This window comes from Lithobates pipiens, unplaced genomic scaffold (genome assembly GCF_037356315.1).
Source record: "Lithobates pipiens isolate NorthernLeopardFrog02 unplaced genomic scaffold, aLitPip1_a1.2 Scaffold_16, whole genome shotgun sequence".
NCBI lineage: Eukaryota > Metazoa > Chordata > Amphibia > Anura > Ranidae > Lithobates > Lithobates pipiens.
The window spans coordinates 156367962-156434143 of NW_027507748.1; the positions used below are offsets into that span (position 1 = coordinate 156367962).

At 44.5% G+C, this 66182-nt stretch overlaps 1 long non-coding RNA gene across 1 annotated transcript; it reads left to right on the forward strand.

The window, feature by feature from the left end:
• The first annotated feature begins 679 nt into the window (after window positions 1-679).
• Window positions 680-28294, forward strand: LOC143982189 (uncharacterized). Its single transcript, XR_013274413.1, has 3 exons — window positions 680-2303; window positions 26275-26402; window positions 26483-28294. It is a non-coding gene; the product is annotated as an uncharacterized LOC143982189 (long non-coding RNA).
• Window positions 28295-66182: the final 37888 nt, after the last annotated feature.

Here is a 66182-nt window from a genome sequence, read left to right on the forward strand (position 1 = left end):
AATACCTACCTGCCTAACTAGCGTCACCTGTGACACTAATACAGCGATCAGAAAAACGATTGCTTATTAGGCTGGGTTCACACTGCAGCAATGCGGGAACGCCACGAATCCGCGGCGGGTTCCCGCATCGCATGCCTCCCGGTGGCAGTTCACACTGCCCTATGCGAACTGCTGGGAGTGTCAGTGAAATGTTAATGACACCCCCAGATCAGTTCGCATATCGCAGTGTGATCTGCAAACTCGTATCGCATGGTGTGAACACCCATGCGATCCGATTCTGCTGCGGACCAAAAAAAGGGTCCCGTGCGAATTTGCGGCGGGTGCGGCGCGAATTCAGCCATACTATCTGTATGGCTGAACTCGAATCGCACAGAGATCGGATGTGATTTGCACTGCAGTGCGGTGCGAATCACATCCGTTCTCATAAACCGCTGCAATGTGAACCCAGCCTTAGTGACACTGGCGACGGGGGGTGATCACGGGGTTAAACCTTTATTGGGGGGGGTTAGGGGGGTACATTAGAACTAAAGGGGGCTAACCCTAACTGCCCTAACAGTTATTACAGTCACAAATGACACCAATGCAAAAAAATAAATAAAATGCAATTGGTGTCACTGTGACTGGGGGGGCAGGGGTAATTGGGGGGGTGATCGGGGGGTGAAGGGGGGGTGTGAGTGTGCCTGGCATGTTCTACTGTGTAGTGTCGTGTTGGTGCAACTCACCGATCCTCTCTCCTCGGTGCCGGAACGAAAAATACCGACATGGAGGAGAGATTACATCACTTCCTCTGCCTATGTTTACATTACAGGAGAGGAAGTGATGTCACGGAGCATTTCCATTAGTCGGGAGCGATCGCGAGGGGGTGGCCATGAATGAATGGCCGCCCCCTCATCCCGGATCGCTCCCAAACGAATACCGACCGCCGCAGGCACCGGGGGGGCCCGATCGGGCCCCCCACCCGCGGGAAGGCAGGGACGTACAGGTACGCCCATATGCCTGCCCGTGCCATTCTGTCGACGTACATCGTCGTGCGGCGGTCGGCAAGTGGTTAAGGAGGATATTTCTAGGTTAAGGATCCAACCTAGGAATTCCAGGAAGCTTACAGCTTCAATTGGCAGTTGTTGATACATTGAAATATTTGGGGATATTATTATTATAATAACAAGAGACCCCAACCAATATTTAAACAAAAAACTTGTCCCACATCTTTATAGATGGAAAAAAAAATTGATATCTGGAAACAGTTGCTATTATCAACAGCAGGCAGATACAGTTTGATAAACATGGTGTGGCTGCCCCAACTTTTGTACAAATTACATAATGCCCCAGTGTGGATACCTAAAAAATGGTTTAATAAAATAGAAAGTCTATTTAGGGAATTCCTTTGGAAAGGGGGGCAAGCTAGAAAAAGGCTGCGAACTTTGCAACTCCCAATAGGGGAAGGGGGGGTTTCATTGCCCAACCCTGAGCATTATTATATTGCTTTACAATTGCAACACCTGATGGGTTGTGAGGATATGAACGGAGGGACCCCTAATGGGATGATACGATAGTTGAGACATGAGAGGCTAACTCCTTCAGCCATAAGAACCCAACAACTAGAATGATCATCAAAATATGGAAAACAATTAAAAAGGTGATGAAATACAATGGTTTTAATATATATACCCCTATTTGGAATAAGAGCAATCTGCAGGAAATACTCTCAATAGGAAAAAATAAGGATTGGCAAAAACAGGGATTAAAATGATTGCAGTGGTGGAGCTTGGAGATGGTGGAGGAGTGAGACACACGCTCTGGGAGCCCTGACCCTCCACCTGGTCATTAGACGGTGATTGATTACCTGGAGTGCTAAGCCATGAGGCTGTAGCCTACATGCAGTAACCTGCACAGGGATGAATAGAAGAGAGAGGCAGAGGAGACAGACAGCACAGCCTGAGATTGAATTGTTTTTCCCCCGTACACGAGCCTCACGGAGACAAGCAGAGCCTGATACAGAGAACGCTGAGGGACGAGCGGTGCACGTGACACACCAGGAAGTGAGAGAGCCGGTGTGGTCTTCCTCCACTGTATCAGCAGAGTGTGACATGGAGGAACAACATGCTGAGCACGAGGGACAGAAAGGAGGGAGAGTGGGAGAGCTGGACCTGAGAACATTACTACAAGCTCTCCCTACCCGTGCAGACCTGCTGGCATTACCAACTCGAACGGACATGGAGGCGATGGTGGCCCGTTTGGAGGAGATGCACCACAGAGAGCTCAAGGCAGTACAGGCAGAAGTTCAGCAGCTGACAGAGAGACTGGTGAGTGGGGAGACCGCATGGTCCTCCCTGGAAAACCGAGTTTACCATCTAGAACAGGTACAGAATGTACAATCCTCCCAGGTCTCTGCTATGCAATTACGGCTGGAAGAGTTAGAAGACCGTAGTAGACGTCAGAACTTACGGTTTAGGGGGGTCCCGGAGGCTATAGGACGGGATATGCTGCAGGCTACAATTTCTTCAATATGTGAAAAATTAGCTGGTCCCCTCTCCCAACCTTTGGAATTTGAAAGAGTGCATAGAGCCCCGGGTCCCCCGGTGACAAACACAAATAGACCAAGGGATGTGATATGTCGTTTTTTCCGTTTTGCACAGAAGGAGTTAATAAGCCGTAAGGCTTGGGAAAGTGGAGATTTAGAACAGGACGGGGCCTTGGTGAAAATACTGCCTGATCTCTCACGGGCCACCCTGCAGCGCAGGGCAATGTTGCGCCCACTTTTGGATAAAATCAAGATGATGGGGGGGGTCCTATAGGTGGGGTTACCCCATCGCGTTAATTATAAAAAAAAATTCAAAGACATTTACCTTGCGATACCCGTCGGAACTCCCGGAATTATTTGCCTTCCTTGAAGTGGAGACGTTTGGTATACAGAACTGGCTGCAGCCAATAGTAAACACTTTAAGAAATAAGGTCGCTAGTAGAGAAGGAAGACCATGTATTCCAGAAAAAGATGGACTGACAAGAGAAAGGACAATCTCACTTTAAATAGAAGGGAAGATATGGGATTCGGACAGGATGCCTCTCTATTATGGTCCCCTTTTTTTTTAGCTAAAAGGGGTTGCTCCCTCCGGACCCCACCCTTTTTTTTTATTTATTTTTTTACTTCCCCTTTCCCCGTTTTTTTTTCCCCTTGGGGAGGGCTGGGTGGAGCGGGTGTCTCGGGGGGGGGGGGGGATGGAAGGGGGGATTTTTTCTCTCCTTTGTCCCCCCCCCGGGGGGGCACTCGGGGTGTTCACCCGGGCTCTCCCTGAGTGGGGAGATGGATAGTTGACCCGTTAATGCTTTAGATCTTAGAACTCAGATATCACCCCTTTATATACCCGAGATGAAGGAAGGAACCCACTTTTTTTTTATTTTTTATTATTATTGATGTCAGTGGGTACGCACACACAGATGTGTGTTTATAGGAATGGATAGGTTGGTTTATATACACGGGGAAAGAAAAAATTCCAGAGTGTAATGGAAAATATAAGAGGAGTGGTATTATTGTTTCTATTGTAAATATATTATTAGATTGTAATTATGTTATGAAATAAGGAAACTAGCATTGTATTCCCTTTATTTTGGGGGGGGTGGGGGGGGGGTTGGTTTTTTGGTGTGTTGTGTGTTTTTTTTTTTTTTTGGTATGGGGGGTTTGGTTCATTTGGGGCAGGAAAATGGAGGTAATAGGCGCACAGAGAGTTTTATAAGAGGGAGAGGTGGTTACACTGGAAGGGGGAGTATATAGGGTATTTGGGGAAGATATAACAGGGACACATTTGAGGAATGTTTTTTTTTTTTTTTTTTTTTTTTTTGTGTGTTTGTTTGCCGTGAAAATTAATATTATATTACTGTGGTATCACTGTACAATTCGATGGTGTCTAATAGAAATGGCACCCCTATTTAAAAACACATGTTTTTTTGGGGGGGGGGGTTTAGGAGGTGGGGGGGGCGAAGGCAATGGGTAAAGAGGGGTGGTGTTTTTTTTTTTTTTTATGTCAATGAATGTGTGTTTATAGGAGCGGATAGGTTGGTTTATATACACGGGGAAAGAAAAAATTCCAGAGTGCAATGGAAAATATAAGAGGAGTGATATTATTGTTTCTATTGTAATTATATTATTAGATTGTAATTATGTTATGAAATAAGGAAACTAGCACTGTATTTTTTTATTTATTTTTTTGCATAATTTAGGTGGCACTATACAACTTGGTATGTGTATATGGAATATTAGGGGGGAATATTCTGATAAAGTTTTGAAATATATGGAATAAACGGGAAAAACAGGAAAATCTGGAGGGAAGATATAAATAATAAATAAGAGGGGAGAACGTACCAGATCTGTTCATACCGACAGCTTAAACAAGATGGGAACTTTAGGGAATCTAAGATGGAACACACGGTAACGGTAATTAGGAGGAAGCAAGAGAGAGTTAGAAAGGGGAAAGGGTAAGAATGAGGAATGTGGGAGAAGATTATCACTACCCCTTGGGGGATGGTGGGATGGAAGATGCAATGGGAGGAGGGGAAGGAAGGAAGGCATGTAGGTATAGGTAAAAAGGCGAGGTAACATGGAAAGGTAGCCCTAGATGGGGGCTATAGGACTGGGTGGAGGGGACTGGGAACAGAGCTCTCGGTTCTGTGCCAAATCCAGGCCGAACCCCAAATTAGGTTTACACCCACCTGAGCCAGACGGTCGGAAGCTCAGAGGGGGGTGTCTCTCTTAGGGGTATTTGGGTTTCCCCTTTTTTTTTTGTTTTTTTTTCTGTGGGGGTTTTTTTTTTTTTCTTCTCTCCCTCTCTCTCCTCCCCTCCCCCAGGATGGAGGGGATAAGGGTGACCTCTATGAATGTTAAGGGACTTAATGTCCCTGAAAAAAGAAGGATGTTATTAAATGATTTGAAACGTCATCGTACAGATGTAGCATTTGTACAGGAAACGCATTTTAGGACGGGTGGACTCCCCTTACTTCAGAACAGATTTTTTCCCTGTGTTTATCACGCACACAATCAAGAAGCAAAATCTAAGGGGGTGTCCATTCTCATATCTAATCGGATATCTTGGTCCCTTTTGGACAAACAAGTGGATGGAAATGGACGCTTCCTATTTCTTAAAGGCCATATTGATGGAGTAAAAGTAACTTTGGCTACGATATATGCACCAAACATACAACAAGATGCTTTCTTAAATAAAATTTTGAGAAAACTAGCAGAATTTGTAGAAGGAAAGTTGATTCTGGGAGGAGACTTTAATGTCTCCTTGGACCCCGGAATGGATACCTCTATGGGCTCATCCTCAACCCCAGACGGTGTTAGGAAGAGGGTCAAACGGGAGATGCAGGAGATGCAGTTGGTAGATGTATGGCGGATTTTTCACACAGGAGAAAAGGATTATACTTTTTTTTCCAACCCGCATCAACAATACTCCCGTATTGATCTATTTCTTGTGCCACACTATCTACTCACGTCGGTAATAGAGGTGACGATAGGAAATATAACCTGGTCAGACCATGCACCGGTTACATTGCAGATCTCCCTGTCTAGCCCGGCTCGCTCCTCGGGACGTAGTTGGCGTTTGAATGAAAGTCTGCTACAGAAAGCAGATATACAGGAGGATATTATAAAGGAAATGATGGCATACTTTCAGACCAACGACACCCCGGGGAGCGACCCGGGCATGATATGGGAGGCACATAAGGTGGTCATGCGGGGGATTTTGATTAAACATGGCTCCCAAATAAAAAAAGCACGAGAAGCGCAGATAATAAAAATATCGGAAGAAATTCAAAAACTTGAAACGCAACATAAGAAAGTACAGACACCACTCCTAGGGAAAGATTTGGCACATTTGAGGAGGCAGATGACAGACCTTCTCCGCTATAAGGCGAAAGCGGTGATACAGGCAGGGAAGAGAACAGGGTATGAACTAGGAGATAAGTGTGGTAGAGTGTTGGCGGGGAAGCTTAAGGAGAAGGGGAGGACAATCTATGTACCCAATATAAAGGGAAGAAATGGACAGCTAATTACAATGCCCAAAGATATAGCGCAGAGGTTCAAAGAATACTATGCGGCCCTCTATAATCTGACATCCCCTTCCTTCCCCATGGCCAAAGTGGAGGACTATTTAGCCTCAGCAGGTCTTCATAGATTGCCCTCTCCGGTCCGTAACAGCTTAGAAATCCCAATAACTGTTGAAGAACTAAGTGTAGCAATAAAATCAGTCAAAAAAGGGAAGACACCAGGTCCGGACGGATATACAATACAATATTATAGGAACTTCTTTTCAATATTAGGCCCACATATGGTAAAGGTTTTCAATGCGCTTGGCCGGACTGCCGCACCCCCTCCGGATATGCTTAGGGCACATATTTCGGTTATTCCAAAGGAAGGGAAGGACCCGGCGGAGTGCGGCAGTTACCGGCCGATCTCATTGCTAAACGTGGATTTAAAACTTTTCACTAAAATATTGGCCTCCCGTCTACAATCGCACTTACATCAGCTGGTACATTTGGACCAAGTAGGGTTTATCCCCTCACGTGAAGCGAGAGATAACGTAATCAAAGTATTAAACTTGGTATATTTTTCCAACCTAACAAAAACCCCGAGTGTCTTTTTAAGTACGGATGCAGAAAAGGCATTTGACCGAGTCAATTGGAGATTTATGTTTGCAGTATTAAGACACATGGGGGTGGGAGAGGTTATGCTACGGTGGATTGCTGGGATATATGCCTCCCCACAGGCTTTAGTGAAGGTAAATGGAGTTTTTTCAGAACCATTTAAGATCTCAAATGGAACCCGCCAGGGCTGCCCTCCCTCACCCCTATTGTTTGTCCTTTCATTAGAACCACTATTGAATAAAATCCGACAAAACCCAGATATCCAGGGACTCCAAATAGGGGGGCATAACTACAAAATATCAGCATATGCGGATGACCTTTTGTTTTCCCTATCCAGACCACACATCTCCTTACCAAACCTTATGGAGGAAATTGTAAGATATGGGGAGATATCAAATCTAAAAATAAATTATACAAAATCGGAGGCAATGGGGGTAGCTCTGCCTATAGGGGTACAACAGACTATACGGCCTAATTATAGCTTTAAATGGGTGAATGTAGCACTTAAGTATTTAGGTACATAAATACCAGATAAGATGGAAAAGACTTTTAAAGTAAATTTCCCCCCGTTACTACAGGAAATTCGGGTACTATTAGACAAATGGAAACAGGGATTACACTCGTGGTTCGCCAGATGTAATATTATAAAAATGAACATACTGCCAAAACTGTTATATCTATTTCAGACCTTACCTATAGATATTCCAACACCTTTTTTCCGCCAGATAGATACTCTTTTCACTAAATTTATATGGGCAAACAAACGACCAAGGATCAATAGAAACATCATGAGAGCTCCTAAATGCTACGGCGGCCTGGCAGTACCAGATATGTTTAAATATTACCAGGCAGTACACATTGGCAGAGCGATAGACTGGTGTAGACATACAGAATCTAAATTATGGACAGAAATAGAACAAAAATGCAGTTCAATACCCCTACGCAGAGCAATCTGGTGTTATACAACATTACCAGAATCGCTTAAAAAACACCCACTTATAGGTCCAACGTTGCGGATAGGGGCTAAGATCTGTCGAAATCCTCAATTCTCTTCAACAAATTCACCACTATTTCCCATTCTGGGTAACCCTAGTTTTTTACCGGGAATGGAACCAGGAGCATTTCAGGGGCTTATAGAAAGGGGCTATACACAAGCATCGCACTTTCTACAATTGGAAACATGGCCTTCGATCGCCACATTGACGCAACAAGGAGGTCGATATGAAATACATTTTTGGGAGGCATTACAGTTGCAACATTTTCTTCAAACACTAGGACCGGCGACGAACTATCAAAGACAACTGACAAAGTTTGAGATATATTTTGAGGAGAAAGAGCCCCTTTCACGGGTAATCTCTAAGATATATGAATTGCTGAATGCCCCTTCAGAAGGTTTTAAAATGCCTGGAATTGAGAAATGGGAGAAAGACCTGGGAAAGACTTTTTCACCCACACAACGGCAGAAGATTATATATCTGGCATTGAACTCATCGATCTGTTCGCGGACTCAGGAATCTAATTATAAGATATTGACGCAGTGGTATTATACCCCGTCAAAACTCTGTAAGTTCTTTCCAGAGGCTTCTGACCGTTGTTGGCGGTGTAAAAAGGAACGGGGGACTTTGATGCATATATTTTGGCAATGCCCTAAGATAAGACAATATTGGCTAGAAGTACAAAAGATCTCTCAAAAATTTACATCATACCAGATCCCAGAAGATCCGGCCTTTTTTTTGCTTCACTGTACAGAAATACCTTTACAAACATATAGGAAATCAGTGATATGCCATCTAGTTAATGCAGCTAAGGTAGGCATTGCACTCAGATGGAAAGACCCCAGACCACCTTCAATTGCAATGTGGCTAAATAGAGTAAGAAACGTAGGTGCCATAGAGGACTTAATTCTCTCTGCCCAAGATAGAAAGGATCAATATGATGAAACTTGGAGATCTTGGAACTCTTTTATGAATTCTGAGGAAGGGAAGAATCTTATGGGGAACATAGCAGAGGAGTGAGTCCGCACGTACTTGAATGCGTTTGAACCCCCCTATGGGGGCTGGGAAGTACTTGTCTCTTGTAGGGGGGTGAGGGGATAGAGGAGAGGGAGAGGAGGAGGGAGGGGGGGGGGGATGGGGGTAAACAATAATAATAATTTCTTATTTTTATTTTTTTTTTTTATATATATTTTTTTTTTCCTTTCCGTTAGTTGGGCAACGGGAAAATAGATAAAAGATGAGGGAAGTCTGGGGGAGTTATAACTGGGGGAAATAAGAATTATAATGGATAAGAATGGAATAGATAGATAATATATATAAATTGGAATATGTAATGTGTAAATGAAATAATTTGGTTTTATTTATATAAAAGAAGAGGAAAATGGATTATGCTCTATAGGATATAAGATATATTTATGTGAGAAATGAATGTCTTTGCTCCCCGTAATTGTTGTTCCACCCCTCTGGACTCATGTGATATAAATAAAGAAAGTTTGATGTCCGGGGCTGCACGCGCGCTACACTGAACGGACCAGCGTGTGTCTACCCTTCGCCGACAGGTGCGGGTAACCCGCTGAACCCCGTTCGTGATAGGGATCGGGGAAAAGAAAAAAATAAAAAAAGATTAAAAAAAAATAAAAAAAAAATAAAATGATTGCAGTAACTGTATATGGGAAATACGCTGAAAAAGTTTGACGTATTGAAAAGGTAATTTAATATACCGCAAAAATACATACTTTACTTATCTTCAGGTGAGTCAGGCCTTGAAAGTTCAATTTAGAAACCAACCCCTGTATTGGAAAGAAGTTCCTCTTCTGCAGCGTATAGCTCGGGTAGGTGTCCTTAAAGGATTGATCTCAGAAATATATGGACAGATAAGTAAACAGGTTAATGGTGAGAGGAAATTAGATTCAGTAAAATTAAAATGGGAATATGATATGGGAATAATAACACAAGAACACAGGAGGAGGATACTGGAGGCAACTTCCTTGGTATCCGTTGCTCCGTCACAGAAAATATCGCAGCTAATGCTGCTAAACAGAGCATATTATATTCCTAAACGACTATTTAAGTTTGGTAAGAGAGCGGATGATTGTTACCCGAGATATAGGGGTTCGGGGGACCTACTACATATGATGTGTAAACGCCCCAAACTATTTCGTTAATTGGGATGGAGTGATCAATATCTTGCAGGAAACATTTAATATCAGGTTAAAAAAAGAAGCAATGGTTTGCCTATTAGGATATAGGCAGGAGTTAGGGGAAAATAGGAGCATAACGGTAGCCATCTGGAGAAGTTTATTTCAAGCTAGGAAACAGATAGCAATAAGATGGCAATCGCGGGCGGCCCCTACAGTTAAAAAGTGGATTGATGTCATGAATGAAACCCTCCCTAAAGAGAGAGTGGCTTATGTAAGGAGACGTAACCTCAAAGAGTTTATTAGAATGTGGGAGCCCTGGTTAAAGGGAAAGCATGGTGGTCCATTGAGTAATTAAAATATCTAGGGATAGCCAGTGAGGGGGGGTTCGGCTTTAAGAAGTAAGATGGAATAACAAACCTATTGTTGGTAGCTAAAAGAGGGTGGAGGGGAGGACCCTCCCTCTTGCGTTCCTCTTTTTTAGTTAAAAGATGGGGTGGGTTATATTGCCCTGGGAAGAATATCAGCTGTTGGTATGGAGGCTCCGGTAAGCCTCTCTCGTTGGAATTCTCGGAACTCTACTTTGTAACCTAGAGAAATTGAGGAAGCCACCCATCTGTCCTGACATTGTTCCTGCCAGATCTTTGAAAATTGCAAAAGCCTTCCCCCCACCCGAGCAAGAGGGGGTGCCCCTTCATAAGGAGACTTTAGCAGTTTGTTTTGCGGGCTTTCTGCCCCAAGGCCTCTTTTGGCCGTGGGACTACCCATGAGGTCTTCCTCTTGAGCTTGACTCTTGAGGCAGATGTTCCTGGCACTGGAGAGGAAGTACGCTTAAAGGAGAAATGTTTAAACTTTTTCTTTACCGGTAAAAGAGAACTTTTCCCATTACAGATCCTTTGAATATATTTATCTAGATCGTCTCCAAATAACCGTTCACCCTGAAATGGGAAACTGGCCAAGAGCTTCTTACACGGTGCTTTGGCTTACAAACTTTTCAGCCACAGGACTCTGCGTGTATGCACTAGTTCTAGCATAAGCCGTGAGGCTTGAATGATAGAATCTTTCATAGCATCCACCGTAAAATACAGTGCATCTGATACGCCAGCCCATTGCTGGGCCTGTGATCAGGAAGAATCTTAAGTATCTCTACAAACTGATCCTTTATGGACAGAGATACACCAATTGCCACAAGAACCGGCTGCGCTACTGAACTTGCCAGAGACATGTTGTTCTTAAAAAGAAATTCCAACTTTTTATCTGTTGGATCTTTTAACATTTGCACACTGTCTACCGGACAAATTTAATTTTTATTCACCGAGGCGATTGCAGCATCAATTGCTGGAACCCCCCATTTCTTCTCCTCCTCCTCCTCCATAGGATACAGTGTAGAAAACTTTTTGGAGGAAAAAACTGCTTATCCGAGTGTTCCATTCCAAATATATCATATTTTTTAGCCATGAATGGATAGGAAAAGCATCCCCAGATAGGGGAGGCTTTAGTGATCCCAAACCAGAGGTGGGCTCATCAATAGACTGTGCTACAGGGCGCAAAAAGTTTGAGCGAACTAATTTAGTAAGGGAGTCTACCAGCAAACTGTCTTGTGAGACTACTCCCTCCATATTATGATCCTCAGAAGAGGAGATATTAGTATCTTCCAGATCTTTTGGAAGACCTTGCTGATCCCCTGCCCCTTGTACCTCAGGATGAGGGACCTGAGCACTGGATGGGGATCTGCTACGTTTGGACCCACTATGGAAAGTGATCATAGCATCAATCTTCTTTTCCAAACTAGAAATGATAGAAGAAAAAACCTCCTGTGTGATATATATATATATAGGGTCTGAAGTGTGCAGTGCTGCTGCAACACCAGTCTCCCCTGACGGCTCATTCTGCCCTGCTAGGTTGTTGTAAAACAATCGATCCCCTAGAACCCTTTTCGGAGTTTCTGGTCCCCCTTCCACTCATAGCCTGATGCACAAAGCAGAGGCACTACCAGAAGGAATGCATACATTGCTAGGCTATAGTCCAGCAATAAAATACTGCTATTAATGCCCAGCCTGAAGCAGTAATAATGTGTCAAGGGTAATGCCTGCGTCACCAAACCTGAAGAAATGCCACCTCTTTGCAGCCAGCAGCAGCACACAGTGTGCTTTTAAAAGCTTCCACCACGTGCACCTGGCGTTGGAGAACGCCGATGCCATTAGCCCCGCCCTGCGTTGCCTACAGCTCCACCCCTGGTTTTAAAAGGACGGGTTTTCCCGCACGAGCGGTGGACTACAGGTACCTTCGGACCCAGGGCTAGCATGGCGGGGGAGTTACAAAAAAATGCTGAGCGACCTCTGCGGTTTTTCCAGTTTTTTTTAAATCAATCCAGGCTCTTATGCCCCTGAGGGGGGGAATACCAGCATAGAGGGACCACAGGCGGGGAGACAAATCCCCCTTCTGCTTAACGGAGGATCTGCTGTTTTGGCCAGAGGAGAAGGAGGAAGTGATCGGCTCCTGACACAGCGCTGTTTCCAGCATGAGGCGGTGAGTGCTCAATACAGCCCTCAGTGGTGACATATAGGCATGACAGCATTATTTACTTAAAGGAGACATTCATAAGAAAATTCTAAAATATTTCTTAGAAAACTCCACTTACCTTCCCGCCGCAGGGTTTTCTGTGGTAAACCAGCAGACCCAATCTTCACCCTTCACGTTGGGCTTCGTGAACCTTCAGGAGTAGGGGAACCTAGAGGTAACTCATAATCCTGGATCTGCAAAGGCACCCAGCCAGTAAAACTTTATGGCCTTACTACCAAAAAGTACTGGATCCCAGGGTCCAGCTCTCTAAAAAGAGAAGCATTCGCAGGCAAAACCTTGTTTTTTCGGATACTAGGCCTGGGTACCATTCAATTTGGCCCAAAAAAGGACACTTTGAATGGATCCGGTCAGCATGGCTAGCCCCAGCAAGCACTGCTCCAGTGGAGCTTAGCACAGCACATCTTTACTCGCGACCAACACCTTAGACACGGGCAAAAAAACTGAGGTACTCCCAGTAACGGGAGGGGTTATATAGAGAGTGCACTTTTGGTTGGAAATACCAACCATGTATATGCTCCATCGGACTTTTGCTGGCGGAATTTCCACCAGCAAAAGATTGAGAGCAGGTTCTCTTTTTTTTTTCCGATGGAAAAATATCAGATTGGAAATTCCAATCATCTGTAGCAATTCTGATACGCAAAATTCCGGAAACAATGCTCGGAAACAATTCAACGCATGCTCGGAAGCATTAAACTCGGCTCGTTGTAGTGTTGTACGTCACAGAGTTCTTCAGAGAACTTTTGTGTGACTGTGTGTATGCAAGCCAAGCTTGAGCAGAATTCCGTCTGAAAAAACATCCAAGATTTTTCTGACAAAAACTCAGATCGTGTGTACATGGCATAAGGCTGGAGCAGTGGCAGTTTCCATATCCCTGTATTAACTACAGAGTGGTGTTTATATCCATTTTTTCCTAACTCTCCACATTGGGATTTCTTATAATGATCTCCAAACATTTCAAAATAAATTATTTAGATTCATATAGGTTGATAAAAGAATGAATTAAACGTACACACCAAAATCTAGGGGAGGACTGGGATTAATACATTTACTTAATCAGCACAAATATATTATCTCCTCAAATTCCATTTGCAACACCCAAGCCAGGCACTTCATAAGTTTACCAACCAAAGACAGATCCCTCATTCTCTGCTTATCCCTATCTAACTCTTTGAGCTTATGGGATCATTTGAATAAACTGCATTGCTTCAATTTAAATCCTCTCATAGCCCATATACTTAATAATTCAGTATTCACCCAAGATTTTACCCCTACAGATTTCCTGTAGTGGACTAATAAAGATTTTCTATGTATAGCAGGTTTATGTAATGAACAGAGAATCTTGTCAAAATCACTCTTAGCCCACGTACACACGGTCGGAGATTCTGCCAACCAAATCCGTCGGATTTTGCCTGTCGGATTGTGTCCGAAACTGTTGCATACACACGGTCGGGCCAAGTTGGCGAAAAATCCGATCTTTCAGAACGTGATGACGTAATTTAGTTACGATGGGACTACATTCAGGCTAGTAGCCAATAGCTTTGATGTAGGAATTTGATCTGAGCATGCGTGGCACTTGGTCCGATGAAAATGCTCTACACATGATTGGATTAGGTCCGTCCGGCCCAGTTGGTCGGGAAATATTTCCAACATGTTGGAAAATTGGGTCGGAACGGAATCAGTCCGATGCATACCACACACAGTCGGATTATCCGACGACACGGTCCCATAGGACACATTCCGACGGATTCTCCGACCATGTGTACGAGGCTTTACAAGAGAAATTTCAATTACCTACAACATAACGTTGTATAAAAAGAAAAGGGGGGCAATTTATACAATTTACCCGGGATGGAAGCATGCCATTGCTACTTGGTACTGCGGCAGGTCGCTTCTCTTAAATCTATACAATGTAACATTATCGGTATTCTTTATTGTTACATATTCTACATATTTTGGGATACATATTTTGGGATGGCATTCAGATATTCAACTACAATATATTGTGCCTTTACATGTACATGAACTTTAATGGCATCCCAGTCTTAGTCCGTAGGGTTCAATATTGAGTTGGCCCACCCTTTGCAGCTATAACAGCTTCAGCTCTTCTGGGAAGGCTGTCCACAAGGATTAGGAGTGTGTCTATGGGAATGTTTCACCATTCTTCCAAAAGCTCATTTGTGAGGTCAGGCACTGATGTTGAATGAGAAGGCCTGGTTTGCATTCTCCACTCTAAATCATCCCAAAGGTATTCAGTTGGGTTGAGGTCAGGACTCTGTGCCAGCCAGTCAAGTTCCTCCACCCCAAACTCACTCATCCATGTCTTTATGGACCTTGCTTTGTGCATTGATCCAAATCATTTGGTGGAGGGGGGAAATATGGTGTGAGGTTGTTTTTCAGGGGTTGGGCTTGGCCCCTTAGTTCTAGTGAAGGGAACACTTAAGGCATCAGCATACAAAGACGTTTTAGGCAACTTTATGCTCCAACTTTGTAGGAACAGTTTGGGGATGGCCCCTTCCTGTTTCACGATGTCTGCGCACCAGTACACAAAGCAAAGTTAATAAAGACATTAAGAGTTAGTTAGGGTTGGAGGAACTCTATTGGCCCGCACAGAGTCCTGACCTCAACCCGATAGAACAACTTTAAGATAAATTAGAGCAGAGACTGCGAGCCAGGTCTTCTCGTCCACATCAGTGCCTGATCTCACAACTTCTTGAAAAAAAGGTCAAACATTCCAATACACACACTCCTAAACCTTGTGGACAGCCTTCCCAGAAGAGTTATAGCTGCAAAGGTTGGGCCAACTTAATATTGAACCCTACGGACTAAGACTGGGGTGCCATTAAATTTCATGTGCGTGTAAAGGCAGATGTCCCAATACTTTTGATAATATAGTATATGGCATCTATGGAATACCTTTCTAAAAATCTCAAGATGTTACTCTTATGTAATGGTAGACAACAGTTTTTCAGTGACCTAACGCACATAAAATACAAAATTATCATTATTATGTTTTTTCTGTTCCTTTATTCATGATCCTTAGTTGGTGCAGCCTTAGTTATATTTACATTTTTATATTTATTTTTAAGTTTGTTTTTTGAACCATTGTTATTAGACATACTTTTCCATCTACCTTAGAGACCCATGTGATCTCCGGGGATTATCCCCTTTGACTATCAGTCAACCAACCCAGCTTATGGGCGGTGGGACTGGACATCCACCAATCTCACTTCTGGGGTTGCGATGCGCTCAGCTCTCCTCCCTCCATCCATCACTTGATGGGGGCAGGGTTTGACATCAGCGCATCAGTGTCATGTCCAAACCATCAGAACCAATGGACTCCGTGAGGAGGGAGCGTGTTTGTTTTTCCACCACCAGCCGTAGCGGAGGTGGGCAGGCACCCACTAGGGTACTATGTACCTTAGGTGGGAGGTTCCCTCAGCTCCTTTATGCTGCTTAGACGTTGTTACATGATGTTGGCAGGGACCCGCCCAGGACCGGGGGTACATCAGCTGGGATGGACTGGCGGTTCACTCCCCCACTTCTCTTCCCGAGGAAAGGATCACTCTGAGCTGTACACATCTCACATAGATATTGGCAGGTATACTCTTGTTTTCTTTTCTTATATCAGGAGTCACAGAGCCATAGTAGTTACTATGTGGGTTTATATAGGTGATGGACACTGCCACGCCCCTAAGGCTCAGTTTTTTCGCCAGTGTCTAAGGTGTTGGTCACAAGTAAAGATGTGCTGAGCTGAGCTCCACTGGAAGCAATCCTTGCTGGGGCTAGCCATGCTGACCTAATGCGTTCTGATGTCTTTTCATGGGCTAAATGAATGGTACCCAGGCCTCGTGTCCGAAGATACAAGATTTTGCTTGCGAATGCTTCTCTTTAGAGAGCTGGACCCTGGGATCCAGTACTTTTTGGTAGTAAGGCCATAACGTTTTTACTGGCGGACTGCTGTCGTAGGTGCAGGATTGTGGGTAACCTGAGTTTGCCCTATTCCTGAAGGTTTCCTAAAAAGGTCTCGGAGCCCACCATGAAGGGTGAAGATTGGGTCTTTATTTCTGATAAACCCTGCTGCGAGGAAAGGTAAGGGAGATTTTCTCAGGAATTTCTCCTTCTATGTATAATATTGTCATGCCTATCTGTCACCACTAGGGGCTGTATTGAGCACTCACTGACCTGACGCTGGAAACATATTTCCTCTTCTCCGGCCACAACAGATCCTCCGGTAAGAAGGGGGTCGCTCCTCCTGTGCCCCCAATATTGTATTTTTTCCCCCTCGGGGGATAGGATGCCAAAGTAGTTTCCTTTTTTTCAGAAAAAAAAAAGGACAGACCACGACCGCTCAGTGGAGGATTTACCCCCCACCATGTCTGCAGACGCACTTTCCTTTGAAAGGAAAGGGGAGGCCATAATCGTGCGGGGGCGTGGCTAATGGCCTTAGACACCGGCCACACATACAGGAAGTGATTTAAGCGATGTGTGTGTAGCTGCTGCTTGGCTGTGGAGGGACAGAGCAGGAGGTTGGCTGGATCAGGTTTGGTGACACAGGCATTTCCCTTTGACACATTGTACTTTAACCACTTCCCGACCAGCGCACGACGATGTACGTCGACAGCATGGCACGGGCAGGCATATTGGCGTACATGTACGTCCAATATCCGTTGCCGCCGTGCCATCGGGAGCGCGCCGCCGGCGGCGCGCTCCCGCGCTGGTCGGGACCTCCGTGAGTCCGGTCGCGGGACCCGCGGACTCGATCGCCGCGGGCATCCCCGCGATCGTCTCACGGAGCGGCGGAATGGAGGAAATGCTGTATAAACAACATTTTCTCATTCTGCCTAGCAACTAGTGACGCTGATCTCTGCTCCATGTGATTGGAGCAGAGATCAGTGTACACTAAATGAAAGCCCAACCCCCCCACAGTTAGTAACACACCCCTAGGAACACTTAACCCCTACACTGCCACCCACAGGTTAACCCTTTCACTGCCAGTGTCATTTACACAGGAATCACTGCATTTATATAGCAGTGATTACTGTATAAATGACAATGGTCCCAAAAATGTGTCAAAAATGTCCGATGGGTCCCCGACAATGTCGCAGTCACAATAAAAATCGCAGATCGCCGCCATTACTAGTAAAAAAAAAAATAATAAAAAATTATTAATAAAAATGCTATAAAACTATCCCTATTTTGTAAACGCTATAACTTTTGCGCAAACCAATCAATAATCGCTTATTGCGATTTTTTTTACCAAAAATATGTAGAAGAATACGTATCGGCCTAAATTGAGGGAAAAAAATGTTTTTTTATATATTTTTGGGGGATATTTATTATAACAAAAAGTAAAAAATAATGCGTTTTTTTCAAAATTGTCGCTCTATTTTTGTTTATAGCGCAAAAAATAAAAACCGCAGGGGTGATCAAATACCACCAAAAGAAAGCTCTATTTGTGGGAAAAAAAGGACGTCAATTTTGTTTGGGAGCCACGTCGCACGACCGCGCAATTGTCAGTTAAAGCGACGCAGTGCCGAATCGCAAAAAGTGGTCTGGTCTTTGACCAGCAAATTGGTCCGGTCTGAAAGTGGTTAAACAGGCTAGGATTAATAGCAGCTATTGCGCTGAACTATAGCCTAGCAGTGTACATTCTTTTGCTGGTAGTGCCTCTGCTTTGTGGTTCAGGCTATGAGTGGCAAAGGGACCAGGAACACCTCTAAGGGTTCTAAAGGGTCAATGGTTACACAACAAACTAAAACCATTTCCAAAAGAATGTCATCCTCCTCTGAGAGTGATGCGGCTGTTCAGATTGAACTGTCAGGAGAATCTGTAGTTGCAGCTACGTAAGACGCTTCAGCCCCTGAGTATGTCACACGAGAGGTTTTGTCTTCTACCATTGCTGGCTTGGAAAAGAAGATTGATGCTATTTTATCCCTCCATAGTGGGGTCAAATGTAGCAGATCCCCATCTAGTGCTCAGGACCCTCTTTTTGAGGTTTAGGAGGCTGGGGATCAGGATCTTCCCAAAGATTTGGAAGATACTGGTTTATCCTCTTTTCCTAATATAGAAGGAGTAACATCACAAGACAGGTTGCTTGTGCACTCTCTTACTAAACAGGCTCTTGATGAACCCACTTATAATTTGGGATCATTGAAACCTCCTCCATCTGGGGATGCCTTTCCTATTCATGCATGGCTAAGGAAGCTTATGAATGCTGAATGGGAACAATATTATCCTCCTAAGATATTCTCCACACTTTATCCTATGGAAGAGGACTTCTATAAGAAATGGGCGGTTCCAGCGATTGATCCTGCGATTTCCTCATTGAATAAGAATCTCACATGTCCGGTGGATATTGCGCTAATGTTAAAGGATCCAACAGATAAAAAGTTGGAGCTTCTTTCTAAAAGCCATATGTCTTTAGCAAGTTCAGTAGCGTAGCCGGTTCTTGCCGCAAATGGCGTATCCCAGTCCATTAAGGAACATTTTTGAGGAGATACTTTAAAATTCCTCCTGATGAACAGGCCCAACAATGTGCTGCTTTATCAGACGCACTGTGTTTCACAGTAGATGCTATGAAAGATTCTATCATTCAAGCTTCACGGCTTATGCTTGGACTAGTACATTCTTGCAGAGTTCTATGGCTGAAAAGTTGGTCAGCCGAAGCACCGTGTAAGAAGCTCTTAGCCAGTTTTCCTTTTCATGGTGAACGGCTATTTGGAGACGATTTGGATAAATACCTACAAAAGATCTCTAATGGCAAAAGCTCTCTTTTACCAGTAAAGAAGAAATTCAAACATTTCTCCTTTAAGGGTGCCCCCTCACTTGTGCCAGGGGCATCAGTCTCTAGGCAGTCTTGCCGGCCTCAACCGTTAGGTTCAAGGGGAAGACCCCAAGGGCAGCACCAGGGTCAGAAGAGATCTTGGGGAAGAATGCCCACAAAACAGAATTCTAAAGCCTCCTTATGAAGGGGCGCCCCCGCTCGCTTTGGTGGGGGGAAGGCTCCTGCAATATTCAAGGATCTGGCAGGAACAATGTCGAGACAGATGGGTGGCTTCTGCTGTTTCTCTAGGTTACAAACTAGAGTTCCGAGATTTTCCATCTCCTCGTTTTCTGAGGTCAAATGTTCCCAAGGATCCAGAGAAAAATAAGTCTCTCTTTCTAGCTCTGGATCATCGATTATCCCAGTCGGTGTTATCAGAGGTCCCATTAGTGGAATAGGACAAGTTTCTATTCAAACATTTTTACGGTTCCAAAAGCAAACGGAGAAGTAAGACCTATTCTCAAAGATCTGAATCGGCACTTGAACATCCGATCCTTTTGCATGGAGTCAATCCGGTCGGCTATTGCCATCATGCAAGGAGGGGAGTTTTTGGCTTCTATCGATATCAAATATGCATATCTCCACGTGCCAATATTTCACGCTTACTAGAAATTTCTGCTCTTTGAAATAGAAAATCATAATTTTTAGTTTGTGGCCCTGCCATTCGGTATAGCCACAGCACCACAGGTTCTGGCATCTCCTCAAGCCAGATTAAGGGCTCAAGGCATAACGGTCCTAGCCTATTTAGACAATCTGCTTTTAATAGATAATTCCGTTTCAGGTCTAAATTACAGTCTGGTCACAACTGTAAACTACCTGGAATCTCTAGGCTGGATTCTCAACCTAGAAAAATCCTCCTTAAAACCATCAAGGAGATTACAGTACTTGGCTCTGGTCATAGATACCATACAGAAAAAGGTATTCCTAGCCCAGACAAGAATCAGTTACATTGTAAAGCTAATTAAACTCATCAAAGCAAAGAAAAATCCTTCCATTCGGTTGTGCATGAGATTGTTGGGAAAAATGGTGGCCTCCCGGCCCTTCAGAATGCATGCATCACTGATGTCAGCACCAGTGATGCATGCATTCTGAAGGGCCAGGCATACCAGATAAGAGGCCAGGGGGAACATCTCAGTGGTGAACAGGCACCACTGGAAAAGCTTTGTTCTAAGGGAACCACAGTCATCTCACTGCTCTCCTCTTTTCTAGGAGACAAAGGCTACTTTGAAAAACCTTATGAGTTTTACCCAGAGCATTTTCTGGATACAGAAGGCAATTTTAAGAAGAATGAAGCATTCATTCCATTCTCTATTGGAATGAGAATTTCACCCGTGGATGACTAACTAGACTCCCAAGGAGGCGCCAGAGAGCAGCACAGGGGCTTACACTGTGGAGGCGTTTTCTCCCCAGTAGGGGTAAGGATCTGGTGAGTGCAATATAATTTAATTTCACCAAAGCGCACCGGGGATTTACTTTGGAAACTTGCACAAGTCACCATTTGGAATTGAAATACTGGTTGTGAACTGTTTTGCATATCACAAAGCATTTGCCAGCATTCTACATTCATAGAAAAAAAGACTGGAGGATTTGAATTTCATTTTTATTTTTTATCATTATTTCTTTTTTATTTTGCTTGAATTTTTCACTTGCTAAATTCTAACAAAAAATTCTTTGGTTTCTGATGTAACCACTGGGTATAAATCTTGATTAATGTCTTTGTAGCACTAAGGAATTTTCACACACATTTAAAGTTTATTTTTTTGCACCTCTGGAAGTTATAGCAGCACAAGGCCCTTGCTATTGGGCACGGACACTAAATTTTCATAAGCTTTCACAATATTCTTTTTTGTTAAATGCACTGATAAGTAGTAATTTTATAACACTAATGAGTAAAGAGATTTGTCAATTGATACATATAACAAATTTAAAGGTATAGCGCCAACTCTACCCAATTCTCCTTTTATGTTTTCACTTAAACCAAGATATTGTTCTTCCTTCTTTCTTCCCAGAGCCTCAATTTAGGGAAGAGAAGGCACTACGTTGCCTTGATGTAGTAAGAGCAGTCAGAGTGTATTTAAAGGCGACCACTCAGGTTCGCAAAACAGATGTTTTATATGTACTGCCAGACGGTCCAAAAAGAGGACAGGCGGCATCAAAAAACTACTATTTCCAAGTTGATTCGTCAAGTCATTATTCAGGCTTATGGTTTAAAGAAGAAAATTCCTCCTTTTCATGTTAAAGCACACTCAACCAGGGAGATTGGTGCCTCTTGGGCGGTGCATCATCAGGCCTCTATGGCTCAGATCTGTAAGGCCGCAACTTGGTCGTCGGTTCATACGTTTACCAGATTTTATCAAATCAATGTTAAAGGTCATGAGGGTATTGCCTTCGGGTGCAGTGTACTCCAGGGTTGTCTGCGAGCTGGTGGTAAGTAGGCTTTGGTTTTTCCCTGGGCATTCCCCAGACTTTGTTGTTACCTGCAGTATGAATCCTCTGGCCTCCTGTATTTTTGTTGTGTCTCCCTCCCTTCTGTTGCCATTGCTATGGGACATCCCACATAGTAACTACTATGGCTCTGTGTCCCCTGATGTAAGAAAACAGGATTTTTAAAACAGCTTACCTGTAAAATCCTTTTCTTTGATGTACATCAGAGGACACAGAGGTCCCTCCCTTCTTGGTATACACCTGTATTGCTTGGCTACAAAACTGAGAACTCCCAGTAGTGGGAGGGGTTATATAGGGAGTACATGTCTTGCCTTAGGGGCGTGAAAGTGCCTATCACCTATCAGTGGCCATATAAACCCACATAGTAACTACTATGGCACTGTGTCCCCCCGATGTACATCAAAGAAAAGGATTTTACAGGTAAGCTGTTTTAAAAATCCTGTTTTTACATATATCTACTTTTTACTGCATTTGTTACTTACACACCCCTATGTGTGTGCTAATACCATTCATCAATTTTACATACATACATGCTCTGCATTACACACATACTTTGGCCCCATTCATGGCTTATCTCATATACACCTCCCTTATGCACATACACTCTTCATACAGATTTATTCACATATGTGACCCATAGTCATTTTAATTTGTGATACACTGCAAGGGCAACTTCAATATTGATTCTATACACACACACACATCCTATAGTGCATTTATTGTTTATTTTCACACCATTTTATGAGTGCGTTTAAATCTCTCATCTATTTTGTACATTCTCCACTCACCACACACACACGCTTTAGTTTCATTCACTTCACCGATACACACCTTACCCTCACCTGTGCACCCATACACACTTGACTCAACATTTAATTTGTTTTTGTTACTCACAGTTTTTATTTATTATTTTTTCATAGATTTTGGTTTTAAATGTGCACACACAACACTCATCAGATAGGTGGCGTGACTATCTGGGCATGCTTCCCCTGGCCCTTTCCCCAACTTCTTGGGGGGGGGGGTTACCCTGCCTCAACCCCCGGGTGAGACAGTTTATTCAAGACCACCTTATAAACCCATTGCTGAAATTGGGCATAACTTATAGTCTACTCTAATGCCGCGTACACACGAGCGGAATGTCAGACAGAAAAAGTAAGACTGAAGCTTTTCATCGTATATTCCGATCGAGTGTATGCCTCATCAGACTTTTATTTTTTTTCGAAAATTCTGACGGACCTAAAAATAGAAAATGTTCTAAATATTACCGACGGAACCAATTGTTATCAGGAAAACTGCTTGTCTGTATGCTGTTCTGACAGACCAAAAACGACTGCTCTGAAGCAGGTACGACACGGAAGCGATCGGTGTGGTAAAACTAGCGTTCGTATTGGAGGTAACACATTCTTCACGCTGCTAATTCTGAGATCTTTTAATGCAGCGCATTCTTTTCTTCTTTATAATGCTAGAAGAATGAAGTTGTTTTGTTGCTCATATTCACACAGAGTTCTCACAAGCTTATTTCTTCATTATTTCATTCTTCATTATTTATCCTGATCTCATGAATAATATTCTGGTTTTTAAAAGCCCGATCTCCATAATAATGTTTACAATTATTTTTTATAGTCATCTTTTATAATTTTTTATTTATTATCAAGATTTATTTTAGGATTGCTTAAAAATTATTTTCTAGTGATCTCCATATCATTTGTTTTTGTGTGTGTCAAGTTACCACAATAACATTATTATCTTGTATTTTTTATTAACCTCAAGAAGGTTGGTGTCCCTTGTTAATTTGTCTTTTTTAAATGTACCTGCCTACTCACAAACAAACTGTCCTTTTTGACTAAAAACACATAGGAAAGTATTTTCTGAAAATAAAATATCAATTTATTCTGGGTAACAAAATAAAGAGGAAGTCAACGCTGGAGAAACTTTTGGAATTTTGCGAAGCCTTTTGGCCGCAGGGCACACATCTGGGGAAAAGAAAATTGGAAGCTTGAGGAGTCCATATAATAGGGAGCAGAATCTGGTCCAGGAATCCCAGAAACAGGACCAGCAGCAGATGACATATCTGTCCCCAGGCTGTGGTACTACACCAGCCTGCGTCTTCTGTCAGACCAGACTGAACCCAGGCCATCACTTTCTTGTCTTCCCTGCAGACTTCCCTCCACACTTCCCTGCAGCCTCCCTTGAAGGCTGTGGCTTTGGTGGTGGATTTGTGGCAGAAGGAGGAGGATGGGCTTGCTCATATATGTGGCCGCTCTCAGTCAGCTGGGCCCTCAACCTCTTCTGAAGGGCATCAAAAAAAATTCCCTCACAGAGGAGACGTTGGCCCTTCTCCAATTCTAGCAACCTGGTGGCTAGATAGCAGCCATAGGCCTCTTCAGCGTTGGGGGTGATTCTGAGGAAATCGCTGGCTCCCCTAATGAGGCCCAGTGCTGCCTCCTCCATCATTGTCCCCTTCCTGGGCCTTTTGGTGGTAAGGCAGAGGGGAGGCACCTGAGATTGGGTGAGGCTCCTACTGGGCCCAGTCCCCCACTGGCTGCCACTGGGTACGGCCTCCTTCTGGCTGCCACTGTGCACGGCCTCCTTCTGGCTGCCACTGTGCACGGCCTCCTCCTGGCTGCCACTGGGCATCGCCTCCTCCTGGCTGCCACTGGGCAAGGCTTCCTCCTGGCTGATGCTTTCCAGACCCTCCTCCTGGCTGTGCTCATCTTGTGTATAAAAAAGGGACACAGTTTAAGTTTTTGCTTCATCAATCACACACAATTTTCAGCTCTTGACTTGCAAATTGAATAGAAAAGACTATCATTCTGACCCCAGCATTTTTCAAGCTGGTCCCAAACATTTTTGGCCACTACTGTCTAGTGATATGTATTAATAATTTTTTGGATAAAATCATTTCCCTGGCATCAGTCTGGTCGTCCAGAAACCGCAGTTTGTTGAAGTACCACAGCCTGGGGACATAAACATTCTCTGCTGATGCTCCTGATTGGAGTAATTTCTGGATTTTATTATGCTCCTTCTTATACATGTTCCTCAAGATCCCAATTTTAGTTTCCAAAAACTTCATGTTTGCATAGGGGACCCAAGTCTTCACAAATTCCAGAAGTTTCTCCAGCGTTGACCTCCTAGTTTGTTTATTATAATATAAGCTGTGTTTCACCTCCCACATATCTGTTCCTCATCTCCCTATATCTGTCTATAAAACTGGCCATGAATTCTGGGTCCTTAAAGCGGGAGTCCGCCGGGAGTCTGCGTTTTTTTTTTTAATAAAGCCAGCAGCTACAAATACTGCAGCTGCTGACTTTTAAAATAGTGACACTTACCCGCCCAGTGCGCCCGCGATGTCGGCACCCGAAGCCGATCTCTCGATCGTCTCTCGGATGCTGCCACCACCATCTTGGGTATGGGAATCAGGAAGTGGAGCCTTTCGGCTTCATTTCCCGGTTCCCTACTGCGCATGCGCGAGTCGCGCTGCACAATAAGGATAGTCCCCGCTGTCTCTGGGATCCATGTGTTTCCCAGCAGGCAGCGGGGGACTTTCGGAAAGGGGCGTAGATTCTGCAGAAAGGGGCATGCCTTCTGCAGAATCTACGCCGGAAGTGGGTGTAGATACCTGTACTGTACAGGTACCTGCACCCCCCTCCCCCCTGAAAGATGCCAATTGTGGCGCCGGAGGGGGGGAGGATTCCAATGAGCGGAAAGGTCCACTTTAGGGTGGACCTCCGCTTTAAATTGATTCATCTTTGCTATAAGACAATACACAAGACAAAAACACTAATATCAGCCTAAACTCTCATTATCATATCCCAATATAGGCCTCAATCTTTAAGCAGTATAGGCCACTGTGCTGGGCCAAGTTCAAATTTTACCTTAGTTTAGGACGCCCGCCACTTCCGTTCGTCCTTCCTCCACACACAGATCGTACGTACGACTCATGTGTGTTAGCTTGATATAGACTGTGCATGCGTGAAGCTCTGCCCGCGTCGCCCACCCCTGATGTTCTTTCTCAAAGATTCCCTGCCCCGTCTCTTTCGTCGCAGTGGGAGAGGAACATGGTGGAGACACAGCAGGTGGCTACTACTAGTAGTAACGAGGATGAAAGCCTGGAGGCCGAAACGTCCCGATCCAGGAGGAGGTTTAAGGCCTCCAATATGTCCTTTGAGGAGATGGTGGAGACTGTCCACATATTGAGGAGGGCCTCAATATGTGGACCGTCAATATAAAAAGTAAGTACTTGACGTGTGTTCCTATTATGATTATTAACTTGCATGCTGCTCCATGTGCTTTTCTTTACTGTTGTACATTTTTAAATGGCTACTTTCATGTTCGTGGGCACAGTAAATGTTCGTAGGAAACATTGTTAGTTTGCCAACTAAATGCAATGTTTTTAGCTGATACAGGGTTAACTACATTTGGTCATGCTAATTTGTATTAAAAGAAGTTTAGGACATTGTGGGGTGTCGCCATGTGTGAAAATTGGCACAAAAATTTAAATATTCCAGCTTTGGTAAGGTAAAAAAACATGTCTTCAGCTTGGAACTCTGCCCAAAATAGACAATTGTACCCCACTTACCAGCAATGTTTCGTATTCCTATTTCTGGACTGAAATATCTGTGTGCTAAGTATACTTTTTGTTTCATTCTCATAGGGGAGAAAAGACTCGGAGGACACCACTCATCAGAGGACACCCGGCACCCCCCAAATCACCAAGAGGGGGAAATCAGGATCTGGAGGAAGGAGAGGTGGAGGAAGTGGGTGAGATTGACACCCAAACAGGTGAGTGTCTGACACCCCAGCTTCAGATAATATATGTATGCCTGCATATTTCTAATACATGTTTTTTAACCAATTTTTAGGTGATGTGCTGGTTATAGAACAGCCAGCTGAACCTTTCACTAGTGACAGCGCCCAAAGGCTCATCCATGATGTGGAATGGGGAAATTGACATTAGTAGGAATAAATTGAATGTTATGGCACAACAAATGAAGAACATGATAGATGTGTTGGGGAGAATATAAATTTCTTTCAAATTCCATCCATTTTCCCATTTATTGGACTAAACACATTTTTTTTTGTACATTTTAAAAGCCAAATTTTGAAGATGCACACGGTGTGCCAACATGTGCTATCTGCCATCAGGGGATCTCAATGTACGCGTTTTGTGGGTGCAACCCCTTCCTCGTAATTCTAGTAAGTGAGAGGAAGGGGTTGCACCCCCCAAAACACACCAATTGATCCCCCATGATGGGAGATAGCAGATGTTGACATTAGGTATGGGATCAGAAGGGAAATACCCATTTGGACTCCCAATTTGTGTGCATCTTCAAAATTAGTTTTTTACGGGATGACATCACCCCATCTGATGAAGCCAATATCAATACATTTTTGACACTATAATGTCTGATATTGCCTTCAGTTTTTATACGTTGAACTTTGTAAGTTCCAGAGTTGTGTCTGTTATGTTTTAAAACACGCCTGTTTCTAAAAAAAATAAAAAAGAAAAATTGAGAATTTTTTTTTTCTAACGCACATGTGACTGTGCACAGAGTAAACATTTTGAGAATCAACAATGTGTGGCTTCTTCTTTCAATACCTCAATACCAGTTTTGTAAGTAATTTTGTGCTTACAGTGACAATGGGGCTTATTTACTAAAGGAAAATCCACTTGGCACTACAAGTGCACTTGGAGAACCTAGGAGACAGACAAAAAGAAACACAAGCAATAAAGAAATTTCAAGATTTTATCAGATAATATTTTTTATTAAAAAATGTTTTAGACATTGTTTGGCAGAGTAATGGCCCCCCTACCCATAATATAATTTACATATTTCTCCCGAACTTCAAGGGTGCTTTGGGGGGCCAAGCCAGTACGACCAGTATCCAGGCCGTTCAGGGGATTCTCTGTAATAAGTCCGGCCTCAGGCCCAACTGAGGCTATATAATTATGTGAATTTTTTATTAAATAATTGTGCAGTATGCAGCAGTATAGGATGATATGGTTGATTTTGTAGTCCTCAATATGGATTGCTGTCAGAAACAGGTGGAACCGGCTGGCCATTATTCCAAAGGTATTCTCAACGACTCTTTTTGCTCTGGCCAACTGGTAGTTAAAAACCCTCCTCTCTGGGATGAGGGTCCTTTTGGGGAATGGCCTCATCAGGTGCTCGCCCCCACACCAAAGGCTTCATCTGCAATAAAGACGAAGGGGAGTCCATCCACGTTTCCGCATTAGGTGGCAATGCCAGGCCACCAGTCTGGAGATGCTGGTAAAACTCTGTCTGGGCGAATACTCCTCCATCGGACATCCGGCAATTCTTCCCAGCATCCACATAGAGCAGGGGTGCCCAACCAGTGGCCCGGGAGTCACATGTGGCCCGCGGAGCCCTCTGATGTGGCTCGCGACCTCCTGCTCTGGGATGGCGGGTTGGCAAGCCCAGATAGTGGGTTGCCGAACCGCCATCCCACAGCATCAGTGTTGTTAATGAAGCCGGCAGTATAGTAAGCAAGTGGCTACAGAGCTGCATAAACCGATGCTTCCTGTGTAGCGCCGCCTCCTGTCAAAGGTAGAATGATACCAAATGCACTCTGCCTGGGACATCAACAGCCGGCGATACCTGAATGGAAGACTGTTATTAAAGGTAAGTTTATTACTAAAATCACAGTTTATATATGGGAATATCTCTTCTGCAGTGGTTACTGGGCTGCTTTCAAACTGATCCGCAGGTGCAGCGCAGAACACCTGTGGGTTATCCTCACTGAGCCATAGACTTCTGTTATTACCTGCAGGTGTGATGAGCTTTCAGAAAGTGCACCAAACCTGCAGGATATAATAGAAGTCTAGGCAAAGTGCAGCTAACCCACAGGAAAGCCACAGGTGTACTGCACTGCACCTGCAGTGCAGGTAAACCACAGTGCGTCAGTGTGAAAGCAGCATTAGGCCCCTTTTGGCATGATCGGTCCGACCTAATCGGACCCTCCGTTCACCTCTATTGAGCTACAGATGTCAATGGACTTGTGGCCGTATACACCCACCTACCTCCAATCCAATCCACTAAAAAAAAACAGAAGGGGGGATCCATCCCATTCCATCATGGCAGATCAGATCAGAGGGGCCATAGAGCATATGCAGAGCGGACATGGACCTGTCATCCACCGGCTCCACTCATTGTGGCCCGCGACTGGTTACTAAGTCTCTTAAGTGGCCCTCACTCTTTAAAAGATTGGGCACCCCTCACATAGAGGAACTCATAGTGTCCCGACACCACTGCCATTAAGGCCGCGTACACACGGGCGGACTGTTCGCCCAACCTTGTCCGCTGAACAGTGTTTGGGCGGACAGTCCGCTCGTGTGTGGGCTTTGAGCGGACAGTTTCAGCGGACAGTTGGACGGACAAGGTCTTTCGGAAATTCCGAAAAACTGTCCGCTGAAACTGTGTTTGAGCGAACAGTCCGCCCGTGTGTGGGGCTGTCCGCTGTACTTTCGAAATGAGCGGACTGTTCCCGCTCGGAAAGTCCGCCCATTTCGAGCGCGTGTACAGGTAGGCGGGGCCCGCGAAGGAGACGTCGCGGGCTCCGCCGCCTGGAATGGGCTTAAAGGGGAACCCCAACGCCGAAAAAAATCGGCGTGGGGGTTCCCCCCAAGTCCACACCAGACCCTTGTCCGAGCACGCTACCCGGCCGGCCAGGAAAGGGGGGCGAGCGAGCGCGCCCCCCCTCCTGAGCCGTACCAGGCCGCGTGCCCTCAACATGGGGGGTGCCTTGGGGAAGGGGGGGCCGCGCGGCCCCCCCACCCCACAGCACCTTGTCCCCATGTTGATGAGGACAAGGGCCTCTTCCCGACAACCCTGGCCGTTGGTTGTCGGGGTCTGCGGGCGGGGGGCTTATCGGAATCCGGGAGCCCCCTTTAAGAAGGGGGCCCCCGGATACCGGCCCCCCACCCTATGTGAATGAGTATGGGGTACAATGTACCCCTACCCATTCACCTGTGAAATAAAGTACAATAAAACACACAACACAGAGAAAAAGTATTTTATTGCACAGCCGGGGGTCTTCCGTCTTCGGGGGTCTTCTCGCCGGACTCCTCCGCTATGTGTGTGTAGCTCTTTTGCCAGCGGAGGAGTCCGGCTTTCTTCCTCCCCGCCGCCGGCCTCTTCTCCCGACTTCGGGGGTCTTGTCCCCCTCTTCGGTTCTTCTGCTGGGCCACCGCGCCTAGTCCGGTGGCCCGGTCTTCTGTCGCCGTCTTCCGTTCTTCTGTCGCCGCCTTCGGTTCTTCTGCCGGGCCACCGCGCCTTCTTGTAGCTCTTTTACAGGCGGTGGCCCGGTCTTCTGTCGCCGCCGCCGCCGCCTTCCGTTCTTGTTCTTCTTCTTGTTCTTCTTCTTCTTCTCCTGGAGATGTTGACTCGACGAGCTCTCCGGCCGGAATGCCAGGGACGCGCTGTGCGGTCACTTATATAGTGACAATGGGGCGGGGTCACATGGTATATGTCACATGGGTTGGTCACATGGGTTGATGTCACATGGGGACTATGACATCGTAAGGGGGCGGGGTCACCATGTGACCAACCCATGTGACATATACCATGTGACCCCGCCCCATTGTCACTATATAAGTCACAGCGCAGGGCGGCTCTGGCATTCCGGCCGGAGGGAGCGACGTGTCAACATCGCCTGGAGAAGAACAAGAAGAAGAACACGAACGGAAGGCGACGGCGACAGAAGACCGGGCCACCGCCTGTAAAAGAGCTACAAGAAGGCGCGGTGGCCCGGCAGAAGAACCGAAGGCGGCGACAGAAGAACCGAAGGCGGCGACAGAAGACCGGGCCACCGGACTAGGCGCGGTGGCCCGGCAGAAGAACCGAAGAGGGGGACAAGACCCCCGAAGTCGGGAGAAGAGGCCGGCGGCGGGGAGGAAGAAAGCCGGACTCCTCCGCTGGCAAAAGAGCTACACACACATAGCGGAGGAGTCCGGCGACAAGACCCCCGAAGACGGAAGACCCCCGGCTGTGCAATAAAATACTTTTTCTCTGTGTTGTGTGTTTTATTGTACTTTATTTCACAGGTGAATGGGTAGGGGTACATTGTACCCCATACTCATTCACATAGGGTGGGGGGCCGGTATCCGGGGGCCCCCTTCTTAAAGGGGGCTCCCGGATTCCGATAAGCCCCCCGCCCGCAGACCCCGACAACCAACGGCCAGGGTTGTCGGGAAGAGGCCCTTGTCCTCATCAACATGGGGACAAGGTGCTTTGGGGTGGGGGGGCCGCGCGGCCCCCCCTTCCCCAAGGCACCCCCCATGTTGAGGGCACGCGGCCTGGTACGGCTCAGGAGGGGGGGCGCGCTCGCTCGCCCCCCTTTCCTGGCCGGCCGGGTAGCGTGCTCGGACAAGGGTCTGGTGTGGACTTGGGGGGAACCCCCACGCCGATTTTTTTCGGCGTTGGGGTTCCCCTTTAAGCCCATTCCAGGCGGCGGAGCCCGCGACGTCTCCTTCGCGGGCCCCGCCTACCTGTACACGCGCTCGAAATGGGCGGACTTGCCTCCGCCTTACGTGGGCGAGTCCGTTCATTTCAAAAGTTGAGCGAACTGTTTGCCCAACCTTGTTCGTCAAACAGTCCGCTCGTGTGTGGGCAAGTCCGCTCATGCAAATTTTGAGCGGACTGTCTGCCCAAACTGTTTGCCGAACAAGGTTGGGCGAACAGTCCGCGCGTGTGTACGCGGCCTAACACTACACTATTAAACCCCTTATAGTTATAATAGTAAGACCCAGAATGGGGTGGTGGCACAATGTGGACATGCTTCCCATCTGTAGCCCCTCCACAATTGGGAAAGTCCCAACGGTCAGCAAAATGGGAGGCCACAGTCTGCCATTCCTGTGGCGTTGAAGGAAACTGTGGAGTCAGACAAGAAAAAAAATATAAGTACTTTTGCACATAACTTTTCAAGCAGATTATACAAAAAACATTCTTGCACAACATCAGTATAACATTTATTTTAAGGAGTATTTAAAGACAAAAATATAAGGCCCACTTATCAGATTCCTCACCCCCTCTGATGGCCCATTGATTGGTTTGAGGTGACTTTGGGAGCCAGAAAAAAAAGCCACCAGCACTCTGCCTGAATTTAAGGACACACATAACATTTGTACACATTTGGGGGGGGGGGGGGGGGGGTATAAATGCATTTAAGGACACAAATAACATTTGGACACATTTTAGGGAGTGTTTAGGGTAAAGCACTACAATGGAGCTGACAAAATACATTGTTAAGTGACTAGGCTATAGGTGTGTATGGGCCCAGGATAGCATGCTGGGGAGGTTAGTGAAGGCAAATATGCATGTAGGCCTAAAAAGGAGCATTAAAAGCTTCCAGCATGCATGAGGATAAAGGGGACATTCACAGCATATTCCAATCATAGTAATTAAGCAATGATGAAATAAATACAATACATTAGCAAACATTAAATACATATAATGTGATGTTAAAGGAGAACACTTACCCTAATACAATCCTTCTGCAGGACCTGAATGATGGCAGAACAGGTCTCTGGGATAATAATCCCTAGAGCCTGGGGGGAAATGCCTGTTGAGAACTTGAGGTCCTATAGGCTTCTCCCAGTCGCCAAGTACCGCAACGTGGCAACTAGCCTCTAAGTGATGGCTTGCCTCATGCAGGTATCCTGCCTGCTGCTATAAGGGGTCAGCAAAGCCAACAGACAGTGAAAAACGGGGTCCGTCATTCTGAGATAATTCCTGAAATCATCAGGATTATTCTCCTGGATCTCACGAAGCAAAGACATGTGCGAGAATTGGTCACGCTGGAGTAACCAATTCTTGGTCCATGAACAAAGTATAAGCCCCAACACCAAGCTCCCACACAGCATGAACTGTACGACGAGTACATACCCGGCCCATGCTTTCAAAACGGTCGGCTTGTCAGAACGAACTTAACAGACGCACTGAAGAACAGCAAGGCCTGTGAAGAGTGAGCTGCAAATCAGCAACGAACTGACTGCACGCACTGAAGACCAGATACAAACCCACAAGCACAAACTGAAAGGCAGTAAAACAATCTGAAAAAGCCGGAGTTTGAAAAGTGCTAATCATCCCTAACCAAATGTCTACTAACACCAGATTGGCAGAAGGAGCCCAAAGGGTGGTACACTGGGTATTGAACTTCCTTTTTCTAGTCCCGTCATACGTGCTGTACGTCACCGTGTTCTTGACGATCAGACTTTGGTGTGATCGTGTGTACGCAAGACAGTTTCAGTGGAACTCTATCGGAACTCCGTTGGAAAAACCTTCAGAGTTTATTCCAACAGGAAAACCGGTCGTGTGTATGGGGCATTAGTATTCTCAGCTTGTGGTTGTCTCTGGCATTCCCTTTTCATTAGAAGATTCTATACATTAATGGTCATTTCATTTACTTGATTTTCAGCATACATGTGCAGCTTACCCCTGATGATAAGCAAGAAACCATAAAACGGGTCTGGTTGTCAACCAAGGGTGCCCAGTTTTCAATAATATTATCATTTGTTTATCATTTATTATGTGAATTATGTATGTTTAATATGTAATTTCTATTGATTATATATTTATCTGTAATCAGTGTATTAATCATGTCCATTGATTGTTTCCATTCAATTTATCATTATTATTATAATTCTTATGTGAATCCTTTATGATTATATTTGTATTATATAGTTTTATATTAGATTATTCATTGATTATGCTCTCAAAACACCACCCTTAGGGGTGAATGATGTCAAACCAAGATTAATTATACCTATCCATATATTTATTTATTCAAATATATTATCCACAATGACATGCTTCATGTAAAGTCCCACATCCACTACCTTTTAGATTAGTTTATACAATTTTATATTTTCAATGACCCAAATCAGTCAGATTTTGTTCTGTAAGTAAAGTAAACATAGTAAGTTTTCCATATACAATGTTGTCTGTTACACAACGATCAGGTTTATTATTTCTGCTCCTGTTTACCAGAGTAGTAGGGGAAGATAGCAGTTATCATTATTATTATTATTACTATACAGGATTTATATAGCGCCAACAGTTTGCGCAGCGCGTTACAATGTAGAGGGGGGACAGCACAATTACAATACAGAAGGGACAGGAAGTTCTACCATACATGATTCCTGACAATCCGCTCAACAGATGTTGTAGGAAATCCCCATTACAGGCCCTATTCAGCTAATAAAGGAGACACTGAGACACACTGGAAAACTGATTCTCAACTGATATCATTTGTATTTATAGTAGCCAGAGTAACAGTTGTCAGATCCTGGAAATCTTTTACCATCCTGTTCGGACTGGTGAATGTTAGACTATGATGGTTAATGATGAATGAAAAATTATCAGCCCTATTGAATGTTCAGATGTATTTATTTGAAGAAAAATGGGACCCTTGAATTCATTATATTTCTGGAGGCAGTCCAGTAATGCTTTAGCTAAGAACACTGCGGATGGATATGAGATACAATTCCAGTTAGCTTTACTTTGTGGTTTTCTTTTCCAATATTCTTTTCTGCGTCATTTCCTCCTTTGTTTGACCCTCTGCACTTACTCAGGTCATTCACTTATAGTTGATTTCAGAGATAAGTTCATTAGAGTACAACATCTGTTGAGCGGATTGTCAGGAATCATGTATGGTAGAACCTCCTGTCCCTTCTGTATTGTAATTGTGCTGTCCCCCCTCTACATTGTAAAGCGCTGCGCAAACTGTTGGCGCTATATAAATCCTGTATAATAATAATAATAATAATGATAACTGCTATCTTCCCCTACTGCTCTGGTAAACAGGAGCAGAAATAATAAACCTGATCGTTGTGTAACAGACAACATTGTATATGGAAAACTTACTATGTTTACTTTACTTACAGAAAGAAATCTCAGAAAACATGTTTGTATTCATATTTGTATGTATATCAGCCAAAAAAAGTTTAAAATAAAACTGGATTATTATCCAATCCAGCATTTTACACACCAAATAAAATGTCTCGTTAAAATACTACCCACCCACCTGCATTCAGAATTTATCAATGCAATTCCAGATAATCTAGAAATGTACACTTACTGAACAAATCTCAGGTTTTACTGCTAGTTTCCTGCAATTTACAACTGATTTTCTAAATACGATGAACAATTTACAACAATTACACTTATGCCTCGTACACACGGTCAGATTTTCTGCCGACAAAACCGCAGACTTTTGTCCGAAGGGCATTGGCCCAAAACTTGTCTTGCATACAAACGGCACACAATTGTCGACAAACAAACCCGAACATATTGACGTACTACGAGCTGATAAAAAGGAAGTTCAGTTGTCATGCGCCACCCTTTGGGCTCCTTCTGCTAATTTCACGTTAGTAGATGTTTGGTGTGTGTCGATTCACGCTTTTCAGTTTGTGCTTGTCAGTTTGTTTCTGAACGGCCATTCGTCAACTAGCCATGTTGCGTTATCAGAGGAGAGAACGTGCTATCATTGGGCTTGAAGTTATTGCTTTGACCCCAGTCCAGGAACAGGAGGGGGAGGAGGCATTCTTGGACTAAGAATTGGTTGCTTAATCGTGACCAATTCTGTCATATGCCTTTGCTGTGGGAGCTCCAGGAGAATAATCCTGATGATTTTAGGAATCATCTCGGATGACTGACCCCTAATTTCATGGTCTCTTGGCATTGTTGACCCCCTATATTAAGAAGCAGGACACATGAGGCTTGCCATTACTCCTAAGCAAAGGCTCATAGCCACCTTGCGGTACTTGGCGATGGGGAGAAGTCTCCAGGACCTCAAGTTTAAGACTGGGCCCCAGGCTCTGGGACTCATTATTCCAGAGACCTGTTCTGCCATTATTCAAGTCCTGCAGAAGGACTATATTCGGGTAGGTTTTAGCCTTTAACATCACATTCTATGTGTTTAATGTTTGTTAATGTATTGTATTAATTTCTTGATTCCATAATTACCATTATTATAATATGCTGTGAATGCCCTCTTTGTCCTCATGCATGCTGTAAGCTTTTTATGCTCCTTTTTTGTCCTTCATGCATATTTTCCTTCACTAACCTCCCCAGCATGCTATGCTGGGCCCATACACACCTAGCCTAGTAACTTAACAATGTATTTTGTCAGCTACATTTTTGTGCTTACCCTAAAATGTGTCCAAATGTTATTGTTGTCCTCAAATTCAGGCAGAGTGCAAGAGGCATTTTTTTGGGGCACAAACTCATTTGGAACCCCCCAAATGCTAAGTCAACTGATACAAATACTCTATCTGCTGACTTTGCAAAACCCATACACACTATACCTCTTTTGTGGTCATATTTCTGGATGAATTCACCAAAGCATGTAGTGCAAGAGCATGCCTGATTACCTTCAAATTGTAACGTAGAAAGTTTTTGTCTCCTATTATCTTGATCACTGGGCTGCCAATAGTGTAAGTAAGGAGAGGCTGGCCAAAGTATCACACATTATTTATGCATTCAGCTCTTATTGAAGTGGAGAGGGTTACCTGTCCAAAACATCTACCCATTACCTCCTCCCACCATAAATCTTTTTATAATGGGCCACCATAGGGGGTGAGGAATCTGAGAAGTTGACCTTACACATTTGTCATTTAAATTTCATACTTATGTTGGCCAAGAATGTTTGTGTCAAATCTGCTTGCAATGCTATGTGTAGAAGTAGTAAATTCTTCTTTCTTTTTTGACTCCACAGTTTCCTTCCAACCCACAGCAATGGCAGGATGTTGCAGGCCAGTTCCAGCATCAGTGGGATTTTCCTAACTGTGGTGCTATTGATGGGAAACATGTCAGAATTGTCCCACCACCCAACTCAAGCTCATATTACTTTAACTAGAAGAGCTTTTGCAGCATAGTCCTGTTAGCTGTAGTGTCTGCAACGTATGAGTTCCTTTTTTGGATGTTGGGAAGAACAGTCGCAACTCTGATGGAGGTGTCATAATGCAGAATGAGTTCTACCATTGGCTCCAGAATTGCATCTTAAATTTGCCACCTACTCAGGACAATGTTGAGGGCCTAAATTTTGTTTTTGTGGCAGATGAGGCCTTTGCTCTTGAGGAACATCGTATGAAGCCCTTTCCTATGAAGAACCTCACCCCAGAGCAGAGAATATTTAATGAGTCTCTCTCTTGCCAGAAGGGTGGTTGAAAATGCCTTTGGCACCCTCTCCAGTCGCTTCAGGCTGTTTTAAACACCTATCAACTTGGCACAATATAAAATCAACCATGTTGTATTGTGCTGTTGTATCCTCCACAATTTTTTTACAGAGGAATTCTAGCAACTACCTTTCCTCAGTGCCAACTGATGTGGACCCTGCAGTGTCAGGCCCAGCAAAGAGGCTGCAGCTCGTCCGTTGGTGTCTATGATGATGGCTCTTGAACATGGCCGTGCTGGGATGCCCCCCCAGCAATATCTAGCAAAAATATATGGATTATTTTATGGGTAGGAGGCAGTGGCTTGGCAGCAAACTGTAGCTAATCCAGAAAAATAATTTTATTTTATCATAAACTCATATTTCATTTGAACTACTGTTGTCTGTGTTTCTTATCTGTATAATAGGTTCTCAAATGGCTTTTATTTTGGCCATTTTATACAATATTGCAAACATACCTTATTTGCTACATGGGGTGACAATCTCTTCTTCAGCTAACTATTATGTTGTGCTGTGGGTCTGCTACACACACACAATGTTTTTGTTATTAATGTATCTAATGCATTAATTTAAAAAACAGTATGCCTTGTTAACTCCTTTAATTTCTTTGAGGCCATAAAATTGCATGAGTTGGCCACATTTTAGAGCACATTGTCACTGTAACTACACAAACGTAACAAATACACTGGTTTTGAGCATTGAAATAATAAGCCACACATTGTTTAGTAAAAAAACATTTTACTCAAAGCACATTCACATGTGCATTTTAAGGTTTTAGAACAAACTAACATATTGATGTCTAAACATATTTGTTTGCCATTTATTTTCATTTTTGGGGGCTAAACAGGCATGGTTGAAAACATAATACACATCCCTAACACAGGAACCTACAAATTTTGGTAAAGTGAAGGGCATTTGAGACATTAGTAACCCAAGACTGTGTTGATGTTGCCTTCCTCAGATGGGGTGATCTCACCCCTCTAAAAGCCAAAATTTGAAGCCACGTACACGTAGAGGCATAACTGTTAAATGTCCCTTATGATCCCCTGACTAAAATGTGTGTAGGTACAAACAGGTTCGTTTCTAAAGCCCCAAAACACACAGTGTATTCACATGTGCTATTTCCCATCACGGGGTATAAATGGACACATTTTGGGGATGCAACCCCTTCCTCATAACTAAAGTAGGTGAGAGGAAGGGGTTGGTTGCACACCCAAAATACGTCCATTGCTAACGTGCTATCTCCCATCACGGGGTATCAATGGATGCATTTTTTGGGGTGCAACCCCTTCCTCTCCCTACTTTAGTTATGAGGAAGGGGTGCTCTGCCCTCACAATGTTTTTGTATACAAGGCTTGGCAGACAGTTAACAACTTCCCAATAAAGACCGAGACCGAAGGGTTAACAGTTGTAATCTTTACTGAGAATTAAATGTTTTCTAAATCTTTTAGGTTTAACTTTATTTTTTTTATCTGCATTAAACATTACATTACAAATGTAAGTACAGTCAGACATGCTACATTAGTGTAAAGCATTAGCTAACAGAAATTAGACCTAGCTAAAAGAAACTCCCTGGCAAAAAACTACTACCAAACACACATAAAATGCATTTGATATAGTGGAACACATACTACTTAATTGAATGCTAATGACAGCCTACTTACAGAAAATAGAAATAGTGGAACTAATGCCATGCTTTCTATCCTTCACTGCAGTATAAGCAAAAAGTCTGCTGGACAGGAAGTGGGCATAATATACTACAGTCTTCTGCCAGCAATGGGTGCCAGTTTAAAGCAACAGTATCATAAGTAAATATATACTGTATGAGGGCGAGGCCTGGAGAACAATGGAGTAGGACACATGCAGTGAGAGCTCCACTTGCCATTACTCCTGTACACAGTATCCTGCCTTAAATCTAACCGATACTTCATGCCTATATACCCCGGGTGCCTCCCGACGGTCTCAGGACCATGTCGCCGCCGAAAAAATCCTCTGAAGCCTGCGACAAGCTCACCAAATACCGCCGACAGGAAAAGGAGCAGCAGGCCGAAGATGGCGCCGGAGCCTCATCGGACACAGAGCAAGCCATGGCAGCCACCAAGAAGGTGCTGGATGTTATCGCTTTATGCCAAAGCACACTTACCACAAACATTGAGGAGGTGAAGATAGATGTTTCCCTTATTAGACAGGACCTGTCTACCCTCCGGGACCGTGTGGCTGAGACTGAGACCCACATCCCCTCCAGCACACCACAGATGAGGTACATCGCCAGCTGCAACAAATTAGTGCGAAGCAGGACAATATGGAGAATCGCCTCCACAGATGTAACCTCCGATTCATCGATCTCCCAGAATCTTCCTCAAGAACCTACTGACATCCACCTTCGGTAGAGATGCATTCTCAGTGATGTTTGCAGTGGAAAGCGCACATCATATCCCTACACGTCCCCCTCTTCAAGGAGTCCCACCTTGTACCCTGATCGCAAAGTTCCTGAACTTTAAAGACCGGGACAAGATTCACCGCCTGACCAGAGAAAAGGGTAACATTCCCTACACTAATACACACGTGGCTGTCTTCCCAGATTTTTCTAACGAGGTACAATGACAACGATCCAGGTTCCACGATGTTAAGCAACGCCTCCGTACCCTACACCTTAAATATGCCATGTTGTACCCTGCAAGACTACAAGTGGAATGCGATGGCCGAGTACACTTCTTTGAGGACCCAGACCTGGCATCTACCTGGATAAACCAACGGGACCGCCATGACTAATTGTATCCTTTTGACCGCCTGCTGTGAGTACTGCCTTCTCTCTCCCCATTTCTCCCTGCTTCCCCGTTTACCATTTCCCCCTACCCTCGTGGCTCGGCCCGTTATGGGTCTTACATTTATGACATCTTCTGCCGGGAAGAGTTGTGGGGATTCCCCCCTCCGTTAATCAGGACCCGCAGCATGAACTATACTTCAGTGTGATACTACTGACCCACGGCCCCGCGAGCCCTGCTGTTCACACGCTATTGTGAAGTATCCATGAGATGATATGCTGAACATTAACATTTTTTTTCATACTGCCTTGCTGACAAGCGGCCCCCCATGCAACGCCATAATAGTGCTACACTTTTATGGCTCCTACACCCTATTCACTTCTCAGAGAAGAAGTTGTCCGACTAGGGTTTATGGGGTTTGTGTGAATCCTTTTTTCTCCCCCTTGTTTGACTGTTTTTTTCCTTCCAATTTTTTTCATGGGTATCCGTTATTGGAAATAAAGCTGTCTGCCTCCAATGAGTTCTCAGCATTGGATGTCTTTTGTTGGTACCTGGTTACGGGTTAACATGTCCGTGCCAAGTTAGGGTGGCAATGGACTGGGTGGGATGGGGAATATTTTTATACCAAACTGCTTTCAATTGTTCACATATGTAAATGGTATTAACCTCCTGGCGGTATGATTATGTCGGATTTTAGGTGCTGAAAGTGGTACAATGTTTTGCATGGAAATTTGGCGTTTTCTATTGTGGTCCTGTAATTCTTAGGAATAACTCACTTAAATCTGTCCAAACTAGAGTCTAGTAGACATCCCGGGTATGATAAAGTTTGAAAAACAAAATCATAAATTAAAATATAATAAATAACTATAAATAATTATACCAAATAATAATAAAAATTATTCAATAATGTAATCAAATCAAAAACACTGAAATTTGCTCAGTTGCAGAATTGTCGCTGTCATTACTTTTCAGTATTTGATGACGGATCCCCCCACAAATCACTATCGCTCAATTCTGCGAGTGATTCTAATTTATTATCGCTGTTTTCCAGCTGGACTAAAACCTCTTTTGATGTAAAAGGACAGTTTTGGTTGCTATGGACAATCTCCAGTTTCCAGGCAGAAAGAACAGTTTTTATAATATAAAACTACATGCAGGGCACTGGGCAGACCACTAGGGACAACAGGGATGTGAAAAAATTACATACAGCAATGTAATCTGTAAGATTACATTATACTGTATGTAATGTGTGTGTTTTACTTTTTGAATTTGGTGCCGTTCTCCATGCCCATGCGTCACAACGCTCACAGGGAATGGAGCCCTGCTCTGTGATAGATGGAGCGGAGGACGAGCCGCTCGCACTGCGGGAAGACATCGCTGAATCCAGGGGACAAGGTAAGCATACTCATCCTGAATCCTGCGATGTGATCCCAAGTCTGGCTCGGGGTTCGCGCTAATGGTACTGAATTTTCACCCCGAGCCAGACTCTGGAATATCGCCAGGGGGGTTAAGATAATGATCTGTACATACACTACCTGTCACTTTTGTTTTTGAAATATAAATTTTATTAAGGCCTACAACGGGCAAAAACATGTCAATACAACCTGTATATATACATCAAACAACACCATAGACATTATTTAAATATCCATTCAGATTCTGAGAAAATATCAAAAGAATATCAAGAGGGGCATAATGTAAATGAATCATCACGTGAATATCTATTTACTGCCCCATAGAAGAACTTAAATACAGGACTTGAATTTGCCCACATCCATTTTCCTATATTCCAACAACAAGCAAAACAAAAAAAAAAGTATAAAAGGGGACCAAGGAGCGGGTATATAAAAAAAATTTTAATTATCGTTGGTTCCGGATAGCAGGGGTGCTCAGAAGAATTCATTTCCATTTCCCAAAAGGGTCAGGCCTTCTGCCGACCGGTAAACTGTTTCCACAATTTCCAAGTTGTGTGGTGCTTTTCCTGGTTTTCCTGTTGATGTTGTGTAGTCAATACTAAATCTTCCATTTTGTTTATGTCATCTACTTTGCGTAGCCAGTCCGCCGCTGTCAGCGGTGTCTGTTTCTTCCAATAAAGCGGAATACAGGACTTTACAGTATTCAGGAGGTGTCTTAAGATAGATTTTTGATCAAAATGGTAGACACATGGAAGAGAAAAAAAAAAAGCTGGATCACAGAGATCTTATATTCCGTAAACTTTTGAGTCACTTCTTGGACTGTTGTCCAAAAATTTAACAATTTAGGGCAAGATCAAAATATGTGAAATAGAGTTCCTCTACCCCCCAGACATCTCCAACAGCAGTCAGTAGTGTCAGAATAATACTGATGTAGGAGATGAGGGGTGAGATACCATCTCGTCATAATTTTATAGTTGGATTCTTGGATTTTCGTAGAAACTGAGGACTACCTGTCACTTTACAATGTTTGCTATGCTGCTTGACATGCCTAGATCTGCTCTGCTGGTTCAAATACTACTGTATCCTAAGGCACAAACCCTCTCTCCGCCATGAATTCCCTAAAATTCCTCACATGGAACTTTAGAGGCTTGCATAACAAGATCAAACGCACCGCCACTTTAGCATTACTTAAATCCCAGCGTGTTGACATCATCACGTTGGTCGAAACATCAGTGTGTCGCTCCTCCTCCCTGCGTGTTTTGTCACTAACAGGACGTCGTCACAGGGGTACCTTGTGACAATGTCCTGTTAGTGACAAAACGCGTAGGTAGGAGGAGCGTCGCACTGATGTCAACGCTGTACGCCAAGTCCCCGAAGTATCGGGTGCTTAGCGAGACCAGTCGGCACGATTGATTTATGCTTTGTATATATCCATTTAAATGTAAGTGCGCATTCTGTTTTTTATTATTTACAATAAACTAAAAGGGTTTTACACTATTGCGAGTTTATCATTTATATTTATGCTGACGGTGCTGGAGCCCGCTGTACCTGGTTTGAATATTGGAGGCGACCATTATCATGGTGATTGGGGGAGTTCTGCTCACGCCAATGCATCCTTTCCACACACAATTTTCACATCAAGACTGTTGCAAATTGTTAAGCAATACAAAAGACTATCATTCTGAGCCCAGCATTTTTCTTTCTTGTCCCAAAGGTTTTGGCCACTACTGTCTATTGATATGTGAAACACTTTCTAAAATCAGCAATTAGTGAGCAAAAATCAAGTTAACATCATTCATTTATACTCCCAAAATATGTACAACAATACTATACCTAGCTCAAGCTGGGCTCCCCCAGTTCTTCCTGAGTGGAAGGCCCAGGTTGGACGTCGGAAGACTCAGCGGGTGTGGAATGTAGCATAGGACGTGTGGAAGGAAGAGTAGAGAGTGATTCCCTGGTCTCAGCCTGGTCTGACAGAAACTGCATCCTGTTATAATACCACAGCCTGGGGACATAAACGTCATCTGCTGAAGCACCAGATTGCATGGACTGCAGCACCTTCTTCCTCTACTTCAGATAAGTACTCCTCAGGCCACCGATTTTCACTTTTAAATAGTTGACGTCTGCCCTGGGGACCACCGGCTTCACAAACTTAACCAGTTTCTCCATTGCTGCCTGCCTCTTTTGTCTGTTACTATAATGAGGGTGCGTCGCTTGCCACAGGCAGGGCAGCTCCCTGTATATATCGATGAACAGAGGGAGGAAACTATGATCATTGAAACCGTCCATAATCTCTGCAAGACACAACACAAGACAAACCCTAATGTCAGGCTAAACTCCACTAATGCAGGCCTCAATCTAGAAGCAGTATAGCCTAGTGATGTAGCAAGTTCTAAATTTTACCTTCGTTTGCACGATCGTCGCGTCAGCTTCTCCCTCTGTTCACAGATCGTACGGACGACAAACGCGCGTTGCGTTTTATATACAGTGTGCATGCGTGAAACACCGCCCACTCCTGACGTTCTTTCTAGACTATTCCCCGCCCCTTCGCTTTCGGCGCAGTGGGGAGAGCACATGGCGGAGAGAACGCATGTGCGCAATCAGAGTTCCACTAACGAGGAGGAGGGCGAGGAAAGCCCGGAGCCTGAAACGTCCCGATCCAGGAAGAGAAGATTTAAGGCCTCAAATATGTATTTTGGAGAGATGTTGGAGATGGTGGACATATTGAACAGGACCGACTATGATGGGAAGTATGGACCTTACCCAAACCCAAATATCATAAAGGTCAAGGTCATGACTAAAGTTGTGAAGAGTCTTCAGAAGAATTTTGGGGTACGCCGATCCATGGATCAACTGAGAAAACGCTGGTCAGACCTGAAACTGAGGGAGCACGATCAGTACAGAAGGATTAAGCGTGGTCTTGAAAAAACTAAGTAGTTGTCGTGTGTTAATATGATTATTCTTGCTTGCATACTGCTCCATGTGCTTTGATTTCATGTTGTGCATTTTAAAATGACCACTTTCAAGGTCATGGTTTCATTCGTTCGTAAGAAACATTGTTCTGCAGGTAAGTATTCCATTAAACAAAAATCTGCAAGGTGGATGGATAAATCAATTCACCCGTAGAAAAAACAGCGCATAATACTCAATAGAAAAAAAGAAAATTATATGCAAATTGTGCTAGTGCAACCTATTGTTCTATGGAAAGAATATTTCTATCTTCCCAAATGTAGCCATACAATCACAATATTGTCCATGAACACTGTCCATATATCTAAATTGTACTGAGTACGTAGGATAGTTACAGGGAACAAGTTGAAACAGGATATCTATTTCAGTCCATCAACAGACCATAAAATTGAAGGCTAAAACTAAAACAAAATGTCCTGGTATAAATCAAGAGGAGTGTACGATGCAATCCTTCCTTAACATGAAAAAACAGTGATCCCGAATTTGCTGGGGTACAATCTCAAGACTGAAGTGACCCCCCCTTAGTAATGCTCTTACCAGATATGCCTGGTTACATAGGCTCTTCGAAAATAATCCTCATCCGCTCGATTTCATCCGGTTCATCTGTGCTAGGTAATACACGGTCGGATGTGCTTGGTTACACGGGCTCTCAGATGTTACTCATCAGCTGGATCCCATCCACTGCATACACGGTCGGATGTGCTTGGTTACACGGGCTCTCGGATTTTACTCATCGGCTGGATCCCATCCACTGCATAAGTGCCAGGTGATTCAAGATCTTTTTTTCTTTTTTTATAAGTGATCACATAATCTCTGTTCCCAGCTGCACAAGACCTGCCAGAGGACCTGCACGATCGTCGCGTCAGCTTCTCCCTCTGTTCACAGATCGTACGGACGACAAACGCGCGTTGCGTTTTATATACAGTGTGCATGCGTGAAACACCGCCCACTCCTGACGTTCTTTCTAGACTATTCCCCGCCCCTTCGCTTTCGGCGCAGTGGGGAGAGCACATGGCGGAGAGAACGCATGTGCGCAATCAGAGTTCCACTAACGAGGAGGAGGGCGAGGAAAGCCCGGAGCCTGAAACGTCCCGATCCAGGAAGAGAAGATTTAAGGCCTCAAATATGTATTTTGGAGAGATGTTGGAGATGGTGGACATATTGAACAGGACCGACTATGATGGGAAGTATGGACCTTACCCAAACCCAAATATCATAAAGGTCAAGGTCATGACTAAAGTTGTGAAGAGTCTTCAGAAGAATTTTGGGGTACGCCGATCCATGGATCAACTGAGAAAACGCTGGTCAGACCTGAAACTGAGGGAGCACGATCAGTACAGAAGGATTAAGCGTGGTCTTGAAAAAACTAAGTAGTTGTCGTGTGTTAATATGATTATTCTTGCTTGCATACTGCTCCATGTGCTTTGATTTCATGTTGTGCATTTTAAAATGACCACTTTCAAGGTCATGGTTTCATTCGTTCGTAAGAAACATTGTTCTGCAGGTAAGTATTCCAGCTTAACAAAGTGTCCACAATAATGTTCTCACCTTTGAACTCGGCCAAAAAACACAATTGTACAACACTTCCAAGCAATGTTTCATATTCCTATTTCTGCCCTCTGTGTGCTAATTATTCCTTTTTTACATTCTCATAGGGGAGATAAGACTCGGCAAGTATGAGGACACCAGGGACCCCACCCCTCCCAAAGAAGGCAAAATTCCAAAACCAGAAGCAGAGGAGCAGGAGGAGGAAGGAGAGATCGTTGAAGTTGGACAAATTGTCACCACAACAGGTGAGTGTCGGAGACCACAGCTTCCGTTAAGCTCATCAATGTATGTCGTCATATTTATAATACATGGTGTTTTTTTTGCTTTGTTTTGTAGGTGATGTGGAAGAAGAATCACATTTTACCAGTGATAGTGCCCAGATCCTGATTGGGGAGATAATGGGGTGCAATCGGGATTTCGAAAATATATAGCAAAACATCAATGATGTTAAAAATAAAATGAAGAACATCATTGATGTTTTGGGGAGAGTGTGAAACACCACAAACTAGCTCGTGTTTTATTTTTTTGCTTTTAAACAACAACTTTTGTCTTTTATAAAAATCAATTTTTGGAAGATGCACACAGTGTGTCAACATGCGCTATCTCCCATCATGGGGGATCAATGTACGTGTTTTGTGGAAAGTGGCTGAGATGAACATTGATCCCCCATGATGGGAGATATCACATGTTGACACACTGTGTGCATCTTCCAAATTTGGCTTTTCCAGGGGTGACACCCCATGTGATGAAGGCAATATCAGCCCAGTTTGTACATACTCATGTCTGATATTGTCTTCACTTTTCAAAGTTGAACTTTGTAAGTTCCTGTGTTCTGCATGTTACGCTTTGATACATGCCTGTTTACACAAAAACACCAAGTTACAAAAAAATTACCTGAAATAATGTTTTTGATACACCCAATTTGTTGGTTTGTTGTAAAACCCTTTTCTAAACTTACATGTGAATGTGCTTTGATTAAAAAGTTAAATTATCAACAATGTGTGGCTTCCTTTTTCAATGCGCAAAAGCAGTATTTGGAGTAAAATTGTTGTTTTCGGTGACAATGGGTGTTATTTACTAAAGGCAACTCCACTTTGCACTCCAAGTGCAGTTTCAGGTGTACTTTTGCAGTGCACTTGTAGTGCATAGTGGATGTGCCTTTAGTAAATAACACCCACAGTGATGTGTTAATTTTGACAATCGTGCCATTTTCCTCCCATGGTGCTGAAAATGAGCATGATTTTGGTCAGTAATGCACTACATACATTAGTTACCCAAAACAAGGTGTGTGTGTAGCAGACCCACAACATAATAACATTATCTGAAGAAGAGACTGTCCCCTCATCTCGCTCAGAACTTGGGTTTGCACTGTTGTAGAAAAAGGCACAACAAGAAAAAACATAAATTTACCTAGGAGACACCTAAAACCAAGCCAAGCAGTAAATGAAAACAAATATTGGAGTTTCAAAGACAAATGTATTCCTAAAATGCCGCTCAGACATTGTCTGGCATATCAATGGCCCCCCTACCCACAAAGTATTCCATGTATTGGTTTCTAACCTTACGGGCGCTTTGGGGGGGGCAAGCCAGGACGAGCAGCTTCAAGGCCCGTGAGGTTCTCATTTTCTATCAAATCTGCTTCTTGGACAACTGAGACCGCATAGTTTGCAGAATGTTTTTTTAGGAAATTGTGAAGAACACAGCACACCAGCACAATGTGATTTAGTTTGTATTCCGCCATGTGGATAGGCGTTAAAAAAAGGAGGAGCCGGCTGGCCAGTATACCAAAAGTGTTCTCCACCACTCTTCTGGCTCTGGACAGGTGGAAATTAAAAATCCTCTGGTCCGGGGTGAGGGTCCTCATCGGGAAAGGCCGCATCAGATGGTTTGCAAGGGCAAACGCCTCATCCGCGATGAAGACGAACGGGAGTCCTTCCTGATTCTCCTCTGGAGGTGGCAAGCCCAGACTGCCACTCTGGAGACGCCAGTAGAACTCCGTCCGTGCGAACACTCCACCATCCGACATCTGGCCATTTTGCCCCACGTCCACATACAAGAAGTCATAGGTCGCAGACACCACCGTCAACATCAGGATACTATTAAACCCCTTGTAGTTAAAATAGTACGACCCCGAGTTGGGTGGTGGGACGATGCGGACGTGTTTCCCATCAATTGCACCTCCACAATTGGGAAAGTCCCAATTACTGGCAAAGTGGGAGGCCACAGTCTGCCATTCCTGAAGGACACTGTGGAGTGAAACAAGACCAAAAATTAGTAATTTTGCAAACCAACATTGCAAGCAAATTAGACACCAACATTTTTGGCCAAGATCATTATAACATTTTGGGAACTGAGTATTTAAAGCCTAAAGTATAAGGTCCCCTTATCAGTGTCATCACCCCCCCATCACCCCCATCACCCCCATCTGATGGGCCCTTGCTAAAAAATGAGGAGGGGGGGATGTTTTGGACAGGTAACCCTCTCCACTTGATTGAGAGCTGAATGCCTAAATAATGTGTGATACTTTGGGAAGCCCCTCCTTACTTACACTATTGGCAGCCCACCGGACAGGTAAGAAGTGTCATAATACCAAAAAGAAAACAAAATGGAAGCACATTTTGACATTATGCTAAACATATCAAGATAATAATAGGGGAAAAACCAAAAAAATTATATCATTTGAAAGTATTGAGGCAGGCCCTTGCACTACATGCTTTGGTGAATTCATCCATAAATGTGACCATCAAAAAGGTAGATATAGTGTGTATTGGGTTTGGTAAAGTCAGCAGATAGAGGATTGCTAGCAGCTGACCTAGCAGTTGGAGGGAGGGGGGTTCCTAATGAGTTTGGCACAACCAAAAAAAAAAAAGTCACTCTGCATGAATTGAAGCACACACATAACATTTGTCGACATTTTAGGGGGTGTTTAGGGGAAAGCAATACTATGGAGCTGACAAAAGACATTGGTAAGTGACTAGACTATAGTTTTATGGGCCAAGAAGAGCATGGTGGGGAAGTTAGTGAGGCAAATATGCATGAGGACAAAGGGGCAGAGCATATGAATTAGAGCATATTGCAATGATGGTAATTAGGGAATGAGGAAAGAAATGCAAGACATTAGCAATCATTAAATACATAGAATGTGATGTTAAAGGATAAAACTTACCATCATATAGTCCTTCTGCAGGAGCTGAATAATGGCAGAACAGGTCTCTGGAATAATGATCCCCAGAGCCTGGGGGGAGAAGCCTGTAGAGAACTTGAGGTCCTGAAGGCTTCTCCCTGTCGCCAAGTAGCGCAATGTGGCGATGAGCCTCTGCTCCGGAGTGATGGGAGGTATCCTGCCTGCTAATATAAGGGGTCAGCAAAGCCAGCAGACGGTGAAAAATGGGGTCCGTCACCTGGAGATAATTCCTGAAATCATCAGGATTATTATCCCGGATCTCACGGAGCAAAGGCATGTGCGAGAACTGGTCAAGCTGGCGCAACCAATTCTTGGTCCACAAACGCCTCCCCTCCCTGTTCATGGACCGGGCTTATGTCAAAGTAAGAACCCCAACACGAAGCCCCTGCACAGCACAAACTCTACGACGAGTACGTAGACGAAACATGGTTTGAAAACGGTCGGCTGATCAGAACGGACAACAGAAAGCACTGATAAACAGCAATGCCTAAAAGAACGACCTGAATAGCAGAAGCAAGCAGACAATAAGCAATGCAAATCAAAGCGTACTATACCAAGATATAGTCCACAATGAGAAACAAATACTTACTGACTACACGCACTGATTATCAGATACGCAAAGACAAGCAGAAACTGAAGAGCAGTAGTGAACTGAATCACAAATCTGAAAAGTGCAAATCGTCTCTCACCAAACTTCTACTAACACGCGATGCACACGAGATCAGCAGAAGGAGCCCAAAGGGTGCCGGACGTGGTGCTGAACTTCCCTTTTCTAGGCCCGCCGTACACAGCTTACGTCACCGCGTTCTTGGCAACCGGAAATTCCAACAACTTAGTCTGACCGTGTGTATGCAACATCACTTCCAGAACTCGTCCGGAATTAATCCGTCGGAATAACTCCAACGGATTTGGTTGACGGAATCTCCGACCGTGTGTACAAGGGCTAAGGTACACCTTAGGGGTGCCCTGTCTAATGACTTTAACTTGGACCTTTCTAACCTTACTGTCATTACTAGCTACAGTCTTAACAATGAGTCCAACAATGAGTCCAACTGGCCATTCATTTCTGTGGACCTGAGCGTTTTTTAGTAGAACAACATCTCCGACTTGCAGGTTAGGCTTGTCAACTTGCCATTTTCTGTGTGACTAGACCGTCACCAAGTACTCTTGTTTCCATCTTTTCAAGAAGATGTCTGAACTTGCTTCCATTGCTTGGTGTATAGGTCTTTGAGCCCAAAGTCTCCTGTGGGAGGTGTCACTGTTTCAATCTTATGGGTGAAAAGCATTGCAGGTGTCAAGACTGCTGGCATTTCTGGATCTGTTGACACTCTAACTAATGGTTGAGCATTCGTGATGGCCATGACTTTAGCCATAAGCGTGGTGAGAACTTCATGTGTAAGGCGAGTAGAGCCAACCTTCAGAAACATGGCATTCAGAATGTGACGAGCCACTCCAATCATCCTTGCCCAAGCTCCTCCCATATGTGAAGTATGCAGAGGATTGAAGGTCCAAGTGCATCTTTGATCTTGAAGATAAGCTCTTGTCTCAGTGTCTTCGGTAATGCTCTTCAACTCCTTACAGGCCCCAATAAAGTTTGTGCCATGATCTGACCGAAATTACTTCACAGGTCCTCGGATAGAGAAAACTCTTCTCAAAGCATTGATAAAGCTTGAGGTAGACAAAGACTCAATCACAATGTGTACTGCCCTAGTACTCATATAAGAGAACAGCACAGCCCAATATTTACTTTCTGCACTGCTTCCTCTGGTCTGGGGAGAGGAGATGTTCAAAGGACCAAAGACAACTAGGCCAACACGAGTGAATAGTTGATCTGAAGCAAATCTATCTGTAGGCAAGTCTGATCTGTTTTGCTCTTCAAGTTTCCTTCTAATTTTCCTGCAGATCACACATTTGTGGATTACACTGGAGACTAATTGTTTACATCCTATGATCCGTAATCAAGCTGACTGGACTGCTCCCTCAGTGAAGTGGTGACCCTGATGTGCAACGTGCTCATAATAGTGTCATACTAACAGAAATGAAACGTGATGATTCTTCAGCATGATAAAGGGGTGTTTCTCTTCGACAGTCATGTCAACTGCTGACAAGTGACCTCCAATTCTTATCACTCCATCTTCGTCAAATATAGGATTCTGTTTTTTGAGTGGACTGTGTTTGGAGATCTCTTCTCCTTTAGGAAGGCACTTGATTTCTTCTTTGAAAACTTCTTGCTGGACACAGCTGATGATGATTTTGGCTTGCGTAAGACGATTGCTACCCTGTTTCCCCTAAAATAAGACCTAGCGTGATTGTCGACGATGGCTGCAATATAAGCCCTACCTCCCAAATAAGCCCTAGTTAAAGTCCTTCTAGTTCTTATTCTCAGGGTAAAGCTTATTTTCGGGGAAAGAGGGTGGGGCTTATTTGGGGGGTAGGGCTTATATTGCAGCCATCACCGACACTCACGCTAGGTCTTATTTTAGGGGAAACAGGGTATTATACTCGGCAGTGTCAGTAGCTCTGCAGAAGGATTTGGCTAGGTGAATAAGCATTCTTATTGCTTGTATGCAGTGGCAGCCCATCCAAAGGGGGCACACGGGCACCAACCCTCGGGCTTTTTGGGAGAGTGGCCAGAACAAAGCCATTACTTTCAGCAAGAGACAAAATGTCACGTTTTGAGTTTGTGAAAAGACATGTGGGAGACTCACAAAATGCATGGAGGAAGGTGCTCTGGTCTGATGAGACTAAAATTGAACTTTTTGGCCATCAAAGAAAACGCTATATATGAATATAATCATTGGACGATTTCCGGAAACAGACAAGATTCTCACAATCCCTGGGCTTGATTAAAAAATGGAGAAGGGAAGAGACAGAGCTCTTTCCAAATTAATGGGATTTTTATGGAGATAATATGTCTATTATAGAGGTGAGCACCAAAGACAACAATTTATTAAAAAGGTATACATTTAATAAATAGTATCAAAAATAAAGTAAAAACAAGAAGCAGCCAAAATACAGTTTGGACCGTAAATTGTAGGTATATGAAATCAGATACGTAGATGTGCAGAAGTAGCCAACATGTTTCGCAAAACGCTTCATCAGGGCACTGTATACATATATGATTTAATCTGTATTACATGAGACATAAATATGTCATTAATACATACAATTTGTGGGAAAAAAAAAGGTTTTTACATTTCAATATCAATAGAGATTAGGTAGGCTCATCTTACAGTAGACAATTCAGCAAAACCTCAAAGTACACCCATCCTGATATATGCTAAGTGGGGCTCAATACCGATGGAAGCCAGATCCAAAAGGTATAGCCAGTGGGAATACTGGATTGTGGTTATTACTGAGATTGTGTGTGATAAACAATCAAGGGATTAAATTAGATTGCAAAATAGTAATTAAGATAATTGTAATACACCAGCAACAGGAATACTAATAGTTATAATTTAGGATGGTACACACAGCAGTTGTGTTATAATAACACCAAAATAGGTGACCATAGAATTTTCTTAGTATTGATAAGATAGTGTAAAATAAAGAAATGGTGGCTGGAATTCCCTTGTCACATACAATATTATAATGTCGTGTCACTTAATGTTGTTTATCAGTTAGTATTTTAGTTTCCAATATTTTTATTCAATTTTCAGATAGAAATACAAAATTAGCATTTATCATTGTAAGCGAGAAGAATGAGTGTACACAAATAAACATTGAAAAATGTGTTACATAACTGTAGAACCTCTATACACTGGAGTCTATATATTGCTTCATGTACTTATTTGGGTCAAAACTGAACCGAACTTGCGACCCACCAGCTGATTTTCCAAATGGCATCGAGGACCATATAAGGTACAAGAGTCCATGTCACGTACCTTTAAGCAGAGCCCGGAGTGCAGGGAGTGGCCTCTCGTAGACCTCTGACTCGAGAGACCCTGGTAGTGGTGACAGGGGCTCAGGAGCACAGAGGGGCACAAGTGCCTGACTGGATAGCAGGTGGTAGAGGCAGAAGACCGTTGAAGGAGGAGGTGTATTGTAGTCTGGTGTCAGAATGCAGGCAAAGGTGAGATAAGGTCCAGCAGACAGCAGAAGGGTTCCTGTAGTCCAGCAACGGCATACAAGTGATTGCAGGAAGTGACAAACAACGGAGGGGTATTGTAGTCCAACAACGGATGCAGGTGCAATGGATAAGCGGAAGTGGAAGAGTCCAGTAGTCTGCGGCCAGAGGTAGAAGGCTACAACCGCAGAAGGAGTACAGCCAAATATTGCGGAGGACTGGGAGGTGTCCTGTAGTACAACGGCAAGCAACTTACAGTTGACGGATGGTGTAACAGTCCAGGTCAGGCACAGGCGGGCAGATCAGGTACAGAAACGGAATCCAGAAGAGTAGTCGGGTACAAAGCCAAAGTCGGGGGGCAGGCAGCAAACAGCAGAGTCGGGAACAAGCCGGGTTCGATACGGATCAGGATACAGGTACAGGTACAGGTTCAGGTTCAGATACGGATCACCAGGAAGCACAGGAACGCTGTTGATCAGGCAGCAAAGCACTGAAGCATGGCTCCAGTTTAAATAGCGCTATTGGCGCCAATTTGCGTCAAACGGCCGCGCGCGCACCCGCGCTGATCGCGGTAACGCTGATCGCGGTAACGCTGATCGCGGTAACGCTGCTGAAACTGGACAAAAGATCTTCTGCGACTTTCGCCGCTCGGACGTCCGTGAGGAGGATCTTCCTGACATTGCCCCCCCCCCAATGGGCAGCCTCCGGATGCCCAACTGGGACATCCTACCTGGGTGAGATCTTTTAAATGCCAGAACCAACCTCTTGGCGTGGATGCCAGTCTCCGGTTCCCAGGAGTTCTCTTCAGGACCATACCCCTTCCACTTTACCAGATACTGGACCTGGTTGCGTCTCTTTCTGCAATCCAAAATTGCTTCTACTTCAAACTCTTCTTCACCATTAATAAGCACAGGTTCAGGAGGACCCACGTTGTTGGGGCACGTAGATCTTATTTTCATGCCATAACAGGTCATTGCTAGAGAGTAAGGTGGTGTTTGAGGGATGTGAAGCTGAAGATGAAGCCTGCTTAAGTTGGGATAGAAGATCTTCCTGGAGCATAAGGAAATTTCCGGGCGCAAGGATGGTGTCTGTGGGTTGAAGAACTTCGGGTTCGCTGAATATCCGGGATAGCGCGTCGGGTTTGGTGTTTTTCGATCCAGGCCTATAGGTAATGTGGAAGGAAAATCTTGTAAAGAAAAGTGCCCATCTGGCCTGACGCGGCTTCAGCCTCTTAGCAGTCTTTAAATACTCTAAGTTCTTGTGGTCAGTGTATACCAGAATGGGATGAGCTGCTCCCTCCAGGAGATAGCGCCATTCCTCAAGTGCAGCTTTGATAGCAAGTAGCTCCCTGTCCCCGACATCATAATTCCTTTCCGCTTCAGACAACTTACGTGAGAAGAATGCCACCGGATGCAATAAAGCCTTGGGGCCCTGTCTCTGAGAAAGGACTGCTCCCACTGCAACTTCAGATGCATCCACCTCAAGGATGTAGGGTAGCGCAGAATTAGGATGCTTCAGGACAGATGCTGATACAAATTGTTCTTTAAGGGAAGAAAATGCGGCTTGTGCCTCCGGAGTCCACTGGAACTTGATACCTTGTCTCGTTAATCTGGTGATTGGAGCGATGATTGTAGAAAATCCCTTGATGAATTTTCGATAAAAATTCGCAAACCCCACAAAGCGTTGAATCCCTCTCTTATCAGTAGGGGCTGGCCAGTCCAGGATGGCCGAAACTTTTTGCGGATCCATCTTGATTCCATCCACCGAAATAATCAGCCCCAAAAACTGAATGCTGCGACGTTCAAACTCGCACTTCTCAGGTTTTGCGTACAAGCCGTGTTGGCGAAGCCGAGTGAGAACCTTCTTAACGTGTTCCCTGTGAGCTGGCAGAGAGGGGGAGAAAATTAAGATGTCGTCCAGGTATACTATAACAAACAGGTCGAGAAAATCTCTAAAGATATCATTCACAAAATGCTGGAAAGTCGCAGGAGCGTTGCACAGCCCAAAGGGCATTACGAGATATTCAAAATGTCCGAAGCGGGTGCGGAAGGCAGTCTTCCATTCGTCCCCACTTCGGATACGGACCAAATTATAGGCTCCGCGCAGATCCAGTTTTGTGAAGATACTAGCTGATCCAAGGCGCTGGAATAATTCGGGTACCAAAGGCAATGGGTACCGGTTCTTGACTGTAACTTTATTTAAGTCCCGGTAGTCAACACAAGGGCGGAGAGAATGGTCCTTCTTTTCTACAAAAAATATTCCTGCCCCAGCTGGGGACGTAGAAGGACGTATGAACCCCTTTTTGAAATTGTCATCAATGTAAGTCCTGAGAGTCTCCAATTCCACTTCTGTTAGGGGAAATATTCTCCCGAAAGGGATTTCGGCTCCGGGAAGGATCTCAATTGGGCAATCGTAGGGTCTATGAGGGGGAAGTGTTTCTGCCCCCTTCTTGCTGAACACGTCCAAGAAGTCGTGGTAGGCCTCAGGAACGTGCTGGCGCGTCTCAACGTCGGTCTCCATACACATTAAATGGGGTGAGACCTTAATTGATTCTTGGAAGCAGTGTTGACGACAGTAGGGAGAGAAAAAGTAAATGTTTCCGGTGGACCAGTCTATTTGCGGGTTGTGTGCCCGGAGCCAGGGCATACCCAGTATGATAGGGAAAAGGGGAGTTTCAATAATGTCCAGGCAGAGTTGTTCCTGATGGTTACCGGAAATAGTAGCAGTCAAAGGACATGTCTCCTGTGTCACCGGTCCTGATTTGATAGCTGACCCATCGGCAAGGTGTACAGACAACCCCTTCACCCTGGGCCGTAAGGGCACTTGGAACTTTTGGGCAAACGATAAGTCCATGAATCCACTGCACGCTCCAGAATCAACTATTGCGGGGACTTGAATGTTCCCTCCGGGTAGTTGAAGAGAGACGGGAACAGCCAGGTGAGTAGCATTACTAGGCACAGCAGGTAAAACAGGAGAAAATACAGAAGAATGCTTACGGAATTTGGCAGGACAGGATCTCACGTAATGTCCGGGTTCCCCACAGTAAAGACACAGATTGTTGAGCTGCCGGCGTTGTCGTTCCTCGGTGGTGAGCGTTGGTCTAAGTAAGCCCAGTTGCATGGGTTCAGGCGTGTCAGCAGCAGGATGTACAGGGGGATTAGGTACACGGGGTAACATCCAGACTGGTCGGGACGGCCCGGCAGTGCGTTCTGTTCTCCGTTCTCTCAAGCGTCTGTCTATCTGGATGGAGAGGTTGATAAGGGCTTCAAGAGTTGCTGGAACACCCACCCGGGCCAATTCATCCTTTAGAGGTTCAGAGAGTCCCATGCGAAACTGGTATCGCAGAGCAGCATCGTTCCAGGTAGTATCGGAACTCCAGTGCCGAAATTCAGACGCATAGTCCTCTGCCGCTCTGCGGCCTTGCTGAAGAGAATATAAAGCTGCTTCCGCTGTGGCCGCCTGTTGAGGATCCTCATAGAGCAAACCCATGGCTTGAAAAAAGGTATTCAGGTTATTAAGGCAGGCTTCCTTTTGCTCCAAAAGGCGGTGGGCCCAAGCCTGGGGCTCACCCAGTAGGAGGGAGATAACAAAACCCACCTTAGTGGATTCTAGAGAGAAAGTTCTGGGTTGAAGTGCAAAAAACAGTTCACAGGCATTGCGAAAAGCTCTATACTTGCTGCGATTTCCCGAAAACCTCTCCGGGGTTGGGACCTTGGGTTCAGGGGGCAACATAACCACTGATGGCGCAGAAGAAGTTCCCGACACGGTAGGGCCTGTGGTAGATAAGACCTGGACACGCTCTTCCAACCGAGAATAGCCTTCTTGTAGAGATTTAACAGCCTGGGTAAGTCCAGCAAGATGACGGCATAAATTATCCATGGCCGAATCTCCCTGCGTGGGCTCAGACATGGCTGCCTGATACTGTCACGTACCTTTAAGCAGAGCCCGGAGTGCAGGGAGTGGCCTCTCGTAGACCTCTGACTCGAGAGATCCTGGTAGTGGTGACAGGGGCTCAGGAGCACAGAGGGGCACAAGTGCCTGACTGGATAGCAGGTGGTAGAGGCAGAAGACCGTTGAAGGAGGAGGTGTATTGTAGTCTGGTGTCAGAATGCAGGCAAAGGTGAGATAAGGTCCAGCAGACAGCAGAAGGGTTCCTGTAATCCAGCAACGGCATACAAGTGATTGCAGGAAGTGACAAACAACGGAGGGGTATTGTAGTCCAACAACGGATGCAGGTGCAATGGATAAGCGGAAGTGGAAGAGTCCAGTAGTCTGCGGCCAGAGGTAGAAGGCTACAACCGCAGAAGGAGTACAGCCAAATATTGCGGAGGACTGGGAGGTGTCCTGTAGTACAACGGCAAGCAACTTACAGTTGACGGATGGTGTAACAGTCCAGGTCAGGCACAGGCGGGCAGATCAGGTACAGAAACGGAATCCAGAAGAGTAGTCGGGTACAAAGCCAAAGTCGGGGGGCAGGCAGCAAACAGCAGAGTCGGGAACAAGCCGGGTTCGATACGGATCAGGATACAGGTACAGGTACAGGTACAGGTTCAGGTTCAGATACGGATCACCAGGAAGCACAGGAACGCTGTTGATCAGGCAGCAAAGCACTGAAGCATGGCTCCAGTTTAAATAGCGCTATTGGCGGCAATTTGCGTCAAACCGCCGCGCGCGCACGCGCACGTGCACGCGCACGCGCGCACCGCTGATCGCGGTAACGCTGCTGAAACTGGACAAAAGATCTTCTGCGACTTTCGCCGCTCGGACGTCCGTGAGGAGGATCTTCCTGACAGTCCACGTAGTGTCAAACTCAATCGAGAAGAAAGAAGAGAAGGAAACCGAAGCAGTAAAGTAAATGGAAGGGAGAGAGAGAAAGAAGGACAAAAAAAAGGGGGGGGGAAGGAGGGTAGAAGAAAGTATGCACTCCCTTCTCGGAGGAAGATCCTCCAATATTAGGGCAACTCACTATGTGGTTGTGAGGTACTTGATCCTGGGATCCCATATTGTGTTGAACCGAGTAAGCCTTTGTTAGTTCACCATGAGAAGTCTTGGGGTTGGAGACCCGGGGTGAATGTGGGATTATTAAACAATGGGGCCAGCAGGGTGTGTCGGGATTTAAATTTGTAAGAGGTTACCAGCCGATCCCATACATTTAGTGAGAAGGATAGGGTTGGACACAGTATGGTCGGTCTATCCTTCCCTTTCATCCACATTAAGTGGCTAATTTCCTTATCTGGGTATAGGGAGGATTCTAACGACATCCAGATTGGTCTGGGCTGATGTGTGTGGAATTGGACCAGGTGGGACAATTGTGCCGCATGATAATATTTGAGTAGATCAGGCATTCCAAGGCCTCCTTTTTAATTTTGGCGCAAATAATATATGTCTGCTCACCCTAGATCTCTTGTGTCCCTATATATAATGCAATAATTTTGCTTGAAACTGCTGGAGATCTCTCCCTACTATTGCTATTGGAAGGGTTCTGAACAAATAGAGCACCTTTGGCAGAACGGTCATTTTGAGGGTTATGTGACCATCTTTTAAGATCCTCTAGTCATTTCTTAAATAATGGGGGATAATTATGTTTGTATAGTGTGGTAAGGGTGGGAGTCAGCTACCTAAATATGGTAATGCCTCATTCGGCCATTTGAAGGGGAAGGAGCTTCGCAAAGCTTGTACTATGTGTGTTTGTAAGGAAATATTGAGTGCCTGAGATTTAGAATGATTTACTCTCAAACTTGTAAATGACATAAAGTGTCGTAGTACCACATGTAGGTTAGGCAGCGAGGTGACCGGAGAGGAGAGGAGCATCAAGATATCATCCGCGAACAACGCGCACTTATGCTCGCGTCCTCTGCAGCTGATACCCAATATATCGGGGTGTTTGCGAATTTTGATAGCCAGTGGCTCCAAAGCTAAAACGAACAATAAAGGGGATACGGGTCTCTCTACGTATATTGATGTTTTTTGACTGGTAGCCCTTGACTACGAGGTTTGCCGTGGGAGCGCTGTATATTGTTTTAAGCATAGTCAGGAAGTTTGACCCAAACCCGTATCTTGTTAAAATATAGAAAAGGTAGTCCCAGGATAGGGAATCAAACGCTTTATGTAGGTCTAGTGATACCAGCAGTGCACCCCTCTGACCTCCCCCATCCCAGCCTGAGTTTAGAGCAGATATGATGTCAATGATGCGTCTGGTCTGGTCCGAGTCTTGTCTATTGGGGATGAACCCTGTCTGGTCTGGGTGGATGTATTGTGATAAGAACGTGTTCATACGGGTAGCCAGTATCTTTGTCAATAGTTTAAGGTCGACATTTATTAATAAAATAGGGCGATAGTTTGCACAGTCCCCGTGGTCCTTATTTGGTTTAGGTATAACATGTATAAATGCCCTGTTCTCATGTGGTGGTAAGGGGGAACCCTTTCTCAGTTCATTATAGAAAGAGCAAAGATGTGGAACCAGAACTTCGATATATTTGCGATAATAGTGGCCTGAAAATCTGTCCGGACCCGGTGCCTTTGATGGATTTAGGGATTTAATGGCCATCACTACTTCGCCAACTGTAAACTCTGGCTCCATCAACTCTGTATGATCACTAGATAGTGTAGGGAGCATTATGTCCCGCAATAATTCTTCCGTATCGTATTAAAGTCTTTTGGTGAATCGTAGAGTTTAGAATAAAATGAATAGAATTCCTGTATTATAAGTTGAGGATTTTGAGTAGTTTGGCCATTTTGCAGTCTCAATTTAGGGGGTGCAGGATTAAACGGTCTAGGGTTGAGCTTCCTTGCTAAAAGCTTGTTAGACATATCCCCCATAGTGTAATGTCTATGACTAGCCCATCTAATGTATTTTTCCGCTTTTGTTGTGAGGCTCAAGTTTAGGGCCATTTTTGCTGTATCAATCTGGTTCCTAAGATCCAGATGTGGGTTGTTTTTTTTTCTCTCGTGAGACACAATAGCTCTCCCTCTTGTTGTTGGATCGTGTGTTCTCATTCTCTTTTAACTCTAGCCGCTATGTGTAGTAGCTTACTGCGTATGGTGGCTTTATGGGCTGCCCAAACCATAGCTGGAGAAGAGGTCGAGGAGGAATTCTCCTGGAAGTAATGTTTTAGGGTCGATTCTACTTCTTTGGCAATGAAAGGGTCATTCAGTAGGGATTCAATTAATTGCCAAGATGACCGTCGTGGTTTCGACCATAGGTCTGTTAAGACGACTTGAACGGAGGAATGGTCAGACCATGCCATGGGAATTATTTTGGTCGGCGAGACATACGGAAACAGTGGGGACAGTGTAAACAAATGGTCGATGGGCGAGTATGTTTTGTGGACATGTGAGTAAAACGTGAAGTCTCTAATGGTGGGATGAGCGTCTCTCCAGAGATCAATTAGATCATAGCTGTGTAGTAAACGTGCTAATACACTACTCTGTTTTGGGGTATGTTTCAGGGTCAACCTCCCAGGGTCGGACCTATCGAGAATCTGGTCCAGGGAGGAGTTGCTATCCCCGCCTAGCACCACATGACCCACCACTTGAGGCATTATTACCGATAACATTGTGCGGAAAAAGGCTACTTGGCCCACGTTGGGGGCGTAATAGGAGAGAAAGGTGACCTGACTGTCATTAATTATCCCAGCTACCATAATGTACAGACCCTCTCTATCCCTTATATTAGTGGGTGTGAAAGGGACCCATTTGGCTATGCATTTAGCTACTCCTCGTTTTTTATCTGGTCCGTTTGATAAGAATGCTATTGGATACTTGGCATTTAAATATTTTGGGGCTGAGGTCTGTGAAAAGTGCATCTCCTTTAAGAGTAGGACGTCCGTCCCCATTTTGTGGTATTGTTGAAAAGCATTTGCCCTTCTGGCCCGAGAGTTTAGGCCCTGTACATTATATGTTAGGACAGAATAGGTTGGTTGGGATGTACTGGTCATAATGGTTCGGCAGATTGCACTCATCTTTTAACCGCAGCAAGAGGTTCGCTCGGAAGCCCCTGGAGTCACCTGATTGGCTCCGTTCCTGGCGTGGGAGTGCATCCAAAAGAAAAGCAACTTGGGAGAAAGGAAAAAAAGTTAGGTTAAAGAAGAAGAGACAGAAATAAGATTGTGAAATTCTCATTGCGTTGAAGGTAAAACCCACAAACAATAACAACAGTCAAAATAAACACGTACACTGAATCACAGCATACCTATGGGGGTACCTGGCCCCCATTTTATGTTGTGAAGTTGTATCCACAGCCATTGCTGAGACAAGTTCACCTCAAGTGGCATACGGTTCCACCCCGGCCCCGCTCATCTAGAAGTAGGTAGGGACGGGCGGGAGCCATCGGCCCGACCTTGCGGTATATAAAAAAAAAATTGCACAAATTCTGGACTAACTCTGCAGTCAGGAGCAGGATCTCTTTCCTGGAAAACTAAGGTATCTTAGAAGTTAATCATTAACAGTAGCCTAAGACCTGAACTCAATGGAAACCGTCAGGTATTGGTAGCTAAGACTTCAAAGGCAGTCGTAGTCCTTTTATGGGAAGGCCGGTCACCAGGACCTGAAACTGATATGGCATCTTCAGTGATGTTCAAGTGACTGATGGAGATTTCCTAACTCCAGGTCTTCCCTGTTGGGACCACAGGGGGGATATCGGTCATCCCTCGCCAATTGAAGCCCTGGGAGTTTGCGGCACTGTGGAAAGTAGGCTCAAGTCTTGAAGCAGCGCCTCACCAGACTGAAAGGTGGCAAATGAGTAGGATTTACCCTTGTAGGTGAATGATAGTCAGGATGGGAATGACCAGCGGTATTTAATCTGGCAGTTAATAAGTTGATTCAGAAGTGGTTTCAGCGCTCTCCTCTTCTGGATTGTCGCCTGGGCTATGTCTGCGAAAATCTGGACAGGATGTCCTGAGACGGATATGTCTCCTTGATGTCTAGCCTCCAACATTATTTTTTCTTTGATTTGATAGAAGTGTGGCTTCACTATCACGTTGCGTGGTAGACCATCGGGTCTGGGAGCTGTCAGAGCACGATGTACCCTGTCTAGCTCTAGCTGGTGGGGGGAAATGTCTGGTATCAGTTGCATCATTAGGGCATGTATTGTTTCCTCCAAGTCTACTACTGACTCCGGGAGGCCCCGTACTCGAAAGTTGTACCTTCGAGACCGATTTTCTAACTCTTCAATCTTTGTCTTCGCTTGGTCAAGTTAATCTTGGAGGGACGTGATCATTTTAGAGTTTTGGTTCACTCGCTTCACTGTGCCATCCATTTTAGACTCAATTATGTCCAGTATCTCCCCTATGTTTTGGAAGTCATTCTTTATGCCAGTAGTGATAATGTTGCAGGATTTGGACAGTTCCTGTTGCAGGAGAGTGGAAAATCTGGCTAGAAGAACTGTATCTCCTATATAATATAATAAGTATAAGGTGGCAGGGGCAGGTGGTTGAGATAACACAGGGCTGTTCTGACTCAGGGCCACTTCAGCAAGCTTGGCCATTTGCCTGTCTGTGGAGGAGGCTGGGGAGTCTTAAAACAGCAAGGCCTTGTCTGAGGAGCTAGCACCTTTGCCTGGGTCTGGTCCCCTCTGTGTGCCATGTCCCCCTTCTCAAACTCCATCTCAGTCTGGGGGGAATGCTGCAGATTGTAAGGACTGACCTTCTCCATGGCTCCTGAAGTTGACTGCTGAGCCTCCCACAAAGTCTGCTGGTGAGCCTGTGGACTACGGCTGTCTGCGGTCCCCTCTCCTTGCTACCGTGCGGTCTGTGATGTCAGCTGGCTTTGCTGGGAGCTGGCGCACGCCATGTCTCCCTTACCCGGCGCCATCTTGGCCCGAGGAGACCGCTGTTGTTGCTGGGCCTGTGTGGCGCGGGTCTTCCGGGTTTGCTGGGAGAACTTTCGCTTGCTAGTGTTGTTCCCCACCGCCCTCCACTGCATGGTCTGCTCCAGAGGCACCGGCTGCTGGTCTGGTGGTGTACCGATCGTCCCCGATTGCTGTTTTTAATTATTTTAGACCGGGGATGTGCGGAGCTCGGTCAGTGCATGACTGATCACGGCGCCGCGTGCATGCGCATCAGTTAGTATTTTAACTTAATATTAAGTGCCAAGGAAGAGGCAAACAGGAATACAGGGGTCAGAAATATATAATTTAAATGAAGGGGAACAAGTGTTTAATTAATGGTATATAATATGTATAGCAAAGTATAAAAATATATAAGCTCCCCGGGGAGCCAATGTAGCAATAAATTGCTGCCTTGCTCATTCACAACTAACGCTGGTATATATGATGTGTCCCATATTCTTTCAGCCTGCACATTGCCCATAACAACAATCCAAATATTACAAGAGAGAGTTAACATCCCTGATACATTAATTCATGTGTTTGGAGATATGCCTAAATACCAAGATCCCGGCAATGACAAGATGCTAGTGACCAGATGCGTGTGGCGGCATACATGCCGGCAGCGCCATCTTATACATCCACAATCCCACCTGAAGTGATGTCAGGGGATCAGGATTGACCCTTCACTTCCGGTGGTCCCTGCAAGCGCGCACCAATCCCGGAAGATTTTACCCCCTTGCTGACCAGAGCACTTTTTGCGATTCGGCACTGCATCACTTTAACTGACAATTGTGTGGTCGTGCGATGTAGCACCCAGACAAAATGGATGTCCTTTTTTTCCCACATATAGAGCTTTCTTTTGGTGGTATTTGATCACCCCTGCGGCTTTTAGTTTTTGCGCTATAAACAAAAAAAGAGTGACAATTTTGAAAAACTGAATTTTTGCTATAATAAATATCCCCCAAAAATATATATAAATTTTTTTTTCCTCAGTTTAGGCCGATATGTATTCTTCGACACAACAAGCGTTTATTGATTGGTTTGCACAAAAGTTATAGCGTTTACAAAATAGGGGATAGTTTTATGGCATTTTTATTAATAATTTTTTTTACTAGTAATGGCGGCGATTGCGATTTTTATCATGACTGCGACATTATGGTGGACACATCGGACATTTTTGGGACCATTGTCCTTTATGCAGCAATCAGTGCTATACAAATGCACTGATTCCTGTGTAAATTACACTGGCAGTGAAGGGGTTAACCACTAGGGGGCAGGGTAAGGGTTAAGTGTGTCCTGGGGAGTGTTTCCAACTGTGGGGGGGGCGTGGCTACGTGTGACATGTCACTGATTTCTGCTCCCAATCACAGGGAGCAGAGATCAGTGAAACTGTCACTAGGCAGAACGGGGAGATGCTTGTTTACATTAACATCTCCCCAGTCTTCCTCCCCGTGAGACGATTGCGGGTATCCTCACAGCAATTGAGTCTGTAGGACTCACGACCCGACTCACGGAGGTCCGAGCAGGTGTGCACACGATGGCATGGCAGCAAATTTAAAGGGATGTACAGGTACGCCCATTTGCCCAGACGTGCCATTCTGCCGACGTACAACGGCGTGCGCCGGTCGGGAATCGGTCAAACCCTTTCTTTGTGTTTTTCTGTGGTTTCTGATTCATTTAGTATGGTTTGTATGGGTGTGCTTCTGGTGTCATTGATTTTTGCATGAAGAATATTATACCTGATGCTGATATGGCCATTACAAATAGAAACATACTGCATACAAATTTTCTAGTGTGAATAATTTTTATGTTATTTTTATTTCCTATTTTTGGGCAAAAATGTGGATATACTTGAGATTTCTCTAATTATTTATGTATGGTTTTTGGGTCTTTTTCAGTGGATGAATGTGGTGCTGTCTCTCAGCGCTTGTGCATGATGCACCCTGTGGTTCTTGGCCAGGAGTGAGGACACTCATGTGTCCCTTGTATAGAGGGAGGTTCCTTTTCTCCCTCCTCGCTTCCTGTTCACGCTGTATAGCGTGTGACTGAGTGGTCTGATGCATCATTCCCGGCCTCCGGGATTGGTGCGCAGGCTCGCTTGCAAGGACGCCTGCACTGGAATTGATGTTAGGGGGTCAGGATTGACCCTTCACTTCCGGTGGGTCCGTGGATGTATAAGATGGCGGTGCCCGGCATGTATGCCGTAACACGCATCTAGTGCGCTATGTTATTGCCGGGATCTTGGTATTTAGGCATATCTCCAAACGCATGAATTAATGTAACAGGTATGTTAACTCTCTCTTGTAATATTTGGATTGTTGTGGGCAATGTGCAGGCTGGAAGGAGATGGGACACATCCCCTATACCAGCGTTCGTTGTGAATGCGCAGGGCAGCAATTTATTGCTACATTGGCTCCCCGGGCAGCTTATATATTTTTATACTTTGCTATACATGTTATATACCATTAATTAAACACTTGTTTACCTACATTTAAAATATATATTTCTGACCCCTGTATTCCCGTTTGCCTCTTCCTTGGCACTTAATATTAAGTTAAAATACTAATGATAAACAACATTTAGCGGCAAAACATTATAATATTATATGTGACAAGGGAATTCTAGCCACCATTTCTTTATCTTATCAATACTATCTTATCAATACTAAGCAGATGCTATGGTCACCTATTTTGGTGTTACTATAACACAACTGCTGTGTTTACCATCCTAAATTATAACTATTAGTATTCCTGTTGCTGGTGTATTACAATTATCTTGATTACTATTTTGCAATCCAATGTAATCCCTAGATTGTTTATCACACACAATCTCGGCAATAACCACAATCCAGTTTTCCCATCGGCTATACAATTTGGATCTGGCTTCCATCGGTATTGAGCCCCAGTTAGCATGTATAAGGATGGGTGTACTTTGAGGTTTTGCTGAATTGTCTACTGTAAGAGGACCAGGTGAGCCTACCTAATCTCTATTTTTTTTTTTTTACAAATTGTATGTTACATGATGTATTAATGACATGTTTATGTCTCGTGTAATACAGATGAAATCATAGATGTATACAGTGCCCTGATGAAGTGCTTTGAGAAACATGTTGGCTACTTCTGCTCATTTACAGATCTGATCTGATTTCATATACCTACAATTTACGGTCCAAACTATTTATTTTGGCTGCTTCTTGTTTTTACTTTATTTTTGATACTATTTAATAAATGTATACATTTTTAATAAATTGTCTTTGCTGCTCACCTCTATAACAGACATGTTATCTCCATCAAAATCCTATTAATTTGGAAAGAGCTCTGTCTCTTTCCTTCTCCATTATATAAAGAAAACACTATGTCTGGTGCAAACCCAACACAGCACATCACCCAAAGAACACCATCCCCACTGTGAAACATGGTGGTGGCAGCAGCATTATTCTATGGGGAAGTTTTTCAGCAGTCGGTACTGGGAAACTGGTCAGAGTTGAGGGAAAGATGGATGGTGCTAAATACAGGGATATTCTTGAGCAAAACCTATACTACTCTTTGCGATTTGAGGCTAGGACGGAGGTTCACCTGCCAGCAGGACAATGACCC